This window comes from Crocodylus siamensis, chromosome 4, assembly GCF_052110815.1.
Source record: "Crocodylus siamensis isolate JL-2025a chromosome 4, ASM5211081v1, whole genome shotgun sequence".
Taxonomy (NCBI): domain Eukaryota; kingdom Metazoa; phylum Chordata; order Crocodylia; family Crocodylidae; genus Crocodylus; species Crocodylus siamensis.
The window spans coordinates 54,127,507-54,199,595 of NC_143398.1; the positions used below are offsets into that span (position 1 = coordinate 54,127,507).

The window sequence follows — 72,089 nt, forward strand, 5'->3', positions numbered from 1 at the left end:
TATGTTGGGGGAAAGGGTAATAAAGGTTGCCTCTACTGCTGACCCCCCAGTGCCCTGCCCTCACTAGAACACCTGCTATGACTCCACTGCAGACAGCAAGTACTGTAGCTGGTAGTGCTAAGGCAATGTGAACTGCAGTCCTACCCTTGTAGTTCAAACTTCCTACAGTGGCATCTGGCTGCTGAAGTTCAGCATTTCAACCTAAACTGGAAAGAAACTCCTTGTAGCCATGTTCATATTGTGCTTACGAGCTGCACTCAAGCATGATATGCTGCTCCAGGCAGGCTGCTAGCTAAACTAGAAGCTATGTAGCTACATCTATGTGACAACATAGGCAACCTAACTGGCATAGTCATTGCCACTTAAAACACTGCAGAAACAGCTACACTACTTCCACTCTGGCTTATAGTAGGTTTACTGAATAGATACAGCCTGCAAAATCATAAGAACCTGGAATAAAAATCCTATGACATCAGTGACAAAAGGATAAGAAAGAGCAGCACAATCCTTTGCTCGGTTTTCTCTTTGGGGCAAATGTACAGAGAGGAAAGATTCTTGCTAATCCTATCTTTTTTCATTACAAAGATAACTCAAAAACAGGCCTTAAAAGTAACAATGGATATAATTTGATGTAGAAATCTAGCAGACATTCCACTATTTGTTGCTGCAGTGTGTGCTGTTGCATGCAATCCTTTCACTGTAAGACATTTCATAACAGCTCCCTTATTAAAATGCATGCTTACAAGGTTTAGTGTACTGTCTCCATCCAGTGGAGAAATTGTAGAGTAACTTTTTTCTGACATTTCAATTTTTTTCACATTTACATAAAGTGTGAAAGATTTCTCTGTGGTTATCTTGTACCGACTAATTTGCAGATGCATAACTAAATTAATACATCATTTACTGATACTTAAACATACACATTCCATGTTATAAGCCACGCTATTTTACATTATAACAGGAACAGTAAGTACCTCGTTGCAGATGCATATCAATTCCAAACCTCCTTTCAACACTCCCATGTTCAGTCCTTACACCTTGCCATTATGCATGACATTTTTCTGACCCAGATGGCTCTCTCCTCCTTAACCTTTTACAGTTTGCAAAAAAAAAAGTATTCAGTTATTTTGGAGCACTGGGAGATTTTAAAATAAAAAGGTCAAAAATCTCTCTATTATAAGAGACATTTTTTAAAAGCAGCTTTGGCACTAAAAGCGTTAGTGATTGAAAGCTAAAATAACCCTCCTGAGAAGTGCTTTTGAGTACTATGGTCCTGTTGTTGATGTGTTACTACTTCTGTCTGGTAGCAGCCCCAATGTGTTATGTTTTGCACAGGCTCAAAAGGCTGGATAAGCCTCACCCTTGGCAACTGGGTGAGACATGTAAAGCATGCTAAACTGTCAGAAGCCTAAAAACGGGTAATTTTCAATATTTAGAGCAAAAGTAAGTTTCCTTCTGAATATAACTGAGACTAATTTAGATACCTGGACTTAAACTTCTGACTAAACCAGTCTGCTGCTGCTGCTGAATCACCACCAGCAAGGGAAACTGCTCTGTGCACCTTGTGAGGAGCCCAATCAGAAAGCAGCTGTGGCAGGAGCTGGCACTCCTTCCTAGTCCAACCCCTAATGCTCCTCCAGCAAATAGAGGCATACAGGACAATTTCACCTAGCAGCAGCAGGAGATAAATCAGCCAAGTGGAACTGTCCTGCAGGCCTCTATTTCCAGGAGAGGCATGTGAAATGGTGCTGGAAAGGACTGCTGCATGAGCCAGCACTGCATTAGAGGACATAAATCAGTTCATCTGATCCCCTATCTTTGGGCCACTCTAATGAATAACTAGGTTTATTGGAAAAACTTAATGATTAGGAAGGGAAGGGCTTCCATATAAGGAGGGACTAAAGAGGTCAGGCCTATTCAGTTTAGAAAAGAGATGCTTGACGGGGGTAGGGAATTACAAAATAGTAAATGGTGAAGAGCATTAAGTAGGGATCTATTATTTACTCTCTCAGTGTAAGAGTTTGAGGTCAAGGGGTATAAATGAAACCAGTAGGTAGTAAATTTAAAATTAACAAAAGGAAGTCCTCTCTCACACACATGTAATTAAAGTGTAGAGCTCATTGCCACAGGACACTGTGGAAGTTGCCAGTTTAGCCAGATTCGAAAAGGGACTGGAGAGATTCTTAGAGGAAAGATGTATCAGTAGCTATTGAGCATGGGAGTTAGAGATACAGGCTCTGAATCAGAACTTCTTAGACTTTAAATGCTGGAGGTTGCAAGTGAGAGAGGAACAATGGAAAAAAACTCTGGTCATACCTAGTTCACTTTCCCTTTCAGCATCTCCCTCTCTGCCACTGTCTGATGCAGGGTACTGAGCAACAACATAGCAGTTCTTATATTCCTATGTTCATGCAAGAATGCCAGTTCCTGCCACCGCTGCTCCCCGATGTGGCTCTGCATGAGGCTCATGAGACTGTTTCACCTGATGGCAGTACCCTAGAGGAGCACCACTGATGTAAGCAGAGGCAGTGGCTTGAATAGGTTGAGAACTGCTGGATTAGACTGTAATGCCAAGACTAAGGAGGAGTCTTTTTTTCTTCTAAAGGAAAATGTTCACACTTATGTTTTCCTCATTCAGGTTTAAGTAATGCCTTAAGATTGCAAATAGGATAGAAAGGCTGCACCCACACAGGAAGTGCACTAGGAAGGAAGTGGATGAAGAGTTCCTCCCTGGACTCCTCTGTTGCAAGTGGAAGAAGGAAGAATTCTTTGCAAACTGTTCCCATACTCTCAGTGCTGTAGCAAGGGGGGGAGGGGGCAAGCAAGGCGACTGCCCTGGGAACTGAAGCAAAGGGGCACCAACAGGTACTGCTCAGCTCAAGCGGGTCACGGGACACAGCTGCAAGCAGCTTGTTTGGGGGAGTGCAGGGGATAGGGGAAGAACAGCAGGCCGCTGCTGTGTATACTCCTGGGCAAGCATGGGGGGTATGTGTGGGGTGAGGGCAGGCTGCCACTGCAGGCTTTGCCCCGGCACCAAACTTAGTTGCTACAGTACTGCCCACTCTTGCCTGTGTATTTGAGGCTGGCATATGCCTCCACCTACTCCCTGTCCATTTGCTATGAAAGAGAAGAATACAGGCTGCAGTGCCTGTCTCCCAAGCTGCAAACTGGAACTTGTCTATGTACAGCAAGATTCTGCACAACAGTGATGCCTGCTGACACAAATAGTTTCCTTTGTCTACACCTTGCCCTCCTTTCCCTCAAGCTATAGTTGGCAGTAAAATAACTGCTCTAGGACCCACTCACCAGGAGTCTTTCCTGTGACAGGGGAAGCCCTGTGCTGCCCCCGTCTGGTCACACACGAAAGCTGGGCAGTATACCACCGCACCAAACAATGTATCTGGGGGCAGTACAGCACCACACCAAACAAGGCATCAGGGGAAGCCCTGCACTACTACTGCCCAGCCACAGGAGCCGTGCAACTCAGTGCCATGCCAATGTATCTGGGGGGGCAGAGGACAAATGGAGTAAACAGAATGGTGCTCTCTACTCTCCCCCGGTCTACTGTATTTGGCATACCCTCACTGCCACCCTCTTTTCTCCTCCCTCCTCTGCCCCAAGTGTTCAATGAGCTCCCTATGCCACTGATAGTTGGCTTGCTCAAGTTAAAGAGAACTCATTCCTCAGCTTGGGTTATCATACACACCCCTAGCAGACATAGCTATGCCAACAAACTCCCCACCATAAAAGCCACTATGGCAACAGAGGAATGTTTTTTTTTATCAACATATGTCTACCGAGGCAAGGTAGCTAGCAGCAGAAACTCTCCTTCCTCAGACAAAAACTGCACCTCCAGTAGTGACATTGCTACACCAGCTGAGGATCTGTAACACAGACAAACAAGTTATAGGAACTATCAATTGCAGTAGAATAAAAAATGCTGTGTGGGCTTAATCCTTCTTTATAAAAGAGCCCAGAGAGATGACAAATTTTATCTTCCAGCAAATCAACTTGAAGTCCCCTCTCTCTAAAATGGTTCTCACATCATTCAGTTCTTGATTTCCCCCATCTTTCTCTAGATGTTAGTCTTTCATTTCTAGAGTATTAATAGTAGCTTTAAAGACAACAGTCTAAAAATACAGAAAATAAAAATACTGTTTTAGCTTTTTTAGAGGAAATAAATCAGTTATTCTGATCCCCTATCTATGGGTCACTCTAATGCAAGCCAAAATCTGATTTGATCCTTTGATGGTACCAAAAAATAAAATCATTCCTATTCCCTCTCCTTGATTTTCCTTAAACATGGCTCTGGCACAGCTGAGAATTTAAGTGTTTTGTGTTTTGAAGTGGTCACTGAAACCTGCAGAAAGAATGCACTGTACATGGTCTACATTTGCTAGGTGTCAGGGACTTTGATCAAGCAAGCCTGGCTGAGCCAAGCACTTGAGTTACCACACCTTCCCCTGATCCCTGGCTAATGAGACTGCCCCAATTCTCTGCAACCACACTGGCCACTTACCTCATAACTTTGAAACTGGTAGAAGTTGGCAGCATATATAATCTTTGCAGCTCTTAAATATATGTGTCAGTGAGCTATCAATCAGTGTTCCCTTTGGCAGCTCAGTCATGCCTTCAGCCAGGCAGTTTGTAAAACTGTGGAACCAAAAAGAAGTCAAAGACATGCAGACTTCTGACTTCCTCCTCCAGGTCAGCTCCTGAGGTGAGAAAGATTAGAGGTTGAATGAGACCCTTGAATAAACCTTTTCCCTTCAAATAGCGTCTTTGAAATAAATTATTTGCATGAGTAAAGTTTTATATATATATCTATATATGGGGATAGACAGACAGACAGACAGGATCCTATAGGAGAACCAGCAGCTTCTTTGGGAAAAGGTTTCCCTTAGGACTAGCTTATTGGGAAACAAGAGCTCTTGTGGGATAATTACCAGTACAGCATCTACCACAAGGAGGTACCAGCAAATACGGAGGCTAACTGGTTCACACCTTTAACCAGCTAGTTAACTATTCCCTTTTTAACCTCTGTCAAAAATATCCCTCCTTCATCTATGAGTTGGGTATCAGTTATGACATATTGGTAGATAATTTCCAAATCCCCTCAGGTTTTCAAGCAATTCACACATTCAAGCATTCAAATCTCTTGGGCTCATCAACCCAATAATTAGTTCCACCTAATTTTCAGGGCTGCCCCCCCAATTTCATGGAGAGAATACAGGCCTGGATCGCTATTTCACAGGTGAAGTGCAGTGGCCCCCCACATGCCTCTGGTTAGCTGAGGGGCCCTGCCTCTTGCTGCTGATTGACTATAGGGGCTGCCTGCCATGTGCTCCCACCCATACCTGCTAATTGGCTGCAAGGACTGCCCATCACGCAGCCATGCCCCTCAGCACCAACTGGCAGAGAGTCATGACAATCAGCAGCAAGGCGTGGGACAGCCATCTTGCCTGTGGCCCTTTAAGCAGGCAGCCCCCGCCTTCCCACCTCACCGGGCTGCCTCAGCATGCTGTGGACTGTTGGATCCCTCTAAGGAGCCAGCATTTTCTTTTCCATATGTTTTTTTCCTTTTTTCCCCCCCCCTGCAAATTCCACATGCATTGCCCAGATTTCACAGGGAATGCTGGATTTCACGGAATATGTGAAATCTCAAATTTGGTAGGTCCTTACCAATAAGGCCTGGCTTCTCCCCTCCATACATGGCAGCACATAGCCACTCTTGGACACCCAAAATCTATCTGTGCCCTCATCATTAAGTCAGTTTCCTTCACTATCTCAACTAGCTTTGACCAGAGTGTAAAAGAAGAGGAGCTAATTGTCTCTTGGCTGCCTTGGTTGCTGTGGCAACTCAGATTTTCCTCACCACTTAGCTGTGTAGCTTCAGGCCCACCTTTATTACAGATACAAAATTTGACACTTCCGGCACATTCCTTTGCTCACTGTAGTATGCGTCTCCATCTATAAACTATGAAACTATACTAACAGAGAGCTTCCTTAATGCTATGGCTCAGCCACTTGCTTTGGAATAAATGTACAGTATAATGCCTGAGGATCCAGTCATTAAGGCCCAGCTCCTCAGATCCATAAATTTGGCTTTTCAAAACTAATATACTTACAATGCCAGGAGACAGTACTATCTGCATATTTTTGAGACAGAGTGGTTGAAGGCATATAAAAGCATCTTAATGACTAATACATTGATTAACTGAAGAAGCTTCAGGGTATCTTAACAATTAACCTCTGCAAATTAACTAAATCGATTCTATACATGTAAAAATTCATTGACCAAGTTCAGTTTCGTTAGTTAAGGGGGCAAAAGAAGATACTATAATTAAAACCAATATTGTTTCTTCATGGTGCGCTAATTTCCCAAGACAGAAAAGAATGAAAGTGTACATAGTTTCTGATTTTAAAGAATACTGTCCTCTACATATAGCAAACGTGTAGTAACAAATTAGAAGATGATGAATGGAAATAAGCTAGGCTAGAAAAGATATTTTGGACAAGTTCTTCGAATATGTCCAAGTATCTTTAATTCTTATCTGATTTTGTTACTTCCTGTTTGCCACAGATTTAATTACCTGTGAAGAGAATAGGTTTGTCAGTCTAGACTGAGAAGAATCACAAATATGGGCATCAAAGAAAAGAAAAGCAAAGAAAGGAACATTAATGCATCTAGTGGCAATCTGAATCTCACCTGTGCAAAAGAAAGATTTACTGTGAAGAGTAGCTGTACCAAATTAGAACTAGGGAAAATAGTGAACAGCATGTTAGAACTTAGTTGATGTGATATGATTGAACAATGATATAATCTGGGACTGGATTCATATGGCACCACATCTCAAAACAAAGGGATAATGCCATTCTGATAAGCATGCACTTGAACATGGCACTTATTTTTGGACAACAGATGGAACAGAAACTTATTAACAAGCTTGAGGAAGATCAGGGTAGAGCAAGAGAGCAAATTATTAGTAGGTAGAGAGAGATAAATATAGTTTGTCTGAAGAAATACAAGCATTTGCAAATATTTGAAAAAAGTAAATATGAAAGAAGCAATATTATTTAACATAATACACAACTAATATTAACTTGAAAGCACTGGTGCATTTGTAGTTTAGTGATATTCTGAAATTTGTTATGAAATGGACAGGCAAAAACCTACACAATAGAAACTCCTATTTACCATTAATTGACTAAGTCCATATGAACCTAAAAAAATTCCCTCATCGCAAAATTGCTAGTGCCTGGTTTATGCTCCAGCTTTCATCATGAAAAGTTATTCATGAAATCCTTATTCACAGCTGTAAAAAGGTGAGATTCTTTGCTCCATAAGATGCAACAATACTTACAAAAACCAAAATAAAAATTATAAAACAAACATCAAGAGCAGAATCCCAATAAATTTCTAAGGCAACAAACTTCCAATAACGCAAAAAAAAAAGCACTCTCTCTCACAGAAAATGGTGGAAGCCTCTTTGCTTGTTTACTGGAATCTGAAACAGAATAAAGCCTTCAAAAGCATTCTGTGGGGAACAAACAAGCCTGCTTTTTCAGGAAGGTTTACTAAATGACTAATGGGTTTTTTCATGCCTAATTTCTGTACTTATTTGCCTTGGGAATGCAGCATTATAGCTTTAAAATAAATACAGTCACTACAGGATGTTTCATTGTGTTCTATATCATGCAGTAAAATTACTGATGTGTAATGCAAGATTTCTCTGGACCTCTCCTTTCCCCTGGCTAGATCTCAGGTAATCAAATTTATTATCCTTTTTTTAAATAGACTGTTTGTTGTTCTTGGGAGGTGTGACAGCTGTTATTTTACAGTACTTAAGGAGTGTAAAGTGACAGTTGGCCACATACTGGAAATAAGAGACATGTCTTCTGGATACAGCAGACATAAATAATGCATATCTGCATGATTTCTGCAACTTGTAAACACATTAATGTGGTCATACTCCCTCTTTCAAATTTACAGTCCTTGCCATCTCAGTACTTTGTTATGTTAGCAATAAGAGGTTTCAGGACAGGTGTACAATGATTACCTGTTTTTCATATTGACCTATTCCAGGAGTGGGCAATTATTTTGGCCCAAGGGCCACTTAAGAAGTTTTAGTGAGCTGTTGCAAGCTGGATCAGCACCCCTCCTCCCTATCCCCAACCCTGGCCCAGGCAGCTGGAATGGGGCTGCAGGCATCCAGGCATGGGACAGGCAGGCAGGCCAGGGGTGGGATCAGGATCATGGGGCAGTGACAGCACAGGGCTGGGCCTAGGGCAGAGCCACAATCCACTACATACACATATCTGCAACAGACACTGGTTCTGCAGACAGGGGTGTGCAAGGAGCAGACTATGGCTCTGCCCTGGGCCACAGTCCTCCCCTGTCACTGCCCAGTGATCCTGGAGACCAGCTGGGACCCACATGGGGAGTGCATGTGGCCAGGTGGACACGATGGGGCCATAGGTGGGTGGGGAACCACATCCAGCAGCACGACAGATGGGCAGGGCCAGAGATCGGGAACACAGGGAAGTCACATTGGCTACAAAGGACCAACTCACAGGATCATAATAAATTCTAATTTATTGTACAGGACATGAAATAAAGTTATAAATGCAAACCTTGAGTTATGAAGGGTACTGATGACCCTAACACACTGATGCACACACAATTGCTGCAATAGTAGTGTAGAACCAATGTTGGTTGGTACCTATTTGGGGGGCTGGAGTTTGCTGTCAATGGTCAGCTTCCTCCAGGGTGATGTCTTCTCCAGAAGGTGGTCACTTGCTAGTCCTTCTTTCTCAGTAGGTTGGGTAAGGGATGAGGGGATGCCACTGAGGGTCACACTTTACTGCATTTTATCCCTTTTTGGCAGACTCGTGTGATCCCCCAGCATTATCTTGGCAGCCTAATCTGGAGGTCACTGTCCCACGTGGGTCTTGGAGTAGTGCATGACAGCTGTCAGTCACCGTCACTGGGGTTCCACCCACTAGTGCAGTTTCAGGCGTCCGCCCTTGACTGGATTGATTCAATGGCTGTGCCCTTGCAGGTTTCAGAAGGCTTGATTAGCTTAAGATGGCTTGTAGAGTTTTGTAACAAGTTCCTCTGGCTAGGCTATTGTCAACTAACAGCCAGAGACTCTTGCTTTCTCCTGCTGACTCATGCATACTCACATTCACTCAAGGGACCATCCCAATATAGCAGATTTTATCACTTTACAATTACAGTTTCAATGCAGTTTTTTAACAATGGTCCAGGGTGTAACTTCATTCTACAGGTAGTATATTCCTTAAAGCTTTAAAAATATAAGATCTAAAATACAAAATGCCATGGTAAAGATAAGACAGATGAAATATAAAAACGCACTGTGAGAAATATATAAAATTGCAATGTGAGGATCAAAGGTTACTGAGGACAGCAAGTAAGTTAGATTAACATCAGGATACATTTACAGTCTTTGAAGTGGATATTTTAGTTCTTTGGTTTTCTTTAGTGACACAGCTCAAATCAATATGTAGGTAGCTTGTAGGTTTCATAGATTTCATAGACATCAGGGCCGGAAGGGACCTCAGGAGATCGAGTCCAGCCCCCTGCCCTAAGGGCAGGAAGTCAGCTGGGGTCATAGGTTTCTTCTACAGAAAGCCATTTCAGCTTTCTGGCTTGCTCTGAGCCTTGCTACACCCATGCAGTGAGTGTGCTAGGTCTCTGTCAAAACTCAGAAGGAAAAAGAAATGCACAAAGTGAAGGGTGCGGGCAAGAAGGGACTTTTTGTTACATCAGCATGGGGCCAGCGGCAGAGCTGCGATCCACTCCCCACATACCCCTGTCCACAGAATCGGCACCCATCACAGGGGCATGCAGGGAGCAGATCATGGCACTACCCTCGGCCCTTGGCCTGCAGTGTCACTGGCCCACAGTCCCAGCTCTGCCCACCCATCCCACTCTTGGATGCGACTCCTACCTGCAGCTCCAAACCCATGTGCCCTGCTCTCAAGTCCCAACCCCACCAGGTGGGTGCAGGGTAGATGGACCAGAGTTCCCAGGCAGGGCTGGGCAGGGCCAAGGGACCCACTGTGGGTAGGACAAAACACTTTGGCAGGCTGAATGTGGCCTGTGGACCATATTTTGCAATTTTTGGGTTCCAGCAGGCCCTTCAAGTTAATAGAACAGAATCCGGTATGCAGTCCTGTTTATTGACAAAGTCATGTTTCCCTTCACTTGGAAGCAATCAGACAACAAGAAATTTTCTTTATTTCACAGTTCCAGGCCCTTTTAAACCATAAATCTAACCCAAAACATTCTCATTAGGCTTTTTCTCAAGGTCATGTTCTGTGCTTCTGTGGCTATAACTGAGTTGTATCTACTTGTCTCAAAACTACACACTATTTTCACCTACTTTACAGGAATGCTTGAGGCCTAACAGTAATCCAGCTAAATCAAAGATGTGTGTATTTTGCAATAGTGCATACAAAAAAAAAGTTGAGATAACCCCTGAGTGATATCATCCTTTTATGCACCACTCATCTCTCCAGGTGAGAATGCTGCTGGGGCTGAGACTCGCCCTACAAGAATGGGGAGAAAGAAAGGGAGCTGGGGTGAGACAGGAGAGAAGGAAGAAAGTGAAGGCACTGAAAGTGTCTTCATTTTGAAAGCTTTTGCAAGTTATTTCCTATTTGCACAATGGAGAAACTAAATTGCTACAAAAGATTTTAACTGCAGCCACTGCTGAATGGGAAAAATAGGAATAATGGAGATGGCATACTATGCAAAACAGAAGGCAAAAGAGAAAAATAGGAAGGGATCAGGGTAGATGGTCACTTTCTTATTTTTATTAGCAAACAGCCATGAAGGAATCTTAGTGTTTGCATTCCATTCTCTGCAGGAGCATTTCATTTAGATCCGCCTTCTGCACTGCTTATGTAGACTAGAGCAGGATAGACCCCTACGCTCTCCTAGGCTGGGTTACACATCCAAAATGTAAGTATTGATGCTAAGAACCAAAGTAGAGCAACTGACTTGAATTCATTTTCCGGATTAACTGAGGAGCTTGACCCTGTGAGAGTTTATATATGAAGCTCACAGTTAGACCTCAAGTAACATATTTATCTCTAAGGCATGGCAAAAAAGGGAACACTGACACAAAACAAACATTTCAGCTCCACATTGTATTTCTGCAAAACCCATTGAACAAGCAATTTACTTCTCTTGTATAGCAGATCATTTTGTGTTGCTTCTTCCCAGAGTGCATAATGCACCACCTATTATTAGATCAATTGATAACTATCAGCATAAATTCAAAGCAAACATCTTGCAAATGTGAGATACTGATGTATAAGCTTGTGGAACCTTACTTACCCACCTCCCTCCATCTCCATTCAACTACTACACACCTGTGCACAGGGTGATGACAGCTGATGGCAGTATGAGCAAAAAGATTTGCTAGATTCATTTTCTCTCCTCACCCAAAAGGTATGGTTCTGCTAGTTAGAGTGGTGCCTGAAGAGGAGGTTTTAGGAGTCTGGTATGAAAATGTAACCTACAGATGCAACTTGGAACATGTTGAATAAATAAAATTTGATGAATTTGTACAATTCTCACAAGAAAGATAAGGAAGTATGGGTTGGATGAATGGACTGTAAGGTGGATAGAAAAGTGGCTGGATCAGCAAGCTTAGAGGGTAGTAATCAATGGCTCAATGCCTAGTTGGCAGCTGGTGTCAAGTGGAGTGCCCCAGGAGGTTGGTCCTGGGACTGTTTTGTTCAATATCTTCATCAGTGACCTGGAAGATGGAATGGAGTGCACCCTCAGCAAGTTTGCAGATGACACCAAGCTGTGGGGATATGCAGATGACCCCAAGCTGTAGAGCTAGGATTCAGAGACCTAGACAAATTGGAGGATTGGACCAAACAACATCTCCTGAAGTTCAACAAGGACAAGTACAAAGTCCTGCACTTAGGACAGAAGAATCCCATCCACTGGTACAGGCTGGGGACTGACTGGCTAAGCAGCAGTTCTGCAGAATAAGACCTGGGGTTACAGTGGACAATAAGCCAAATACAAGCTAGCAGTGTGCCCTTGTTGCCAAGAAGAGCAACTGCATACTGGGCTGCATGAGTAGAAGTGTTGTAAAATACATAGGGGGAAGTGATTCTTCCCCTTTATTTGGCACTAGTAAGAGTCCTGTGTCCATTCCCCTCTCTCCCCACAAAAAGGATGTGGACAAATTGGAGAGAGAGTAAAGTAGAGGACAATAAAATGGTTAAGGGGCCAGGTCACAGGACTTCTGAGGAGAGGCTGAGGGAACTGGGCTTATTTAGTCTGGAGATGAGGGGGAATTAATAGCATCCTTCAACTACCTGAAGCGGGGTTCAAAAGAGGATGGAGCTAAACTGTTCACAGTTGTGGCGGATGACAAAACAAGAAGCAACCGTCTCAAGTTGCAGCAAGGGAAGTTGAAGCTATATATTAGGAACAACTTTCTCACTAGGAGAGTAGTAGAGCACTGGAACAGGTTACCCAGAGAAGTTGTAATAAGACCCAGCTAGACAAAGGCTTGAGTTGGATGATATGGTTGGGGATGGTCCCGTTTTGAGGAGGGGGTTAGACAAGATTACTTCTTGAGGTCCCCTCCAGCCCTAATTTTCTATTAAAATGGACCACTCAGTTTCAGTAATCAAGTCTGCTATTATCATATGTATAAAACACCCTACAGACAAATTAGCTTACAGGACCTCTATACAAAAATTCTTGCTGAAAAATCATCAGCCAGTCATTGTCTTTGAAATTCAGATTAGAATGTGAACAAAATATTCAAGAACAATGTAAATGAGAGGGGAGAGACCGACTAAATAAATTCCTGGGCTCAAACAAATGCCTATTAAAGTTATTCCATCAATATGGCTATAAGGAAGCCAGATCCAGGAAGCAATCATGATCGGGATGATCCTACAAATATAAACTTGAAGTTAGAATGACATGGAGCCCTGTTGACCAGATATGGTACACAAGTCTGTTCAAGTGGTTCTTTGGAAGATGGGGCTCAGCTCTGTAACCGCACAGATGGCTTTGGATAAACAATGTTCCAGAAAGTCTAAAATCAAAGTTATAATACTATAAAAATGTTCACTCAACAATACAGCCAGAAAACACTGAATGTTATATTAAGTGTATACACTGTGTATACCACAAAACATTTCTGGAAAGAGAAGTCACTAGTAACATTTGAAATTTTAGCAGATAGTTCCTGGTTACCAACTTCTTGCAGAACCAACTCTTAGTGAGACCATGTCTTTCACTTTTTCTAAAAGTATGACCATAACTTTATATTTCCCAGCCTCCAATCAGTTTAGGCATGTAAGTTATACTCTATAAATGTGTGAAATTGGAGGATAAAAGTAGTTTCAATTACAAATTGAACGTTTTGTGTAGTAGCACTGGAGTTCATTGTACTGGTGATGGTCCAGGCAGTGTGCGAGATGAGACATTTTTGTGATACTTTTTATTGGGCCAATGGTAGAGTTGGGAGAGCTGTTAAGCAAGCTTTCAGGCAGATTAGACCTTGTGCACTTGATGTCAAAAATTCATCCACCAGGGCCGTGTCCAGAGAAGCGCGGATGTTTGGTTCCCTAGGGACAAGTAGCAGTGGCACACTTTGTGCTGCTACTTGTCCCTGAAGAACACCCATGGTGGTCCAAAAAAACAACCCACAGAAAAAAAATGGAGCAGTGCACACACAGGCAGCATGCCCTTGCAGTGCAGAGAACACCTGACAGTGCGACAGGTGGTGCAGATGTGTTTGCAGCATCACGTACTGCACGGCCACACTACTCTGGACGCACCCAAGTTGTCCCAACTACAGCCAGTCCAGTGAAAAGCTATCACAAAAGAAATCTTGTCTCTCTTACAGTTTTGTGTAACCATTCATTTTCAACACTGGTCTTTAGATCATCCAGGTAAAGGGAACAATTAGGAGAAAAAAAGGGAAAATAACTTTAATAAATCTGAATAATTTTTAAAAACACATTCACAAAATAATGCACCAGTCAAAAGTGTGCAAGGGGCATTCCACTTTAATTTCTATACTATTCCCCACCCCCCCAAAATTGAGATTATATTGTCATTTAACACTTCACCCAAAGAAGATTAAAGCTTCATGTTCTCAACTGTGCCTAAGATTTGAAGCATGTCATTTTAAACCACTTTTCAGTGGCATCCAAACAACTGGGGATATCAAGGATGGAGTTACAAGCTTAACTTAGAACTCTGAATCAGTTTTAGATCAGTAGTGACTGATGGTCAATTAAATCTTACACCTGTTCAATGACCTATGTAAAATGAGTTCGTCTCAGTGCCTTCCCAGAAGACAGCTGTCCCTGTTACAGAAATCACAGCAGTTAGCATGAATTGGCACCCTTCTTGGCAGTCTGAACAGAGAAGTCAAGCTCTGACTTGTGATTGAAGATAAGTGACCCTCTCAGCTCTCTGGTTTCTCTAGGGCAGAAATGATGCACACACGGGAATATTAAGGACAGCTTGCAGTAAAACTCAGTCTATGCATGTTGTTTCCCTACACAAAAAAAGTCACAGCAAATTTTCGTCTTAGGAAATACTGCCGAAAATTATTTTTAGTCAAAATACAATGAAAGAACTAGACAGAGAATATTAAATTGCTTGCTTGTCCTATTTATTACTCAAAATTTGATTCCGAATGCTGAAACACTGTTTAGGTTTCAGGAAGTATCAGGCACTATTAGCCCTGCTGACATTACTTTCCTTTGCACATAGTGAGGGGCTGTTCCTCACCTCCAGCAATTAGAGTAGAGTGCTTAAAATCCCAAGCAGAACAAGGGACAGCTCCTCAGTCATGCAAGTCAGCAGTTTCACTGAAGTCAGTATCTGTATGAGTTTACACAAGAGGAGGATCTTCACATAAACATCTCCAATAAAAAAAAAACCTAAGAGACTAACTATCATTCATTCAGAAAACATCCCAAATATTTAGTATGGGGCACAGATCAACGTTTACAAATACATTTATCTAAAGCCCAAACCCAAGAACCTCAACAAAAGCAAAAAGTAACGGAGCTGTGAAAACTTCCCTACAAGCTATATACCCTTTCCACTGGAACCTGCTACTGGTGGAACTCTCCCCTCACAATTTCAGCACAGGGTGCAGGATGCAAACATATTGGAACATATCTCCCAAAGGTATGTTGTTTCCAGCGGGAAAGGAACTAATTGAGGAGACCAAGAGATAGCTGTCAAAGTTGTAAGAGGGTAACAGAATATAGGCTGTAGAAGGATGAAGCATGGATTGTCTGCAACTTAGACTCTATAGTGTGAATGTGTGACCCCTTAATTTCAAGAGGTTCTTCTAAACCCCACAGCTATAAAGAATCTACACCAGGGATACTTACATCACTGAGTTGCTTCATTTTCCCACCACCTCAGGTAATTCCACAGGAAGCATATGTTGCCTGCTGTGTTCAAACAAATATAAAATGCAGCACAACTATTTCCAGGTAGCTTTCTGTTAGATGTTGCATTTAAAATGACATGCATCCAAAAAAAATCTAAATTCCTGTAACTATTAACATAATGGTACTTCATTAAATCTACAGTATCTCCATCTCTGCTGATAGCACTTGTATTCAATAGTAAAAATGGAAATGACTTGTTAGACTAAAGAACTAGCTATGCATTTACAGCCATAAAGTTATTTATATTATTAATTCATAAAGAATAATATGAACCCAAAAAAAAGTTTTCACCCTCACAGCAAAACTGATAGATTTTGTTCCATCTTTTCATAGAAAACAGACACCAGGAATGAAAAAGCTTAACCACAGGATAAAGAGCTACAGAAATGTTCCGGGTTTTGTAAAGGTTATGTCACAACTTCTGTTACAGAGCCTGATACAAAAACACTACACAAAAGGGAAAGAATGTGCAAGAAAAGAACTCCAAGTGAGATGCAAAACAATTTGCAGTTCCAAAAGGCATATGACTAAAGAAGTCCTGCCGATAGAGAAGGTAAGACAGGTCTGCCCGCATGGGTTCAGTGAAAAGCATGCACAACATTCATAGTTTAATTAGCTTAAGATGAAGTCTACCTTGCCTTCTGCCTCTAGTCTTTTAAATGTCTTAGTCAACTAAAAAAGGTTTGTTTTAAAAGAAAGGTATCTTTTGAAGCTAGCAAGACCAAGTATGCTGTCATTTCACAAATTAATTTAAAAGTTAAGAAAAGGTTAAAAGTTAGGAACACATTACACTTCGTAGTCAATGCAGCTTGAAGCAGCCTCAAAAAGCAAACGCTCCTAGAGATGTGCAGGGAGCCTACTCTGACGCACAGTAATTCCAGTGCAGAAAAGACTCAATTAATCAAGTCCGCTGGAGTGTAGAAATTAACGCACTCCACCAACCTCCAGTGTCACATGCGTTAGCGCCCCCATGCTGAAAAATGGCAGTGGGGTGCTTTTTTCAGCTTTAGTTTAAAGCGCCCCGCCACCATTTTTCAGTGCATTATGCTCTGGGCACTTTTAACTAGCACAGCTCTTGGAGCTGTACTAATTAAAGCAGCCCCATTCACCTCCTGGAGCATGTGTATAAACATCCCAAGAGATTTAAGCACGAGGCCCTTGGCACACAGTCCTTTAATGGCACAACAGGATCTGATTGTCAATCCCAGCAATTGCACATCCTGCCATGCTATACATTTAATTTTGGGATCAGATCCCAATAGCACTATTACTACTTGCCAGTGCAGCCTGTTGAAAGCCAGGCACCTGCAGCTTGACTGAACCCAGGTCCTAGGGCTTGGACCAAAAAGACAAAAACAACTCCCCCCCCATCAAAAACAGAAAAAACAGCTGACTATGAGTCCCAGCCCCAGGACTGTCACCAGTCTTGAGCTGGCTCTGGTTACCCTGCCATACATTCTATTTAAGGCACGATGGAAATGAGACACGAAAAGTGTTATACAATTTTTTACGGAATATTTTAGTGACTTGTTTCCCCATTTTGACATGCCAACAATTCCTTGAATGTGGCAGAGTTATTATTTATGGTACAATTAATAGGTCAATTGCATCTTGATAATAACTTCCATCTAAGAGTAAGGAAATGATCTTTCATCAACTAGAAATAAACTAAAAAAAAAAAAATGCATGCGATCATTGGCAAAGTGTAGGGCGTACACCCCCTGCACAAAAGAGCTGCTGACACGGGCGTCTGTGTCTGCAGGCCACCTGTTATCGCTGCTGGCAGCCACTGACACTGCCAGCAGCGTCTGTGGGTGGTCACCAACTGCCAGTCAGCGCTCACCACCCCCCACCCTGCTGCCAAAAGCACCATGGCTGCCTGTGGGAGCTCCCCGCTTGCTGCCACCACGCTCCCACTGCTGACAGCACTGCCACTGCCTACAGTAGCTCATTGTGCCCCGCCCCCCGCTTCCAGAGGTACATGGCACTCATGCATGCAATTGGCTGAACAAAGACAACTCGAGTTATTGAATTTTAAATTAAGAGGACTGAGCGGCACATTTCAAGCTCATCACATAAGCTTAAAACAAGGTTAGTTGTTGCTTTTCTAATCTAAGTTAGAAAAAAAAAAAGGATAATGGATAACAATGCTTTCTGTTCAAGAGATTTGGGTTAACTGCTACAGCCAGCCATCTTCAGAACAGTGGTGATGCATAGGGGTACATGTGCACCTCCTGACAGGCCACACTCCCCAACCAGGCAACGGGCAAGCAGGAGCACTGCTGCCACCCTGCAAGCACTGGCCGGAGAGTGGGAGCACCGCAGCTGCTTCTTGGTTGGTGCAATCGGTGCTGGGGGGGAGGGGGTACCAGTTTCCCATGCTTCAGAATAGGTCAACCAACCCTGTGAAACTCTGTTGCAAGTCTGGTCAGAAACAATAGAAGCTGAACTCCTTAGGAGGGTATTTTGCAAGGATTTTATTTATTTTTAAGAAAACACAGAGTAATGTTATAAACTATTTGATCTTGCTAAGTAAGCTGTCCCAAGCTCTCACCTGAAGAGTTCTAGCAGTCTTCATTACTGAAAGCCCACTGGCATACAACCTAAATATAAAAGGAAGGGCATGCCATTCCTCATTAATATTTGTTAATACATATTCTCCTCCAAATGATAAACAGGCATCTCACAGAAGATGTTAAGACTTTTGAACATGATGCTGTGGGACAACTTAATTTAAAGTTCACTCAAGTGGTATATAATTGTTAACTTAAAATTATCATAATACCACAGAGGTACTTAAGTGAACAGCATCCATCCATGTGACTGATACGTGTGTGGAAAAATATTATGAAAATGTTTCATGTACATTTCAGAACATACATGTAAGTATACTGCACATTAAAGTACACATAAGAAAATTAAAATCTACCTGCACAAAAAAACAGCAGCACATTTTTCCTATCTTAATAATATTGCACATTGATAAGGTTGCACAAATCACTGACTTTTCATAAAGACAGAATGAGGTATTAGTCAATTTATAAATAAAGGAGGCAAAGATAGATAGGAAAAGCACTTAACATAACATAAAATCTATTTTCAGTATTTAGATAAGTAAAAATTGAATAAAGGATAGTATGCTGTGGTGAAACTGTGACTAAACAATATCAAAAGAATAGTGAAGGGTTAAGTCTCTTCCCTATAGCAAAGCATTCAGTTCAGGACTTTAAACAGACCTAATCTACTTAGAACACTACACAAGTGAGTGAAACAAGTGAACGTTAATGTTATCAATTTGAAAGGCAAGCTCTCAACGAAGTGGAAAATAGTACATTTTGGAAAGTCAGTGAAATCAGAATGGTGATTTTTAGGTGATGGCCATCTTACTCTGATATACTGGATGGGGATGATGTAGCCCATACAAACTTCAAAAGGCCTCTACCAGATTAACAGGTCTCAAGAAACTCAAAAGAAAAACCTTGTGGATTCACACTTAGATCTGTTGGGATGACATCAGAATACTGATGTTTTCCTTTGCAAGGTACAACAGTCTATGGTTTTTTTAATGTATTGACAAGTTGACAACTTTAGCATGATGTCACCTCCATAGCAAACTCAAATGCCATGTACAGCAAACGCCAGGAACGCAAGACTTATTTTCTGTCATCTATTCACTTTGAGAAAAGTTTACCTTTCAACTGAAAAGTCTTGTCATCTCGCTCAAAGTAATAAACCCGAAGTAATTCTGAATGCAATGTTTGCAGATTTACAATTTTGCACACAATACTTGGAATTTTCTAGTCATATCTGTTATACAGACCTAACTTTTCATTTCGTTTACATTTACTGGAGCAGTGGTACTCAACCTTCTGGTCCCATAGGCCAGATGAGTAGCGTGAGGTTGGTCTATAGGCTGGATCCTATAGGCAGGCTCAGTCTGTAGACCAGATCCAGTGTGGAGTTGGCACCTGTGCATGCAACACTGTACTGGATCCAGTCATGATACAACTCTGTGCAGTCTGGCAGAGGGCTGTGTCATCTGACCTGTGGGTTTCTACAGGTGTCCAGAAATTTGACAGAAGGGAGCAGGAACAGCAGTGTTAATTGCAGTGGCTTTAGAAACCACAACAATTAATGCTACAACTTTCCCCCTGCTGCCAAGTTTTTGGACTCATAGGGGCCCCATGAGTCAGATGCAGCCTGTGGGCCAGAGGTTGAGTACCACTGTACTACAGCATTAAAGAGGAGTATTAAGAGTTTAAAATGAGGACTAAATATACTTTCATTAACCTCTCTTATGCATGGAGATACAACAAACAGATGTGTACTGCAATACATTTTTTCAAATCTATTTAGAAATTGGCCTGAATCCTTAAAAAATGACCAAAAAAAAAACACCACCACATAAAAAAAAGTCTGCACCTTCACAACTTTATGTACATGAATAGTTCCAGAGAAAGCAGTGGGATTACTCACATACACATCTGTGAAACTGTGCTCAAATAAGTATTTATAGGATGAAAGGCCACATAGAGGACATTCAGAAATACAAATGAACTTGTACGTTCCAGACAGCGCTTCACTTAATTGAAGCACAAAAGTTGGAGAATCTCAAGATACTCCCTCTTCTTCATAATCCCATTTAAAAATAAAAATGAATGAAAAAAAAAAAAAAATCACATAGTTAAGAACTCTGCAATGCTCCTAGATTCTGAAAATTAAATGCAGATGAGTTAGTTTCCACTGCTCTATTGTGTGTGAATTACACATGTAGTATCACACAACTTAAATCCACAGCAGCTAAATAATGAAAGTTAAAGTTAAGGGCACAATTAAAAGTGGCATGTTAAGTTTAACACTTTAGAATAAAGTAGTTTAACCTCATCTGTAGTTGTTCATGCACCAATAAACTAAAAAAAAGTGGGCCTACAGGAGTGGATAGCCAAAAAACACTCATTTACAAACTCCTCATGTTAAAAATTATCAAGATTATTTAAGTGTAGTAAACACTTGTATTGTTTTTTCAGGTGGGATTTATCCTCTTGTCCCCATTCTAAATGAATGAAGCATTTATCTTTCACTTGTACATTTCAGTGACAAGAATTAGTTTACCTACAGCTTCTTTAAAGCTACGTTAAGTACTTTAAATAGTTTAATGGGTTTTAGACAGCTCATAAAAATGTTCCATATCAGCACAAAACCAGAAAAGTCATCAAGGTGATGAAATGGAAGGAGAGATAGTAATAGGAAGAAGGCGGGGGTGATAAAAAAAAAAAAGGGTTACTGTCCAGAACAGTCTGTATATGTAGTAACCATGTTTCCTCGACGCTGAGTGACAGTCCTACAATGCTTGCTAGATCCATGGAATCTGCTATCAGTTCGTACTGTGTGTTGGCGTGCATTGTCAAAGCCACTGAAGGAAAACATTTTTTCCATATCTTCAAACACATCATCAAACAGTCCACCTCCAAAGGAAAATTCTTGGAACGAACGTCTTTGCCTACTGTGAGCCTCCCGATGACCTCGGAAGTGATTTTCAAAGTGCTTCTTCGACCGGGAATTCTGACTTTGACCAAATATGTCAAAATCTTTGAACAAGTCATCAAAGTTGAAATTAAACGATTGTTGGAAGGGGCTGCCATTATTTCCTTGTCCTCCATGGCCAAACTGGTCATATTCTTTTCGCTTGTTCTCATCTGATAAAGTTTCGTAGGCTGCAGAAGTATGTCAATGAGAAAATAGTTATGTGTAAGATATTTAGCTTTCAAAAACAATTACATTTGCTCCCCTCTGTATGCAATGGCCTTAAGTGGTACTGTCATCAAACTTTCACATAATTTTAACATTAAGATAAAATGAAGTGGTCTACGCTGTTATGGCAGAGGGAAAGAGGGGGAGAGGGGAAGTGTTCTGTAATTTTAGACATATTCTATTCTGGGAGAACATTTCTAAATGGCAATGCAGACTAAGAAACAACTTTGAAAGCAAGCAGAAATCTCCCTCTTCCTCCAACCCCTCCCCCCAAAATGTAAACTGTTAGATGTGTTCCCTATCACAGGAACACCCAACCTATAACAGGATTTCAGATGAACTTTCATCTGTTAGAAGGAACAAGATGGGTTGCAGGCATATGGCAGGACCACTTCCATAAGCCAAACAGCATTCAATACAGAACAGCAGAGGAAGAAATACGGGAGAGGTGGGCGGCACCAAACACAAGTAGTACCCAGCATAAACAAGTTTATGACAAACTTGTTTTTGGAGAACGGGATGCATTTCAAATGGAATCAAACTGCTACCTGGTCTCTGATTCAGAATCACAGCTGATTAAAAAAAACCCAAACAAACTACACACAACTTACTTGTCTATCAGCATTTCTACCTCAGAACAAAACATGCCAGATGCCGACTTTAGGTATTTTAATAAATGTTTTCTATTAATTTAAAAGCCTTACAATTAGTCTGCATTTACTATCTGAATATCTACTATGGTTCACTTCCCTGAAGAAGAGTGGTCCCATATCATTATTAGAAATAGCCTCTGTAGTCCATTTTCACCATCAAGAGATGATATAATGGCAATCAGCAGTGAAGAATCTGCTTCTCTTTCCAATTATATCACTAAGTGAACACTCATGATCATAGCTACCTCTCAATCAATATGCTGAATAGAAAGGAAAAATACAACTAATTGTCTCAGTGAGGCCCTCAATATTATTTTAATTAGTTAGAAGGACTATGCTATCAATCCAATTAGAAGGAAACCTGTAGTTTAGGGGGAGAGGGCAGTGTTGCATCCCATTACTTGCAAATGGATCATTTTTCTACATAATACTTTCAGCTTGTTTTCTATACTAGATTACTTTCAACTTCACCAGGCCACTACAGGTATACATCTAGAAACAATAATTTGTTATAGCACCTGGAAAACAGACAGGAACTTCATTATCAACATCATCTTAGAACTCTAATGGCCTTGCAAAAAGTAGTACAGTGGAATTTGAATTAAATTTTATTGTAAAAATTACTATTTCTTTTATGGTATTGTTCTATTGCAATACTGAAAACACTTACGTAATATCAACGCTTAAGACTTTTCCCAGTTAAATCATATTCCCTTGCCCTCTTTTTAATTCAGACAGCATTAGCCACCGCTATATCAAAAGCTACAGAACCAAGAAATTAATGTATTATGTAACATAGGCGTACGTCTTTTACAATAGTAAAAACTATGTTTCTAGTCACAGATAGCAGCCACCAAAATAATGTCAGAGCTCAGCTGAGGAAACAAAGCAGTAACTGGGGTTATGATTTTCGAATTGGACTGTTCAAGTTACTGAAGGCAAAGAATGATTTCTGGTTCTAGTCAACTGATGATCATACTTTTGGTCCTGTTGTAAGATTGACAAGCTTCAAAGCAACGTGTCCCAAGGACCCTCACAAGATACGCCAGTGGGATTTAAGTCCCAGCTGCACTACGCTAGTCAGGCAGTTCTGTCCTCCCAATGTGGGGTTGAGGAACATGCCAACAACCTAGGATACTACACTTGATCGGAGTCTTCAAGAGGCTGAGAAGCAATTTTGGATATGTTCATTCTGATGAGCAGCATTACAGATGCACTAGAACATAGTTCATGCCCTAAAATATCTGTTTATGCAAGGATGCAGGAAAGATGCACGCTATAGGATTAGAGGACTACCACAACTTCTTTTTGCTAAGCAAGATGAGTTGTAACCTGAAGTTAACAGAGTATTTAAATCAACTTTGTATAGGCCCACAGAGATATATAATCCATAAAAATACTTGGTTTATACTACCTTCTGCAATTTCCCTGAATTTTGCTTCTGCACCAGGACTCTTATTTTTGTCTGGATGGTACTTCATGGCCAGTTTATGAAATGCCTTCTTGATCTGGCGATCAGATGCATTTTTTGGAACTCCCAAGATATCATAATAGTTTTTTGTAGCCAATATCAATTCAGTTATCATTAAAATGCAGAGTGCAAACGTGAAGACAGACTGTGTGGTAGCCATTTCTAAAGACCCTAGAAAGACAAAAAGAAATCTTAATTAATCAAACTGCAATTCTGCTATGTTTATGAACAGGAACCATGCAATCGGTTAGCATTTAAGATGGGTTTAGTAGGGCTTTACTTTTACTTCTGTTATCCTACCTTAATCTTGCAGACTGAGAATATTGAAAGTTTGAGTTATCTTTAATTACAGCCACACTTGCCTCTCACCTGTTACTTACTAACACTCAGTTTATTCTTTCCATGATATTTCACATTTCCTGTTTAATTGTCTGCAGTCCTTCCCACAGCTGCTGGGATATACTTCTATCCTGCAGTTTGCTATTGTGACTCTAGCTTATGTAGATAACTTTCAACTAGATAGCTCAATGCTTAAATATTGTCAGCTGGGGTAACACAGAACTTACCACCTGCAAAATCCACCTGGGAGAACTGAAGAAAGTCTGGGGAAAAAAGAATTCTATTCAGTATGGGCAAGTACAAAGCACTCCACTTAGGAAGGAGTAATCAACTACACCAGGTATCAGACCCATTTAGCCCCATGGGCCAGATGAAGGCTGATGGGCTGATCTACAGGCTGGATCAGCACACAGGGTCCAGCATACAAGGGTTCCAGGGGCTGCAGGATGCCAAATATAGCATGCAGGGCTGAGGACAGCACATATCCCATAGAGAACATGGGGTTCTCACAGAGACCCACAGACCAGATGATACAGCTCCATGGGCCAGCTCCAGCCCACAGACTGTATGTTTAATACCATTAGGCCACACAAAATGAGGAACAGTAGTCTAAACAGCAGTTCTACAGAAAGAATGTGAAGGTTTTAGTGTCTCATTCAGTTTAGATGCAACGTTCTAGTATTGACATAAAATCATCATACTGAGTTGTACAAAGAGAAGTACCATAAATTAAACATGAAATAACCTTTCTACTCTACTCAGCTCTGAAAAGCCAGAACACCACACCCAGCTTACACCAGACTTAGAGAGAGATGTGAACTGACTGAAGAGCCATGAAAAGAGCAAAGGTGACTAGACATCTAGAAAATCTGACTTGGGAAGAAAAAGTGAAAGAACCGTGTCTCTTTAGTCCACAGAAAAAGACTAAGGGGAAACATAGTAAGCAGTCTTCAAACAGTTAAAAGGTCACTTTTACCTGCAAAGAAGGTCATAAATCGTTTTCTATGTCCACTGGAGATAGGATGACAAATAATTAGGTTAATTTAGGTAGGGGAGGCCACAGACATTAGTAACAATGCCAATTGTAAGGACACTTAAAAATTAGAAAAGATTAGAAGGTTGTGGAATCTCCATTATTGGAGGTTTTTGAAAAACAGATTAGACAAAAACTCTGTTAGAAATAGTTTGTATGCAAATAATCCCACTTTATGGAGGGGAAAATGGACAAGATGACCTACTACAGTCCCTTTCTGTCCTATTTTCTCCACCTGACCTAACCAGCACTTGTTCATCTGCAGTAATCTCTACTGGGCACAATCCAGTTAAGTAATGCATATTTTCTTTTGTTGAAAACCAAGAAAAGAAAAGATGGGCTGGGCTTGATGTTTCATTTTAAAAACTTCAATTAAATGTTTAAGAAGTCTAATATGCCTCATAAAGAAGACTTACCCAGTAAATATAACTAAGTTATAAATCATATATATATAAATCACTATAACCGTACAGCTAAACTGAACACTCAGTGTCACTCTTTTTAAAGGTAAAGTTTAAATAAAATAGCCTATTTGATTAATTTTTATCAGAATCTCTCTTTAGTAAGTTTGGGAACAAGACAGTGTTAGCGTATGGGCAGCATAAGTCTGTGGACTACAACATATGCCAACAATTACATATGAAGCATATTGTAAGATACGTTCAATACATAATAGTGGTCCTTTCCAGTATAAAAACGGTACTTGGAAACTTCTCAGTGTCTAAGGGGTGTTCATTAAATGTACTGGAACGTAGAATCCCCAAAGAGATTTCAACATCTTCCAGCCAACAGAACATCCAGAAATTCCACTAACCATCTCCAGTTTTAGGGAGGCAAGGTTCTTTGAACAGATGTGATTAAACCAACTGAGTAGCTGGGGAAAGTTCTTAACAAGCTTTCAGGTAGTCACCCTTGTTCAGCCATAGGAAGTCTCTGATGTTCTGAGACTCCAAATAATGAGAGAAGTAAAAAGGGTGACAGGTTGTCAGTGAGAATGTAAATAGGTAGAAATTTGGAAAGAGGGGTAGGGGAGGTAGGGAGCCAAAGGTGAGTAAAGGAGATTCTACAGTGGTAGTAACTCAAGGTGGAAAAGAGGCTGTCTGTGAAAAAGGAAAGAATTGAAAATTAGGAAGACAAAGTAGGGCAAGGAAAGGGAGAAAGGAGTATGTAAAAGGTCAGGTCTGGCAGGTACCTGGTGAATCAGATGTCAGGCAGGTTGTAATGCTTCATACCTCCAATGTCTACATTGAGCCCCTGATTTTCTGTATCCCTGTTTTAGGGTATGTTTTTTCTGAATAAGTAGGACACTACATCAGCTGAGGATCAGTGCAATTCAGATAGGAAAGAATTCTTCCCCTGAATAAGAAGTTAATGTTCTAGAGGTGATACTTGGTACTTTTAGACCAACATGGCTACAACCTTTATCCCCTGAATAAGTGAGCCTTCCTATCCATGCAACTTTGAAGGTAGCAAATATTTTGGGACAAGACTGACCCCAAAGCATTTATTCATGAGACGTTTAAACTTGCTTTGTTATTAACCAATGTTATCTTACAAGTGGAGCCTCCATCTTTAAAAGGAAATTCAAATGCAAATCCCAAATCTAATGATCAGACAACACTTTACATACTGCTTAAATTATAATTAAATAGGGGTCTCAATTTAAGGTCTGATTTGTTTTTATCTAGAAAGATAGTTAATTATGTTCAGCTGCTACCAATATTGAATGCATGTATTCAATGTTATCTGCATGCTCTGTCCTGACTGCATGCATCACCCAATCTTTTGGAGATTAGATATATACACATGCCCTCCTAAGCATTTGTTTGGCCAGCAGCCTGCAAAATACCACTGCTCTAAGAGTCTCAAAACTGAAATGTATTTTGATCAGTGTATTTAGTTGCCAAATGTACAATTCCCCCTAGAATGCTTCTAGCTACTAAATATATATTCTAATACGTATACAAGAAACTTCTGAGATCCTTTTCCAGATGTACTTTCCCACTTGTAGCTTGCCAAGTTCTCAAATGTTACCATTTCAACTCTGAATATTATTCCCAAGTAAACTTCTCTGTGCCTTTACAGTTTTCTTCCTATTTACTGTCACAGATATGGACTTGTGGTTTAATGATGCCACCATGAAGCCAAGAACACTTTTCAGTAAGCACCTATCCCTTTAACCCTATTTGCCATCTATCACTGTGGTGGCCAACTTTTTTGATAGGTGAGCCACAAGTTAAGGCCCCATATGTGCTCTGCAGTTTGCCTGATAAAGTCTGTGCCCTTGGGTGCAGGAATGGAGGCAAAGCGACTCAAGTTTCAGTGCAGAGCATGATGGGGGCAGAAAACTGCTGTGAGAGGATGTATCACTGTCAAGAGCCATGTCAACCCTTCTCTGACCCCATAATCACTGTGGCTGCTTACAGACCTTAACAAAAAATCCCCCAGCACTTTACTTCAAACTTAGCACACTCCTGTCCTGAACCAAGCACATGTCCAGAAGAGGCATCGTGTTAGATGGACGTAGCTCACTCAACATCTGTAGATTCAATCAGCTACTAGACAAAAGAGCCAAAAAGCCCTGCTGGAGCACCCAATCTAAACAGATGCTGCAGAGCCAAGTCAAACGAATACGCTGCTTCTTTTAGTCAAGGACTGGGTTTTTCTGTTTGTTTTTTTAGCATCCATAAGCAGCCTGGGGTTTTATATGGCAAGGATAAAGCCCTGCATTTGACAGTAGCTGCAGGGCCACGGAAGAATTAACCTGGCTTAGGAAGCGACACCTGATACCTCATCTATCAGCGGTATCCACAGCCCTTGCTCTCCTCCTGTTGCTGAAGGCTCCAATCCTTCCAGTCCGGCACCTTCCTTTTCTGAGCACCTAGATCCCATACACAGCAGTTGCCTATGCTACTTGTGGCACCCATTAATAGCGTCAGCACCCTAAAACCTAATTTACTTCAATATTACATCTATCAATCTTCCTATGACTACTAGCACTGCAAGATTCATACAGTCCTTTAAACAGTCCTTTATCCGACCTCACAGCACACTCGGGGCCTTTCACCATTTGCTCATCTCACGTTTCCTTTCTTTCAGTTTGCAAACTGAGAGCAAAGAGAGAGTTTCACTTTCTGGCCTGGGGGCCCTAACTAGTTACTTGCTGTCACATTCGGCCAAAGGCCACACATGGTTATATTCCATTTATAAGAAAAAGACTACTTTATAGACCAACTCAAATAGCTGGAAAAATGTCTTCTTTATGGCCTTTCGGGCACAAAGGCCCTTACATCGCATTTACCCAAAGACCCGTGTCTGCCGGTGTTCTGAGACCAACACGGCCAAATACGACCACCCCCCGAGTACTTCATAGGTTGGTCCAGAGGGAACCCTTCAGTGCAAGGGTTTTTTTCAAAATTCTGAACACGAGGCTGAAGCCGAGCAAGTCCTTCAAAGAAAGAAACCACGGAGGCCGGCCGGGCTCTGCACTTCGCGGGGCACACCGCCAGCGGAGGCTCTGAACAAGGCGAGAGAGGAGCGAGCTCCGGGACCCGCCGGGCAGCGCCCGGAATCCCCCGCCCGCCCCAGCCCCGCGCTCTCACCTGCCGCCGCGCGCGCCGCACCCTCCAACTCACCGCGGGAGCTGGAGCCGCCAGGCCAAGGACGAGTGCGACACGCAGCACTCTGCCACTGGCCGCCCGCCGCACGTGACACCGCCGCCCCAGCGCACGTGGAAGGCTGTTGTTACCCACCGCCGCTCTGACGCCACTTCCGGCCGGTTGGCAGAGGGAAGCGGAAGTGGGGTGGCCGCGGCGGGGGAGGGGCTCGGGCCGGCCGGTCCCGCCAGGCGCGTCCCTGGTGCTCCCCCTCCCGCCATGCCCCGATACTGCGCAGCCTCCTGCTGCAAGAACCGGGGCGGCCAGAGCGCCAGGGACCAGCGGAAGCTCAGCTTCTACCCGTGAGTGCGGCCGGGCGCGGAGAACTGCCCCTTCCCCGCGGCCTCCGGTTCCGTCGTCGCTCTGAGCCCTGGAGGCTGACGTCGCTCCAAAGCGTGGATTACTGGCAGCAGGGCAGGGGCAGTTCTCAACCGGGGAAGGGCATTTCCCCAGGCTGGGTCAGGGGATGCTGGAAGGCCCCGGGGTCCCACCCTAGCCGTCCTGAGCAGGGAGCGAGTTGGGGCCTGGGGAAGTGGTCAGGTCCTTTCCCTTCAGAGATAGGCGAGGCTGCGCCTCCTCGCTCCACTGCAGCCTCCTCGGGACATCCTGTAGACCAGGGAGAGGGAGGGCAGCCACTTCAAGTAAGTGAGGCAACACAGGTCTCTTTCAGGTCTTCTCCTGACCTAAAGCTGCCCCAGGTGTGGACAGGAGAAGCCTTGCTGGAGCACAGGGGCCCTGTGGAGGCCATGCCCAACTCCTTTCCTTAGAGGCCAGGGAGAGCTGCTGGGACATCAGCCCAAGTAGGGGCTGGGAAGGCCTCCAGCCTGCCCTTGAGGTTTTGTCCCATTCTTTGTATGTGCAGCAAGGTGTACACAGCATTTGTTCCGTGCGTCATTGGTTGTCATAGGCATACAGGGCAATCTGGTGTTACATGCAAGGGTTGCAGTGAGGGGTGGAGAACATGCTGACCATGGTCTTCCATGAAGCTTTGTCTTGAAACTGTCCAAGCTGCTGTCAGATAGACCTGTGGGAATGTCTTTAAGTGAGGTGCGGCGCTGCCCTATCACAACCTGGAGAGAGCACACTGTCGGGGCATAGGTTGGAGGGTGAGATGTAAAGAATTGTGCAGAAGTCAGGCTGGAAAGGACCTTTGGAGATCACTGAGTTTAACCCCTTGCCTGAGGGAGGACCATCCCTATCTAAACAATCCCATGCAAACCATAATCTAAACTCTACATAAAACTACCGTCAACCCTGACAAAATATAGGTCTAACACCCTAGCTTGCCACAGGTAAAGCAGGGGAACCACAGCAGCCAATGTCTTGCTTCTATGAAATATTATCAACCTACATTTAAAAGATCTCAGGTAGAGGGCCACACTCCCCAACTACAAGGAGAAGTCAAAACCCCCTACATAACCAATCTGACAATGGGAAAAAATTCCTTCCTGACTCCATACAACAATGCTAACTTTAAATATGGCTAGGTAGCTGCTTAACTCAAAATGCACATCTCAAACCCAGGGGTACCTACACACGTGCAGCGAGGCTACTCCAACGTGCTGTAATTACAGTGGGTCAGAGCAGGCTCAGTGAATTGAGTCTGCTGGAGCGTGGTAATTACTGTGCTCCAGTGTCCCAACACTGAAAAATGGCAGCAGGGTTGCTTTAACTAAAGATTGTTCAATAAGCTTTGGTTAACGCACCCCTGCTGCCATTTTTCAGCACAGGGACGCTGATACACATGACACTGCAGGCACTTCAATTAGAGTGGCTCTCCAGGCACTTTAATTAGAGTGGCACTCTAAACCTCACCAATGCACACTTCATCTTCCTGTGCTGTTTTGCTACTATCTTCTCCACATCCTCAAACTCCTGTTCCTTGCATCTTAACATTGAACCTCCTGGTTTCTTGCATGCAAAAAAAATATTGTGCACTTTTACTATTAGGCATGTAGCTTTGACAGTTTGAAGTTAAGGTGGTGGCTCAAGTGTAATAGCAGTTGTATGCTGCAGTTGAAAATAAATTCATGTGGAGCTGGGAAGTCTGAGAAGTCTAAACTGATTTTGTGCTGATATTTTTAAACAAGGTTTCCACTTCATGATAAAGAAAGACTTGAGAAATGGTTGCGGAATATGAAGCGTGATGCATGGACTCCCAGTAAGCATCAGCTCCTGTGCAGTGACCACTTTACCCCTGACTCCCTCGATGTGCGATGGGGTATACGATATTTGAAACAAACTGCAGTACCAACTATTTTCTCTTCACCAGATAATCAGGTAAAGTGTCACTTCAGTATATCTTAATATTTGTATAATTTTCACATACATTCTTAATATCCACAGAAATAAAATTTTGAATATGTATATATCTGAAAAATAGACTTCTGATTCTTTACAGTAGTATTTTACAGTGATAGGAGAGGCATACAAAAATTGTGACAAGATGTATGCAAAATTCCCTCTTGTAAAACCAGTTAGTAAGGAGAACAGTCCATTTTTACTGGAAATCTTCAAAGTTTTTCTGTTAGGCCATTTCTGTCCAAATAATAATGCTTCTTTTTACAACTGCTATTGTGTTTCAGGTAACTGATTTTGTTATCTTGTTGTCAACAGATATAATTTTATGGTATTAACTACTGACTTGTACAGATTTTTAATTTCACACTGTACCTCTTCCCTTCCTTGATGTCTTTCTTCCCTTCCTTACACTTTCTAATGTAAAAATCCCCAAAGGACGAGAGCCTAAGCACAACTTTAAAAATATTTCTATTTTAATTATGTATTTTATTCATGATGCAGCTCTCTGATGTGATCATATTATATTATATGCTGCATACAGCAGCTTCTACATCATTTATACTGTTACACAAATATATCGTGTTCCTTCAAATATGTGATAAACCTGAATTTAAGATGCGATCAAATTTTATGATTCAATTTAAGAACAAAATAAAACATCAAATAAAGACTCATTTACAAAAATACAAATTTGGCAGCATAGATAAGAAATTTTGTGTTAGGAATTTTACGACCAACTCAAATTTAAGATGTAAGCCATTTTTAGAAGAAATATTGATTTTTTTTTTCTTTTAAGTGTCATACTCAGAGGAATAAAGTAATAGCCAATCCTCCCATTAAAAATTTGTAATACAAATTGTCTTCTAATACATTTCTTATATGCTCAAAGTATCATATGTTGTACAGTGCTAGGTGCTGTTTAATGACTGATGTGCAGTATGTTCAGTAATAGTCAAGGAGTAAAAACTGACTTGACATTTCACATGAATTGATATCTGCTTTTACCTTTCTTTTTTAATCCCAGCTAGTTTAAATTCATATATTCTCTATCTTTTGATCCCCAATTTGTCAAAAAAGACACTTTCTACCCTAATCGTGTGCACTGTGTTACAACTGGCCAAATAAAGATACCATGTTGCACAAATATGTGATAATGATTTTTAGTATATAAGTTTAGATGGAGACTGTAAAAGTTTATTACCTTTTCCAAATCATCCGGTAAAGAACAATATTGGAGGCAGAGAAAAGAGCTGGATAGGCTTTTAAACTCAGTTGATGTTTAGTTCTGTTAACTGAAATCTGGCAAATTAGCTTATTTATACAATCTTCATTGCTACTTATTTGCATTTTCACAGCCCTGCATTTTGCATATTGGCTTCTATTCCATCCAGGAGAACACAAAACAACAACAGACTCTCCCTACACTCAAAGAAGGGTGTTTGTGCCCAAGAGCTTGGAAAGAACAATTTTTCCAACTATTTAGTTGGTTTAATAAAATATATCACATTTACCTAAAAAACCTTGTCTGCCTGTGTCCTTAGACCAACATGGCTACAACCAACAGCCCCAAAACAGAGTTAGAGAAAGACATTCCTGAATTTCAGGTGAACTTGATGTAAGAAGATTTTGCCTCTTCCAGACTAAAAGTAATTACAGTGAGTCTCTAAAAAATATGGGAAGAAAATCTAGCAACTGATGAAAACCTAACAACAACAAATTGGGTGTGATGAAAAAGTCTTTATGTAATGATTATTTTTATTATTTTATTAACATAATTGCTGGGAGCCCTGCTCACCGTTGTGCTAAGCACTCTAAAAATGCAAATAAAAATAGTAGCAATAATTTGCTTATTTCTTAAATGTTTGTTTAACCAGCTTAGTTATCCTAGCTGCTGTATTCTTCTTTCACATTTATGGAGGGGAATGCAGACTCTCCAGAAGGAATTCTGACTCCAGTTAGATAGAGGCTGTGATGTTACACTTGCTTTCCTTCTTCTATTGAAGAGCAGAGTGGAGGATATTTGGTTTTTCCCACACTTCTGGGCCTGGTGATTGCTAGGGGAGTGCAAAATGAGCCCTATTCGATTTGGATTCAGCCCAAATCAGGGACAGTGATTCGATCCGTTGATTCGGATAATTCCCTGATTCGATTCAACTGAATCTGAATCCGACGATTCAGTGCTGATTCAGCTAATCAGCGATTCAGACACAAGCACAGCTTTAAAAGTTTTTCCTACATATCTTGAGGTAGCAGCATGGCTCATGATCGCTGCGGTGCTGGGGCACGTGGAGCATCCTACAACAACACGGGGGGCTCTCCAGTGTGTTTGGCAGCAAACCCAGAAGTGGGCCAGAAGTACTTCTGGTCCACTTCTGGGTCAGCCAGGGAGTGCACTGAGGGACCTCCCTGTACCCACCCGGCTTAGCAGTCAGCTACAGGGGACCCCAGGTGCCCCCCCAGACCCAAGACGCACCAATCACCAAGCCGGGGGGACCCCACAGCATGCTCCCCACTGGACCCGGAAATGCTTCTGGTCTACTTCCAGGTCTGCCGAGCGCACCTGGGATCCCCCCCGTGCATCTGTGGAATGCTGCATTTGCCCCAACACCGCAGCGTTCAGAGCCCCTGCTACTTAGAGGTATGTAAAAAAAACCAAAGCTGTATCTGTGTCTGAATCACTTAATCGATTTGGAGAGTTCTTAATCAGTTCAGAAAGATTAAAGCGTTCTCTGACTCAATTCGGAGATTCAGCCGCCAAATCAGGCTGAATCTCCGCTGAATCAAATCAGGGACCAAAGCTTCACACAGCCCTAGTGATTGCCACATGGGGCCAAGAAGAATTTTTCCCCCCACATTTGCTACAGGTGTTCTGGGGGGTGATATTATATCTATCTATCTATCTCTCTCCCTACATATATGTACACATATATACAGGCAGTCCTCAGACTTATGATGCAATTGGTTCCTGAAAACCACATTGTAAGTCGAAACGTCGTAACTTGGAACCAGTTTTCCCATAGGAACAATGTTATAAATGGGGAATTGGTTCCTCTACAACACTGGTTATAGTTGCGTCCAGCTGCTAAGTCTGGTGTTGGAGAAAGGAAGGTGTGGGGGAGGGCAGATCAAGGTCCCCTGTGGTGAGGGAGGGTCTGGGGCTACGGCAGGTTGCTTGTCTGGCAGCTCCCACACCTCATCTGTGAGGGCACCGGGGGGGGGGGTCATGTGCCCCCAGATCTGCACGGGCAGGATTGGCCCTGCATTGGGCTGTGCTGGGAGTGGGTGCTATGCCCTGCTGCTGCTCACCCAGCCAGGGTGGAGCAAGCATGGAATGGGGCCTCTGTGCTGCCTCCAGACAAGCAGTGTATAGTGGTGGGAGCCACCCCACTCCTGGATGAGCCACAGTTCCATCCTGCCTCTACCCTGCCCTGGCTATGTGAGCAGTGGCAGGGCATTGTGGAGGGGGAGGGGCAGGTGCCCCCGGATCAGGGTGGGTGGCGGGGTGGGGAGCCAAGTGGAGGCTGGCAGGGGCATAGCCTCTCCATAGGCCTTGCCACCCACCAGAGCACAGCCTGGTACAGTCCTAGCCCCGCTTGCCCTGACCTGATCTGGGAAGCACATGCCTTCCCCTCCCCCCATGCCCTGCTGTTGCTCCCCTGCTGGGGCAGGGTGGGCACAGGACGGAGCTGTGGGGTGCCGGGTGGTGGGGGCAGCTCCTGTCTCTGCGCGTTACTTCTCCAGAGGCAGCACAGTGGCTCTGTCCCACGCGCGCCCCAGCTGGGTAAGCAGCAGTGGGGCATAGCCCCTGCTCCCAGCACAGTCCAGTGCAGCCCTGGCCCCACCCACTCCATTCCACCACACATTGATCTGAGGGCACATGCCCCACCCATGTACACCCGGACAAGGGGTGGGAGCCTCTGGATGAGCAACTTGCCCCAGCTCCTCCCTCACCGCAGGGGGCTTTGATCTGCCCCCCCCCCACCGCACCTCTTCTCTTCCCCCTCCTTTCACCACACTACAGTGCTGTATCCAGCGTCATAAAATCGAAACCCACATCAGAAGGTCGAAACAAGGTGTCAGTTTATAAACATCTTAAGTGGCATTTGTTGTAACTCAAGGGCTGCCTATATAACATATATACACACACACATATGAATATAACACACACACACACGTGTGCGAGTGTATACACATACACATATATATTTTTATTTTTTGCCTTTATTTTTATATAGTTATATATATATCTCTATAAATAGAGAGCCCTATCTCTCTCATATATATCTATTTAAATATATATATGTATATATATAGAGAGAGCTATCTCTATATATAGATACATATATCCATATCCTACTATATGTATATCCGTATCCATATCTTTCTGTGTGTGTGTGTGTGTGTATATGTGTGTATACATATACATATATGTGTGTGTATATATATATAGGAGCGTTGGGTGTTCATTGCAATCAAAGCTGTGGAATTTCACTGGGTTGTGCCACTGCTTCTGCTGGGACTAAAACCTGGTAGTCTTGCCTGCCCACTCAAGGTGAAACCAGTCTTCACATTAAGGATCAAGAAAGAATGTCACCCCATGGCCAATTGGTATGGACTATGAAGCTTTTGTCATTTCTCTGTAGTAGGGAACAGAGTCCTTTTGGAGCTCTCAAATGCATTTTAACAACCTTTACAACAGAGGGACACTGACAGCCATCATTCCTCTGCTTTACCTGTGGCGTTAGGGTATTTTTGATGTCTCTGGTCAATATGCCTTGAAGTTGTGTAATACGCTTGATCTGTGTTAGGAATAAGTTAGACAAGAACTTGTATGGGATGGTTTGGCAGAGTGTTGGATCTAATTCTATATATGAGGAGGAATAGAGTAACTTCAGTAGGAGTATAAGCTTCCCTTTTTGTTTTGAGGTCCATAGTCCTGTTTCAAGACTTCTTGTAAAAAAGATATTGCATGGGTAACTGCAGTATAGTGATGCTGCCAGAAATGTAGCGAGGCACCCTTAATTTTTGTCAAGTATTACTTGTAGCAGTTCCTATATAAAACCTTCTGCTTTGAGATGACGAAAGAGAGTAGGGGAGAAAGTATCAGTTTTAATTCCTCCCTCTTAGCAAAGAAATAAAGGGCAATATTGATATCACTATTCCCCTCCCTATTGATATTTCATACTTCCCCATCTCCAGCATCTCATGGAGGCTTATTTCACTGAATCTATCATATGTCTGTTCCTTCAAGTAATGCCAAGCCAGATGTTTTCATATTCGTACTTGCTAGTCTTGAAGGGATTCAGTCACTGAGTATCCAGGCACCTGTGTCTACCTGTGGCTGCTAGCTCCAGGCTAATGTGTTGCCCAGGAAGCAGTCTCCTGTGATACAGTGCAGGAATGATCATTAAATGGGGAATAATTCACCTTTAATTCTGGAGGTGGAGGGGTCCCTATGAATATGTCCTCTACCCAGCATAACCCGAAGAAGCTCTTCAGGAGGGTGGTAAGCAATTAGGATTTCTTTCAGTTTTTTGAATATGAGGTGGACCAAGAAGCACTGGTGGAGTACCAGCATCTTTGACTGTTTGAGTAAGTCATGGGCATAAGAGGTAATCCTCAGTTTCTCCTAAAGACATGAAATGATTCCTTAGAACATATCCTAAACTTAATTCCATCTTTTTATGTGAAAACTATAATAGAGAAAGATAATTAAGATCACCTGCAAAGAAAAACCACGTACCTTCCTATTCATTTCAAACTCGGTGAGCTTCTAGCTTGTTTTTAAGCTTGTTATGGCAAAGAAGAGGGCTAAAACATTGTTAATTGAGGTACAAGTTTTTCTTTATAGTATTTTGTAGCTAGAACTAGCAGAAGAGCAAGCATCTTCAAACTAAGTATTCTGTTGGGAGGTCGTTTGTAACTTCAAGGTGAACATGACATCAGATCTTTTGAAGTGTGATAACATTACTGAAGATTCCTATGTGTTGTATGCCTGAAGGATAGCTCCAAATATCAGATTTAAATGATGTTAGTTCATCCTGCATGGGTATCTACTGTTTCATCAGCCTAGTACTAATGAGTAGTCTTCATCCCATGCTAAAGAGATCTTATGTTTGAATTTTACATCCTTCAAGCACTGTGACAGCTCTCCTGGCACTGTTGAGGTGCTACAGCTAGCCATGGATTGGGCCTACTCACCTGTCTCTGCAGAAGTGTTCCCCAAACTTTCAATAGCTGAGCACACGCTTTTATAAAATTGCCCACACGCTTCACTCTTACACCCAAAAAGATGTGTATGTTTTTCTGAAAGGATATGGAGGGGGGCTGTACCTCTGGGGGTAAGGGCACCCTCACTGCTGAGGTTGTTCCTGCAGGGTCTCATACACTGGTGATCATTCCTATGGCTCTTCCTACCAGCATAGTGTAGAGGAGTGAAGGGGATGAACAGGGCTGCAAAGTGCAGCGTGTCTGCCCACTTGCAGCAGAAGGCACTGCTGGGAGCAAGTGGGGTGGGGAAGAGGAGCAGGTGCCACTGGAGTAGCTGGAGCATGTGTGGGGTGCTGGATGGGTGAGGTGAACATTCACCTCCATGCAGAGGGGTCACAGCACACCCCAATTGAACTTTCGGCACTAGCATGCTGTGGCACACTTTGGGAATCACTGCTGCATAGAAACAAACTCAGGGGCTTTGTGAAGTTCCTGTTGTAGCCCCTCCATCCAGGCAAGAATTCTGGCCCTTTGCCCTCCTTCTCCTTCCAGCCTAGTGGGGGTTCTGAGAGGACTCAAGGACAGGGTTTCTGGAAAATGGAGCTTTCTCCTTTATTTAGTGACTCTTCATTTCTGTGGACAGAAAAGGAAGGACTGAGCAGTTCAGTCAGGCAATCTCTCTCACATGCTGGTAGAAGAGAGAAAAGGAAATGCCCTATTCTCTTGAAATCCCTAGGACTGATAGATAATTAGGTAGCCACTGTCAAGGTGATAAAACTACAGGTAAGGAGATTCATCTTATTGTTTTACATACGTATTTCAGTCTATTATACTTTTAGTCTAGTTATACTCTTGCACTGTTGGTTCACCCACCTCATGCATTGCTGAAGCCCTTGCTAATTCTTATAAGATACAGAGAATACACTGAGCAGCTTGATTAGTCAGGGGTCTGACTATGCATATCTGAACTATGCAAATCTTTATAAATGCTTATTTGGAATTATCTTTATTCACGTGCGTCATTTTTTCATCCTGCCATTATGCTATGTTAGCACTTTCCTGCCTTATTTTTGTATTTAGCTAGCAAAATTTAACTTGCTTGCTTCTCTTTTCTTGTTCTGTTATTGTTCTCAGCCTGCTGACCTAACACAACTACAACTTCTACAACTTCCCTCTTAAAAATCAAACAGTGGAAAAATAAACTCTTCATCATTAACATATTTTATATTGGCAACCTATAAAAGAGCTTATTTAGAGTCCAGTACTAAATCCTGTCTTGGGAAAATTTGATTTGTGCAGATGGGGAAAGGAAGCCTTTCCATTTGTTAAACTTGGATAAGTATTTCCTTGGTTAAATATTTTTCATGCTTATGAAATTCAACATTTCACACGTTTTCTTGCTTTTCTGTTCAAAAGTTACCTGTGTGGATGTGCACATGCACATACACATACATGCACCCACATAGTTCATTGCAAGTCTGCTTGTACATTGCAAGTTTTGTCTCTATTCTGTCAATATATTAAATTTAATTTAAAAAGGATCATCAGACCTCTGGTTGCATTCAGCTGAAAGGTATCAGTAGCTTTCTCTACCCCAAAGTCATTGCTTTGATTGGCAAAAGCAGTATACCTCCTTGTCATGAATTTAAATTCACTAACTTGTTTGGCAGACTTTAATTTGAATTTGCTGACTGTAATAGGCAACACTAACATGTTTTTGTCAATTAGAAAACCAGCCTTTTTTCTGGCAGGAGATTTGGTTGGATCTTTTTTTTTAATGAACAATTACGAACATTTAGTAAACTTTAAGGCATTTATTTGTATTAATACCAGAGAATGCCTCAAATGATGATGACGATGAACATGTAATAATTACCAAAAAATCTTAGTACTCCAAGAACACATTTTTAGGCGGAGAAAACATCTATGCATTCTGTTATACTAGAGTGACTTCCTAGTTAAAAGGTATCATTTCTTCTCCAGGAAAAAGATTCTTCTCAGCACAGCCCACAGATAGAAAGAGAGATTAAAAACAAAACCAACATGAGCAAAGAGATGGATAATGTGACTGCATCTCCTGAACCTTGTGCACCAAAGAAAAATATTGCAATTACAGAAAGTCTAGATGAAAAAGCAGAAGCAATTTGCTCAGCCTTGAGCAAACCTCTACAGAAAAAGAAAGCTCACCTTCAGAACAGGGAAAACATGCAAGAAGACAGCATCTCTCTCAACTCACCTGAACATATTCACCAAACCAAACCTGTTTTGATGGCAGCAACAGTCCAGAACATAGAAGCTAGCATTGCTCATACCTCTATAGATAATCCATTAAATTGTACAGCTACAGTTTTGCAAGTTGCAGATCCTGAATACTTGGATTCATCTTTGAAATTTCAAAACACAGTTGGAACAGTTGCTGATTATCCAACTGAGCACCCCAACTCACATATGGCAGGCTGTTCTGTGGAAGTACGGCCATCAAGTGAAAATGCAGTTTTATTCAGTACAATCACACAAACTATTGAACAACTTAATGGAAATGAAGAATCTGTTATTGCTATTATTGTACCAGCTGAGAGTTCAAAAGAGTCTGAGATGGTAAATACTTCCTTCATGCCTATTAAACAGGAGTTCATTGACATGGAAGAAATAGAAACTGAAAAATCTGTATATATAAGCAATTTTGGGGGAACTGAAGTATTACAAACTGAGCATTCTTATTGCAAACAAGACATAGACAGAGATCATCTCTGGCAAAAAATTGCAAAGCTGCATTCTAAGATAACACTCCTTGAAATGCAGGAGATAAAAACTTTAGGCAGACTCAGGTCCCTGGAAGCTCTTATTGGACAGCTAAAGCAGGAAAATCTTCTTTCAGAAGAAAAGCTCAAGATTGTAGAAAACTGCTTCACAACATTTGAAGTGACTATGATACATTAAAAGCTTTAAATGGCATGGCTTTATCATGGCATTTTTCAGCCTCTTTGACTATCCTTCTGTATAAAGTAACCCTAGTTTCTGTGATATTTTAATGATAAAATTCAAAAGTGCTTGTGTAACAGGTTCTTAAGAGTTGTCACCCGCTCAGCCAAAGCCTAGTGATAAGCTATTGTCCACAAACATGAATCATAGCCAAACAAATTTAAATGAAATTATTTGAAATACAAAGTGGAATAAAAACACTTTGTTTCCCAGATGCAAGCTTATCTGAAATATGTACGCCTTAGTTTAGACAACTGTGCAAGTTAAGTTGTAAGCACAGCTGTGTAGGACAAACAATAATACAGGAGTAACTCAACTTGCCCCATTCTTTCACACCAATAGAAACCGGTTAGAGTTACTGCTTCTTCAGCATTGTTCATTGAGGCCATAGTTGCCGTTTATCTCCTCTTTCATCATTAATTCTAGTGGCTTTTTGTACAGCTTGACCTGATTAAAATTTATGTTTCTATAATAAATGCAGTTTGTCCTCTTATTTAGTGAGCATATTGGTTCTAATAGTCTTCTCTTCTCCAGTATGAATGTTCTTAATTGAACTTCATCATCAATGGGGTACAGCTATTTTTCAGAAAGCTGGAATATATGTAGCCCAATTCAAATTATGGTGTCTTAGCTTGTAAAAGACAAAGTTTGAAATGTGTGAAATAAGTATTTAGTGGCAAGAAGACTTTTTCAACCTTCTGTTTTCCAACATAAAGCAGGATTCTGCCATCCTTAGGTTGAGTAACACCTTATTAGTAGATTGAAGAAGAGAAGACTTATTTGTAGAAAAAGCTATTTGTGAGTGAGGGTGGTACAGCCTGGTTCAGAGTTCTCTTTTTACCTTACTTGTCAGGAATAGAGTTCTGAAATTGGAGTATTTAACACTGCTTGATGGCTCTGATTCTGATTATAGCACGATGAGAGAACAGAAAAAATGCTAAGTTGCTGTTGATCACCCAGGGAAATCAGAATTCACATCTAAGCTTAGATTTTTAAAGGTATTTAGGGGTTGTTCCAGTGAACATTGTGATGCTTAACTAACTAAGGTTCTTAACTTTCATCTTCAAAAGTGACTTCATTACATTTTCTTGAGTACATTTATGGGAAAGAACCTGTTTCAAAATCTACGAAGTGAAAATGAAAGGGGGTTGGGCAACTTTGTTAGCCCAGGGTATGCAGTTATCTCCTTTTAGTCTTCCTGATTGACTGGGTGATACTGTTATGTCAAATTAAACATCTTAAATACCTGTAAATTATTGTTGTTCTCCCCCTTCACACCATCTTTCTGTATGTTTCCTACTCAGCTAGGTTTTGAATTGTATGTCTCACTATTCTGCTGAAATGTATGCTATTAAGGCTGCTGCTGTTGACAGAGATATGTAGCTTTCATGGAGGAGTGTCACAGCGCTCTCTTAAGCTTCCCTTGGCTATAGGTTTACTAGGCTGTGTCCTCAGATCTCTGTGTGCTCTTAACTTTTTCTCTCAGTAAGTTGCAGTGATGTCTCTTTCCTAGGCCTCTGGCATATTTCCTGGGAACAAGCTGTCCATGAAGTCCCAGAAATGGATCTTACAGTGCAGTTGGCTTGAGCTCCCAGGAGTACTGCTGACTTCCTAGAAGCCTAAGAAAACCTGTTCCCAGAGCTTTAGCTTTGAATACCTTTTGGTTTGTCATTAACCTTTTCAAGGGCATGTGAAAGTTGAAGCAAACTGACACTCAATTTGCAATCTCATTTACTCTTTCTTTTAGCTGGCCCCCCCAAAATACAAAACCAAGCAAAATAATAATGCCTTCTTGTGTTTTCTTCCTTCATTTCCTCACTGCATTTGAGTGAACTGTAAGCTTAAGTAGTAGTTCTAATATTTCATTGCACTTCCTTCCTCTCACTTTGCAATTGCAGGTGAGAAACTGTCTTTTGGGGGGATACTTTGACGAGCCCTATTTATTCATTAAAATTTCCCAATTGGTGCTGTGATCACTGAGAATAGTAATTGAGCAACAGATCTGAAATACTGGTTTGGCTTGGGTAGTTCTGTCTATGGGAGCTCTTATGTGAACAGAGTTCTATCAAGGTTTTGCCACTGTCTGTTGTTAGCTTTGTGTTACCACTCACTAGTTCAGCATGAACATTAAAGGACAGCTGAGCAGGCAAACAAGCCCTATAACTGAAAATGGAATTTGCAGACTGAAATACAGGTGCATAAAATGTACCTCTATCAAACAGAATTAAGGAGAGATTTGTAAACTGACTCCTCAGATCATAAGAAAGCAGTTTTTCTAACTTGAGTTTTAATTACTAGAGTCTTAGTAACATGGTAATACTATAATCCAGTATGAAGAGAGATTACTCTGAACACCTGAAACAAACCTTCATGAGTCAGACCCTGTGTAGCAGCATGGATCATCAATGGTTTGTAAATGTGGAAAGAAACAATTGTGAGAGTTTGTATAGATGAATGGGAGGCAGGTTGCAGCAATGCCAGGGCCCTGAGAGCACTGAAGCAGTTTTCTAACTAGGAAAGAACAGTTTTTCAGAAGTACCAGAACTAATCCCGTATACCAGTGATATACACATATCCCTGTGCTAATAGAATCAGCTTTTGCTAGTTGAGTAGCGGTTATTTCAAATGCCAGTAAACACAAAACCTTGGGGTTGTGAAGCCTGGGTTAGTCATATGTTGCATGTATGATTAACATTTTCCAGAGCTGGCCAAACTGGTTATTCTGTATTTGGGAAGAAAAGGAGACAAAGTAGAAAGAGAATATTTGGAGATAATCATAGACCTGTAATGGGCATACCAGAAGGAAACTGCTATGATTGGATGATTTATGCCAGATTTGTTAAGTAGCAAGAAAACAATGCACAGCTCTGCTAAGATTACCTCAGGTAGAATAGATTAACCAACAGGCCAAGTTGTTGTACTAAAGAGGCATAACAAACACTAATTGCATCCTAGAACTTGGTATTAGTTTAACTTTTGTTTTAAAATAGTGTGCATTGTAATTGCTAGGAAGTATATCACTATTGGATTGATATGTTTACCATTTTAACCTGGTATATCAGGCTTAATTGTGAGTTCTTACATGTGTTTGTTTAGGGAGGGTTTGTTCTTGGGACAAATCAGCTAAAAAATAGTTTACTAAACATTTTATACTTTGAAGCATGTACTCTAATGACATTTGTCTTAGTTTTTGGAAATTATGCTTTTTCACAAGATTACACATTCACAATTCAGCTTGAGCCCTGTTCACATTCCATGCAGATGAGATCAGGTATTTAGATTAGCAACATCTACTGGGCCAGAGTCCCTGGTATGCTTTCCTGTTCCTTCTCCTAGAGACTGTAGGGTGAGGCAGGTCAAATCATCCTCCAGTTCCTTACGTTTGCTGCTCTGTGTTCTGTAATAGTGGTAGAAGTAGTCGTGTTATAGTTAGTCTTCTGCTTCTTTGACGGAAATAATTGTCATATTTAGCAGTGAAATCCCCAGGGTCCAAAACTTGCCCATGGGAAGCCACAATGTCACTTAACAAGAGAACCCCAGATGCCCTTCTGGTTTGAGAGAGAGACATACTCCTTGGCAATTTTACCTGTGTTATTCCTTCTTTAAGGAAGCGACCACAGACTAGGGTTCCTTGTTCCCTTGACAGTGTTCTACCCACAGGGCTCCAGTCATGTTCTCCTAACCCTACTGACTGCGTGTTGCACAATGATAAAATCATGAAGTGAGAACCTACAGCCTGGTGGTTAGGATGCTCATCTGGGATGTGGGATCTGTAGGTCTGAATTCTTCCTGGCTGGGGAGGAGAATTTAAAACTGATATTCCATCTTTTGGTGCGAGTGCCCCAACCGTTAGGCTATTATGTAAAAGGGTGGCACTATCTGTTTTTTAAAAGAAAAGATTGAACACTATTCTGTTCTTTGAAAGAATGGTTTTCTTCCTAGCTGTGGATCTCAGATAGACAGAGGCATGCAAGTCCTAGAAAGTGTAGGATTTCAGTTGCACCCAGGTCCTTGGTGTTCGCTGTTGGTTAGCTCTTATTTACTCCTGACTCACTGTGCTGTTTTGTTTTGCCTCCCATTGAGGTGCATAACTCCCCATATACTGTATAGGGAACCTAGGGGCCTAATTCAAAATTCTGGATTCCAAAGATCAGGACTTTAAATATTACCTTTAACACCAATCTTCTAGGTCTCTCAGTCCTTCATTGGATTGGACTATTACTGACTTTTTTTATATTGCTACTATACTTTATGCTCTTTTCTATTGCTTTCATTGGATTGGATTTCTGGCCTCCAACAGTATAACTTCTGAACTGCCCAAATTAACTCATAGTATTAGAGTTTAAGGAAACTGCTTCCAGGTTGACAAATATCCCTATTTCTGAGACTTGTAAGCAGCTATGGGGACATTAGTCCTGAGCTTAATCTCCAAATGGATGCCCACTTTGGTAGACTAGTCCTGCCTTTGGTTTTTTAAGTAGGATTACTATTATTATCTGAAAGCCAGCGGATAACTTTGTATTAAATCACCAGGAATAGAATCCATGTGGACAATCACTACAAGAAGGAATGGTTACTTACCTTACAATAACTATTGTTCTTCAAGATGCATTGCCTGTATTGATTCTATAATTCACCCTCCTTCCCTTCATCTACATTGTCCTATTTTTCTGTAGTTCTGTACTAGAAAAGGACTTGAAGGACTTTTGATCCCATTCTACATACCATGCCTTCTGGCACAAAGTGCAAGGAGATCTAGGGTATAACTGCTGGCCAGATAATCTGATTTTGCCCAAATGTAGGTCACCAAAAATGAACTGTGCATAAACAGCACATTTCAGAAGGCTGCAGTTATACAACGTAGGTAATTGATTTTCCCTGGAAGCCTCTAACAGAATGCTATAGGCCATTAGGTTTATAAAAATGAAATTTACCCACAGGCATTCTTAGTGAAAATGTTGTAACTATGGCCCCTACCAGCTGTTCATTTAAAGGTGTGATTGGATCTGATCTGATTCCTGATGCCAAAAATCACGCCTCCTGCAATGCCATACCTGCGTAGCATGGACATATAATTGTTGGGATGAGGGTTCAGAGCCAAATTGTGCCTGTGAGAGGGGAGGCAGGAGCCCCCCCAGCGTGGCCTGGACCCCTGATCAGTGTGCCCCGGCACTTACTGTAGGAGCTGAGATGAGCGGCAGCTGGGAGGAGAAGCAGGCACAGACACAGATGCAGGCTCGGCAGTTTCGCAGCTGCCTGAGCCTGTGTATTGGCGAGGGCTGGGGGCATGGCTCCCGAGCAGCGCAGGCTGCTCAGAAGGCAGCAGGAGAGCCAATTGGCGGTGAGCCGGAGAGAGCAGGAGAACAGCAGCTGGGAGATGCTGGCTCTGGAGCTGGAAGGAGGCAGCTGTCCACTGGGGGACCCTGACTGCTGAGACAGAAGGCAGGGAGCCCTGTGGAAGGGCAGCAACCAGGAGGGATGCCACTGGGGAGTGGCAGGGCTTCAACCAGGAGCCCAGGCATGTGGCTGAGGGCAGACCCTCAAGCCCACAGCCATCCTCAGACAGCCCCAGAGGGGGCAGAACACGGAGGAACACGAGCTCCCAGAAGAGGGAGGGACGTGATGCCGTTGAGAAGGACCAGGACAATGGGACCTCAGCTCAGCCAGGCTCCAGGGCAGGGATACCAGAAGAACTGGTAGGAGCAGGTTACAGGGTCACCCCCAGTACCCATGCCTACTAGAGGAGACGGGATGCATAAGTTCCCTGAGGGGATAAAAGGGGCCCTGAGAGAGAGAAAGAGGGAGACGATCTCAGAAGCTCCACAAGCAGGAGCTGGCATTTGCAGTTGACTTACAGTTTACCCCAGCCGGTGCAAGTTTATTTCTTAGAAGTGGGGAAACCAGCCTGAAGACAAGGGGTGGACCCCTGAAGGTTAATGGCCAGGAAGATCCAGCCCTTTCAAGGTGGGCAGTGTGGGGAAGACCTGCAGGGAGCCACATCTACCCAGGCCGAGGATGTGGTAAGGGTCGGGTAAAGGGGAGGTTTGGAGCCCCAGGAAGACAACCCAGGGTCAAGATCCCTCCGGGCCCCCGGCAGGGAACTGCCTCTCCAACAATAACATCGAAGATGTGGCAGGCGAGAAAGTGACAGTGCCCAGACCATCTAGGTGGCACTGGAATAGGGTTTCACCCTGGCGTTGCTGGGGGACAAGGCACCGACAAAGAGGTCCCCAAAGCCTTACAACACTTACCAGCAACAGTGCCATACGTTATCAGATCCTGGACTCTTGCAAAAGCGAGGTGAAAGCCAGATGCCCAACAATCAGCTGATCATCAGCCCTGCAGGCACCACACCGGAGCAAATTCTGTATCCCACTGTGATTCCTTGATCCACCTGGCCAGAGATGTTTAGCACAGGGATTAAATTCCCTGGTGGATGGAAGTGTCTGCTCCCCTGTGCTGGGCTGCCATGCTAGAGATGATCTGCATGAGGTTTAAAGTCCCCAGTGGCGGAAGCCTGACTGACAGCTGATTGTCAACTATCAGCCACATGTTAAGTGCAAAGTGCCTATACAAATGTGTCATAAATGTGTTCTACTTAAGAAGTGGATTATGTTTATGGCTTGTTTCCCATTTTATGTCACCTTAGATTGGGTGCACATGTAACACCCTTTTTTTTAATGCCACAATTAATGCAATGCATTAAACATAATGTTTAAGTGGCAGAGGGATCCTATCACTCTTTATAATTTCCCTAATATTGTTTGGAGTACTGAACTATGAGTTCAAATTATGAAGTGGGTCTTCAAATTAACAGTGATCAGTAAAACATTCACAAACAACTCCTTGATACCAAATTTAATTCATCTGAATAATATTCCCTGCAGGATCATTGGCTGTTGTTGCTTTCAAAATTCATTATCATTGTCCCTTAGGAGAATAACCAGTTCTCTCTCAAACAGCGTTAAAGAGCTTGCTTTGCAAAACATCTTTATTGTCCATGTACAGTACATTAACTCTAAAAGAACTATCTGGTTTTTAGAAAAACTAGAAATAATGTGTTCACTTTTATTTCTACTGGAAATCCCTGAGTAGTAATCTGAGAAGCCTGTAACCAGATCTGCTAATCTCCATCCTGCCAAAACAAGAGTAGGAAGAGATACTGAATCCTCCACCAATCTATGCATGCAACTTACACACGTACTAATAGCTTTCAAAGAGATTTAGTTAAACTTGTGGGTGGACGCTTACATTATTTTGCAGCTGGCACTTATCAATTTAGCTTAATTCTAAATTTATATACAGGGACCAAGAGCTACCTCGGAGCAATGATCTTAAGAGCAGCAGACCAATAATGCATGATCCTGCCTTCTACAGCAGTCAGTATCAGCTACTTCAGAAAAAAGGGTAAGTAACTCTGTTGAAGGCAATTATGGAATGCCCTGCATCCAGGGTCTAGTTCCTTCATCACCATAAGCAAGAGATTGTCTGTGCCCAGAAAACAAGGTTTATAGCTTTCCTAAACCTTTTTTGTTTATTTGTTTTGAATATTTATTATTACAGTTACTACCCTTAAAACATTTGAGTATCCTCTATTCTCTGGTAGAGTAGCTGATTTCAGTGAGAGATTACCTATTGTTACAAGAAGCTCAGTCAATTGATTCTAAAATTGTTTGAACCCTTGGGGATGAATCATGCATATTTAGGACCTAGATCCAAGGAGTTAGGCACCTAAAACAGTTTAGGGTGAACTGAGGCATCAAAATCCTGCGCAGCCTTAGGACCACCTAGATAGAGTATAGTGATTGCTTATCTCAATCTTACCCCTTGCTTCTTGTGTATTTCCTGGACCATCACAGCTACAACAACACTCCACGCCTACCATTACATAGCCATAATCTTTTTGGCTTTTAAGCTTCCTTTATGTGCGTGTCTATAAAGCTTCCTTTATTATGTGTGCCTATTTTCATGTAACCCCCTAGCATAGAACATTTGACTAAGGGCATTTGTACATGACATGGGGGTTTAATTCTCCCTAAAATAGAAGCACTTCAGTTTAGGGTGAAGTAAACCCCCATGTCATGTACACCTGTGTCCGCCTGATCCTTACCTGCCTTTCCAGCAGCAGGAAGCGGAGAGTGAGCTGCTAGTGGGCAGAGAGGTCCCTCAGCTGCAGGGGGGGATGCTTCTCTTCATAGCAGCAGCAACCCCTCCCCCGGTGGTACCCTCCCACAGGCACCTGGCTTGGGGAGTCCTAGGAGGCACTGGGCCCTGCGCAGCGCAGGTAGGCAGGCTCCAGGCTTGTGGGGAGGAGATCAGGCTTGCCGCCTTTTTTTTTTTCCTTCTGTGGAGCCTGCCTTCCTGGGCTGCCTACACAGCCCCTGAGCCACGTGCAGCCCAGTGCTTCCCTCTGTGGCTTTAGGGTATGAAACTAAAGCTCCTCGGAGGTGTTTTACTTTGCAGCACCCCAAAAACATTTGATGCATCCCAAAGTCATTTAAGGTGCGTTATGCCACCAAATGTGCTACAGCAGCTGGAATTAACACACCATAATGCCACCAAATGTGCAAACAGCAGTGCCATTAAAGCAGTGTAAAAGGCATTTAACCCGCTTCGAAGTGTCATCTACAATGCCATCAAAATCACTGGTTTACTTTTCTATGCTCCAAATCACCTATATTCTGCCCTATTCTTTACTGAAGGCAGAGATATCATATCTCTAATGTCCCCCACAGGTGCCTTCCTCTAATGCGAGTGCTCCTTGGAACTTCCCAGTCTGCCTACCTCCTCATTTAGTACTACTCATTCTCAGTAGTTTTATGTCTTAGAAGCCTTGCTCCACTGAACTAAGGTAGCGTACACACTCAGTAAACACTCTCGCTTCCATACAAATATGCCACGGTATCCAACTAGTTTTAGCCTCATAACCCTCTTCTCAGCCATCCACTTTGACCCTGAAATTCTCCACTGTAACTGCTTCCGAGTTCAGAAATTGGGAAAACTGCAGCTGAGGCTGTGACCTTAAACTTTCTTCCCATCCTTGTACTCTTCCTTAGCAGTTTTAGAATTCTGAATAGATTTTTCACGAGGTCTGACACCCTTCCATGATTTTCATCTACGCAACTGGATATATATTTGATTTGGTCAAATCTTCTCCCTAGTCTTTCTGTATCCAAACTAAGTCATTGGGGGAGTTATTCTAGAGATGAGATTAAAAATTATGAGCCCCCTCCAACTCACTCTGAAGATAAGTCAGACTTTGAGGTGATCATCTTCATTCTCTTTAAATATTGTTCCAACATGAAAGTGGTTCTTTTGATAGGAAAACGGGGGGTCATCAGCTTAGAGGCAGGTTAACTAAACATAGCTACAAAAGTGATATTTGTAAATCTTTTTCTTTTCTCCCCCATTTCACCAAACCTGGTCTCAAGGGGTGCTTGTAGATGTACAGGATGCCTGCTCCAACTTGCTGTGATTACAGTGTGTGTGCTTATTAGCAGCTAATTATCACACTGCAGCAGCCTTGGCATTTCATGTATTCAGCATCCCTACAAGCTTTAGTTAAAGTGCCCTCACCACCATTTTGAAGCACAGGACACTGAATACATGAGATGCTGTGGTTGCTTTAATTAGAGCAGGTCCTGAGAGCCGCTCTAATTAAAGCTCCCTACCCAGCCCCTATCCCCAGAGCACATGTAAAGATGCACAAGATGGTTAAACAGCCCTGAGCTCCAAGAGGGATCTTACACACTTGAACTTAGATTCATTGGGAATACATTTCTTCCTACTCTGAAGACCAGGGAAATTTTTTTTGTGAGATCTTTCCTGGCTATACAGTCAGTCCAATAAAATATATCTCCCCTTAAAATCTGTGCCTCTAGCATAATATATGATATAGCATTAGGTGCTGAATAGATAATAGTATACTCGTATGTTTTTCCAACATGGTGTATTTAGAGTAAAATCTTCCAAATCACTTAGGAGTAACTTAGGAGTTCAAGTCTCTTTCTTTTCTGAGCAAGATTTTTTAGCCGCAGTCATTTTCTAAGATACACCCTTTGTTAAATTGAACCAATACCTTATATTAACAGTAGGTGGTGCTACTGAATCATACTGTAGAAGGAACAAAAAGACACTAGATCATACTTTTAGGTTGTTATCTTTTAAAAGGTATATATAAACTACATTTCTGTATTTTTTTTCTGATACTTCTAATGTATCCAGCTGAAGTAACATGACTGTGATTTTCCCCCTCAAACTTACAGAGCTGGAGCCTAAAGAGAATCCATTTATATTCTGAACACAGAAGTGCTATAAAATGAAATTCTGTATGTCTGGATTCACTTTTGTTTACCTGCTGAAGAAAGTGATGAGACACATTCATTGTCTTTACTCATAGCAGGACTGGGCATTTTGTTTGTTGAAGTAGGTCTAAGGTTTGAACCCCATAAACAGTTTTAGCACTGTTTATCAATATCTCTATACCCAAATATTGCATGAAGGTTTTGAGACTGGGAAGATTCAAGTGCTAGAGATCTTTCATGTAACTCTGTCTCAAAATTTTGTGTAATCACAGCTACAAATGACATGAGCAAGATTTGAATCTGACAAAGTTTGGCCCTAGGGCCAAACCTATGTAATTACCAGACCTATATAATTCCTTCTTGGCTTATTATAGCAGGCATTACATTACATATATTACACATGGTGAAACATTAGAGATAAAAATTAGAATTGCTGATGATTTTTTTGAAAGATTAATTAGGTGAATGCATTAATTAATAACGTAGTTTGCAAAATGGCATCTTTATGAAAACAAAGATAGAGAGCTAAATTACATTTCAGTTTATGCCCTTAAATGCCATAATTTCACTCACATAACTGCAGTTTTTAGCATTTAAGCACAGTGTCAGATTCTGTTTTGGGTTCTCTGGCTCCTTCCTGGCATTAGGCTTTTGTGGTTTTCAGTCTCTCTCTGCTCATGGACTGCTCCATCCCTTTACCTCCCTGAGTGCTCTCTGGGGTTTTTAACTATTTGCAGGTATTCCATGAATAGCTAAATGCCTGTATCTGGGCCTATACCACAGGCTGTCTGCTCCCTCTTAAAGGTACACCCTATTACATGGTGGAGGACAGTGGCAGCACTTTTATCTTTTATCTCAATAGCCTAAGAGTTAAGGCACTAGGATGTGGGGATCTGTGATTTAGGCCCCCGAAACCTAGAGAGTGTTTGAGCCTGTCTCTCTTATCTGTAAAGTTAACCACCAGGCAGTGGGTTAGGCATTGCCAATTACTTCTGCTGAAGCTGGCCTACTGCACCTTGCATTTAATAGTCATTAGCTGGGTAATTGTCATTTAGACACACAGAGCATGTCCCCACAAACAGGAACATGTGTTTCCTTGGGAACAAGCAGCAGCAACACACCTTGTGCCACTGCTGCTTGTCCCCAGGGAAAGCCCGTTCCACGCATGCTCTGGCATGTAGCACATTGCCCCAGGTGGGTAGAGAAGGCAGGGGTTAGCAACTGTGCTGGCCCCAGCTGCCTTACCGGGGATCCTGGGGGCTTCTGGAAGCTGCAGCCATGGTACGCCAGCAACTGAAGTGTGACTCTGGCCAGCCACGCTCCAGTTTTAGGTGGTGCACGCTGCTGCTACATCCAGCTTTTTTTAGGCTTAGAGTTTTTTGACCTTGGGATCTCCTGGGGTCAAAACCAGGAGCCCTCCTGCACTACAAAGTAGAAGCGCAGGGAACACCTGCATATACAATATGTGTGGCATGTGGCACTGCAGGCAGCATCACATACTGCACAACCGTGCTCGTCTGGAGGTGCCCACAGAGGGCTCTGACTCTTTATGTTCTAAATTCAGATGATTTTTACAAATTTTTTCAGCTGTATGCCTGATGCCAACCCTCCTGATTCATCTGGGCTTTAGAACTACTGGTGCTGATGCTACCAGAATGGTTCAGAATAGCTTTTATTCCCAGTGGGACTAGTTCTTCAGCTGCGTCTTATTCTAAAGCTATTCATAGGTCTAGCTAAGCATTTGAGAAAACAGGTTTCCTCTAATAGCTCCGAAGACATAAAAAAAAGTTTTATTTAGTTCCCAAATGCTTTAGCCTAATTGAAATGGGGACATCTACATGTGCTGTTAATGTGCTGTAAGCTTTCTGCTCAGTAAAATAATGTGCAGTAAGCTTTCCCCAGAAGCACATCTACAAGTGTACCCATCAAAAAAGCAATTCAGTGTAGGGCTACTCCTGCCCTGCTTTGCCCCTCTACAGCAACCAGGGGAGCTCCAGGCTTCCCCGGATGCCAACCCCAGACTGGCAGGTAGCCCTGGGTTCAGATATGGGCTCCAGGGGTTAGAGGGAGCCGTTCTACCTCCAAGGCAGCTGCCTCCCAGCCTCACACCCCAATTTGCAGATCAGAGCATGGGGTTGGGAAACTGTCCCTGGCCCCACCAGGTGTTTCTTAGCCCTACACCTTGATCAGTAGATTGGGGCACAGGGCTGGGAAACTGTCCCTTCCCCAAGCACAGTTGTGTCCTAGCCTTATGCTCCTGTCTGCTTATCGGGATGTGGGGCTGTGATACGGGTGCTCAGGGAAGGGACAGTTTCCCAGTCCCCTGCTGCCTGGGCTGACTGGGAGCAATTTGCTCCCAGACAGCTGTCTATACATGCACTACTGTGAAGTTAATCTACTACCTGTATCTACAGGTAGTAGCCAGCTGCACAGTAAACTAATCTACTGCACGGTAAATGCTGCACATGTGCAGACAGTGACACTTTACTGCACAGTAGATTAGTCAGCTTTTCAGCAAAGCACCTTGTGTAGACATGCCCAATATTTGTCCCTATAAAACAGACATATATAATATATACATAAACAGAACAAGGAAACAGCATTACTTGTCAGTCTCATCACAGTTTATCTCAGGGATGCCTTCCAGTAACTGAACAAAGTAGTAAAATGGATCATGATTCACTGTAGCCAAAATATGTGTGTTTGTAGAAGATACTGTTCTTTTTCATGACAATTGCAAATGAATCTCTGCCAGGAAACCAAGGCTTAAATGAAACCAAGCATATTAACTCAGATCTGGAAAATGCAAAGATACAAATCGCACCAGTATCTGCAGTGACAATTACAGAAAAGAATTAGGCATAAATCAATAAAATAAAAGAAAATAAGCTGATCAAAACTATGGTCCTTTTTCAAGAAAATATATGAGTGTATTTCCAGTTTCAGGCTGGACATAGATATTGCCTTTGTGTTACCATAAACATGTTTATGACAGCACAAAGGTCAAGCAAACACACGCCTGTGCCCCTTGTGCCGCAAGTGGCAAAAAATAGTGATAGTGACAATAGGTAGTATAGATTTGTGGTGGTTTTTTGCAGCAGATGTCTATGGGCTTTGTGGTAGGAGAGCCCACAAGATCAGGCCCCTGCAGCCCCAGGATCACCTATACCAGTTCCCCCATTTGCAGAGGCATGCCCCAGGAATCTCCTGGCAAGGGCTTCCCCAGGTGTGCACCACACTGCTGCACCCTGACTCGGGGTGTGCCTCTGCGAATGGGGAAGTCCTGGGTTCCCTGCTTGCAGACGTACACTCCCATGCCCTGACTCAGGGTGCGCCTCTGCAGATGGGGGAATCCTGAGTTCCCTACTTGCAGACACACAGCCTGGGAAACCCCAGCAGAGTATTCTGTGGACACATATATCATGCTGCCACTTAGTGCGTATCTCTGCTAACAGAGAAACCTGGGGTTCCCCTCATATGTAGAGGCAAGCTCCGAGTCAAGGTACAACAGTATGATATCTTCATCTGTGGAATTCCCCAGCAGGGAATCTTCAGATGCACCATTGCAAACAGGGAAACCCAGGGCTCCCCTCTTTGCAGAGACGTACCTCAAGTGGTGTCCATCAGGATTGAGCCTCCTGCTCTGGGAGTGGCAGGGGTCTAACCCTGTGAGACAATGGGCAACATCTGTTTTAACCAATGATATGGGCTAGCTGTTCCAGGACACATCCCAGCACAGCTGATCCACTTCATTTGGTGACATCTATTTATAACCTCGTAGACCATGATCCATTGTCTGTCTGCAAGCCCTATTTAGGACTCTTCACTCACTTTCCAAGTGAGGTTAATGTTAATTTTCTTAAGTAAAAAGTGACTAGACGTCAGTTCTTCTCTTATTTTTTTTCAATATCCACATGTCTGTTCTGTATTGTTTTTAACATGTTTTCTGTAACATCTTAGCAATTGCTTCTTGGTGTCTTTAAAAACATCCCTCTAGGACCGAGTGTTCCCCAAAAACTGGTTATAGGGCATAAGAATATGCGGCTCTACGCTGTGCTAATAGTCTTAATCATCCTCTGCAGGTTCCACTGTGAGCTGTTCCTCTAGCAATCAATCAGTCCACATTTCATCTGAGACTAATTAGGATTTTTTAATCATATTGATATGGACAACATCTAGATCTTTACTTTTGATAAATACTAAAGAAAATCCATTTAAAACTGCTAAATCTCTCTCAAGTTTGTGTTCACATATTTGGATCTGAAAAAATGGTCTCTGTACTCTTGGGGAACTGGAGAATTACCAGGCAGTGGTGATAAAGTTAGTTGCAGTCCCCATATATAACGCCATAAAACTTACACTCATATACTAAGTTTAGAATTTCTCTCTCTTGTTGAGCATATAAATGCTCCATTCTTGTTAGTGCCCATGGCACACAAGCCACTGGTCTCCAGTTTTGACTAGTCTGGTAAGAGGATTGTGTCAATACATTCTTTAAAGACATTCGTATACAACACAGTTTTGTATTTACTGTCAAGATTGAGGTATCTCACAAACTCATTCAGTTTCTCAAACTCTTTGCTAGTAGTTTCATCCCATGTCCATTAGGCACCTTTGCATAATGGTGTTCTCAGTTATCTGCTCTGAGTACCCAGATTAAACCCACATATAGTTCATGGTCCTTCTTACTAATACTCTGGTCTCATGCTGCTTACTTTCCTTTCAGCACTGTGGCCCAGCTTCAACAAGAGGGTGGAGAGTCTGCTCCTTCTGCCTGCTTTCTGTCATCCTATCCTAGTTGACTGCTTGGTAGTTAGGACACTTTCCTGAAAAATAAAACATCTAAGTCTGAGTCCTGTCAGGCTGAGCAAGGCCTAGAACCCCCAAGGGCTTAGACATCAAATCACGTACAGTACAATGCAAATCCCAAACAGCCTCAGGCAGAACAGAGATATCTAGATTTAGTTAAGCCAAGATGGCAGTACATGGTTTAGCTGCAATTTAAATGCCTTTGTCAGTTTTCAACAGAAAATTAAGCACTTTAATTAAGGTTTGGGATAGCTAAAATATTTATAAAGGCAGTCCTCGGACTTACGACAAGATGTGGTTTTCAGGAACCAATTGTAAGTCAAAATGTTGCATCTCGGTACCAATTTTCTCATAAGAAACAATGTTATAAATTAGGGATTGGCCCAATACCCTATTTTTACCAAAAAACCAAGGCCCAATACCCTATTTTTACCAAAAATACCCCAGAATTTTGTACTCATTCAACTATAGATGAGTAATATAGCTACACTAATGTATTTATATTGTAAATAGCAATCATATTGATTTGGAAGGACTTCTTTGAGGTGACTTTCCTGGACTTTTTTAAAGGCTCTTGGTTGGACTTTTTGAAGGGTTCTTGACTGGAGTCTTCTCAGGAGTCTTGGCTGCAAGTTCTTCTGGAGTCTTGTCTGCTTTCTTAAAGAAAATGTCTAAGGAACTTTGGACAGATGTTCTCCAGGGAGATGAGCAATGCAGCGGTGTTGCATCAGATCAAGTATTGTAAAGTCAAAACAAGGTGTCAATTTATAAATATTGTAACTTGAAACATTGTAAGTTGAGGACTGCCTGTACAGTGTTTCTATGAAATGCTCTCTTGGACTTGGGAATCTACATTTTGCTGAAGACCCACGTTAGGTATCAACACTGAAATCAATAGGAGTTAAATGCTTAAGCAGAAGTTAGGTGCCTACTTACTTTTGGGAATCTGAGTTTTAGTTCCTTTAAGAGAAGAGAGAAATTGATTTTTTCGATGGATCCTTCAAGAAGCCAGAATAACCATGGCAGTGCTAGACCTGTCTCCTAGATCATAGTTTCCCAACCTGTGGTATGCGTACCCCTGAGGGTACGTGATACACAGGCAGGGGATACACAGGTACCCCAACACTCTCTCTCACCTCTTTTCCTCTCAAAACTATGGCAAAAAAATTGGTGCAATTTAAAAAATTAAATTCCCCAGTAGTAATTTGGTGTGCTTCACTTTGCATGGCACTGGGTTCAGCCATCCCAGCTTTGGCCAACATCACCTCTAGCCCAGGTAAATACTTGAGTTGTGCACCCCTGGTGTAAAAGGTGGCAACCCTACCCACATCAGATCAGCCATCTGTCACATCACAGCCTCATATACACAGCCCTCCTTCCAACATATGGCACACATTAGTCTGTAAATATAAAAACCCCTGGAAAATTGAGTGTTGGGGTACTTACTAAAATTTTCAGAAGTTAGGGGGTACTTTGCTACTTAAAAGGTTGAGAAACACTGGCCTAGATGATTCTCCTGGAAGCCATTGATGAATGTGAACTCTTGCTGGTTGTAATAGAAGAAAATATTTGCCCCAGGCGTGCGACATAAGCATGCTGCTCTGGTGATGTGAAGGAGGCTGGATGACCCATATAGATTATCCCTATTATAGAGAGGAGGATCACTGTAGGGATGGTATACAAAACTCTAAGGTAGTCCTATATTTCTTGCATAGTGAGGTATTTTTGTGCTGGTTGGATAAGATGCTGGTTGTATTAGAATGAGGCATAATTTATAGCAGCCCTGACTTCCACTAGCGATAAGGCATGTGCTACAGTTAGGAAGATGCAAAATAATGGCTTAAAATACTTTCAGCTTCTTCTTCTCTTCCTTAGCTGCACCTAGAAAAAGAGAAGGAAAAAGAGAGAATTCCCAGTGAGCCACTGAGAATTGCTGTCTGAGAATACTGCAGGAAGTAAAAAAAATGCAGATATTAGTGAAGAATCAGGATAGAACTACATTTCATTTAGGAAGACTAATTAGAAGCAGTGCAAACTCCCAATTACATTTTAATTAAAATATATATTAAAGCTGACAGTTATCTAGGAGAAGCTATAGAAATTTAAGCTCAGTGATTTATATGAATTAACCATTTTTTACAGATTTAAAACATTATTCATCAGTGGGAGATCATGCCCATAAATTAAAGTGGATGCTATATCCAATTGTATTATTACAACCATCCATTAATTTTTCTATAAGCTCCACTATAAAAATATACAACATGTCTAAGAAAATACAGAAATAAATCAATGTTTGACTTTAATTCTATAATCAACATCTAAAATGACTTAATATGCTTGGAAAATTGTGAACAAAGCTATCTATTTTCCTAGCTTCCAATAACAAAAGAAAATGATATTAAGCTAACTCCTTGCTCAGAGAGACCTGAGTACCCTCTAATGCAGGAAGATTTTTCCTTACGTATTTTATTTACAATACTGTATATGCATAATTCCAATTATTGTTATGTATAAAGAAAGATGGCAGTACAAATCCTTGTCATTCTCGTTTATTTAACCTCATTTCATGGCTCCAAGAAAACACAACTTTCCATTCAAAATCTCCAGCCAAGCTGCTTCTATATCTAATGATTCTCCCAGGCACTGCTTCCACTGAGTCACTTTCTTATGAGCTGGACATGTTAAAAGCCTGCAATAGGAAAATGTGCTTGTCTTATAATTCAACCATCATTAACTTCTCTTGGCCTTGACCATTTTGTTCTGAATGATGGGGGTGATGTTACCACACCCAATCACTACATGATAGTGTGAATCAGTCGGGAATTATCATGCAGACAAAGAGAGAACTGCATATTATGACTGAAAGGGTCTAGTTGTAATAACGTACGATTTATTCAGCTGATCTGAAACAAGACAGCTGTATCTCCTGCACGATTTACATCAGAATCTAGGATACCATGCTGGACAAAACAAGGAAAAACATGAACAGAAAAACCGACTGCATCTTCCTTTGACTAACAGAAACTTTCTTCATAGATCTCAGTCCATTTAAACAACTCTTCCTCTGTAAACTGAGGTAGGGGTAGAAGGAAAATACCAGCCCCTGAGTGACTCTTTTAATAAAAAAACAAATCTAAAAGACCTTTCAAGTGCCTAGGAGAACTACCTGTTTCTGAACAGATGCAACCTTCTTTCTGCCGTTAGCCACTGTTAACATACTACAGGAAACCAGTTTGGCAAATAAAATATATTAGAGTTTTCTGGATGAATTGCAGCCAAGCATGGAAAAAAACTTCCTTAGGATTTACTGCAGCATTCTGCTTACCAGTATTAAGACCAAAAAATGTTGGGGTGTAATGGAAATTGCATTTCAGCCAGAAGTGCTGACATTCACATAAAACACTGGAAAGTTCTCCGATGCTTTATATGTATTTAGTAGTAGCTGCTATATTTCTTTAAAAAATAAATTTGCAAAGCAAACAGCACCTGATGCCATTTGATACTTGCCAGTGTACTGACTAATAAATGTTGGCTTCCCAGCCTTAATGTTAAACATTCATTTTAATATTAACACAACATCTGTCATTCCCATCAGAGAAATATGAAGAGTACCAAAATGGTGCATAAACAGAGAAATACATCCTGCTTGGTCTTTAATATTGCATTACCTGTGAAATGCTTATTTAAAGCTACCCTGAAAGTTGACAATATTGACTCTTTATGATAATAACTGGATAGGAAATAATCTTTTTACTGTAGTCTAATCAACACTGTTTTGTTATTGTAGGAAAGGTTACCTTTCAAGCACACAGCATCTTTTAGAGCTAATGCTTTTAGACTCACTACAGACGCCTGTTCAATAGTCCATGTTTCTGCAATTTTCTCTAGAGATAACTCAGAAAGCAAATAGCACTTGGAGCATTGCAGAGCTATTAAAAAAGTAAAGTACTTATTCACTTTGCACTTCTGCCCAGGAAACATTGATCTCTCAAGGGACTAGAGGAAGTGAGAATGGGGAGAAAAAGTAATGTCACAAGCCTCCATAAGTTTTTGCACTTTAATGCAACCTGGGTATTTTTAGCTTAACAAACACAGAATTTCCTGTGCTTTAAAGCAGAAAGGTACTTTATTAGTTTTGACAGTAAAAGTTTACTTAAACCGTGAAAGCACATAATTTAAAGTAATATACTGAATAAAGTTTTGGAAGATAACTGTCAGATCCTGCAAGTAATAGAAAAACGTGCATTAGGGCATGCATAGAAAATATAACATTTCTGATAATCGTTTCTAGCATATATTTAACATTTCTAACACAAATGTTCAGATTCTTCTTCAGCCCACCAAGTTTCCTGCTTATTCTTCTGCAAGTAATTGCTGCTTTTCCCTCACCCCACAAAGAGATTTAGATTCATACCCACTTAATTCAGTGGGTGTTAGACTCTTAAATACCTTTAAAATCTAAGCCTAGTATTCTTATCCAGAGATCATCTTGGGCAAACAGCCAGAGGCAGGGGCTACTGTGCCAATGCCACAGGTTTCACCCTGGATCCAGCAGATCCTGCATGAATCCTGGTGTAGGTGTCTCAGGAAATTCTCTCCACTTCCTTTCCTCCCCAAAGGGAACACAAGAGATTACAAAACAAAATGACAAATTAATCCAGCTTTGGGGGCTGGACAGATTCAGCTCTATAAGGAAGCCAAGCAGCTTTACCACTTCATCCTATTTAATATTAAAGCACTGGGGGAAAATATAGTAATAAAATACTGTGGTGGTTTGGAAGAATAGGAGACCAATAAAACAGCCTGAAACTATAGAATCTTTCGTCTTTTCTCCTATTCTTTTTCTCCAACTCTCTCTACATATACTCCATATATATTCCCATCCCCAGTGCTCCTTCCTGCCCATGGCAGGGGGTCAGACTAGATGATCTGTCTAGGTCCCTTCCGATTCATTGATTCTATTCTATACGCTAGATGGCAGATCTTGCAGTCCTTGGGCATATCTACATGTGCAACTAATGCGCACAAATAAACTCCAGAGTTTATTGCTTCAGAGATTACTTGTGCACAGCACATGGAGCCCTGTCAGAGCAGTGTGGACTAGTAGGGGACCTGGGGGTCAGCCTGCCAGCCCAGGGCTGCTGTGATGGGGTTCCACATCCTGTGGTAGGGCTGGCTGAGGCATGAGCATGCTTCAGTGCAGGGGCTGGTTGGTGGCTAGCCCCACGCTGAAGTATTCTGGGTAAGTATAGACAGTCAAAAAAGCCTAAGGCTGAATTGATTCATGTTTTGCAGGTCAGTCTAAACTGCAGAAATTAAACTGAGAAGCAAGTGAATAGACATTCACTTTTGATTCAGGATATGCAGCCACATGCCTACAGTAGCTCAGGCCAGAAGCCAGGGAGCACACCCAGCTTGCCAGCCACTGCCAAAGGGAAAGGACTGAAGCTCCAAGGCTTTTCCCCTCTCCCTGCTTGGGGGTGGGGGTGTCATGGCTAGGCCCCAGCCCAGGGCTAACACACTGGAGAGTGGAGGTTTAAATCCCCTCCCTGGCCCACACAGGACCCCAGCCTAGGTCTGCCTGGGCATAGGGGCAGTGCCTGCCAGGCTTCTGCCCCCTCCCCCCGCAGGGGAGAGCAGCTCCTGCCAGGCTGAGGAGGGGGTGGGTGGGGAAAAAAGTAGTGGCATTGAATTCAAAGCTTGAACAAGAATAGTCCTTTCTCTAAAGCAAGCATGTATTGAACACAGCAATTTGCAACCTCAGACACACAACAAAGAACACCCAAAATCTTTGCCTAAGCTCAGATACAACCCAGTAAAACACAGTGAAAGTGCACGCAACTTAGTCTAACTTAAAATGGAACATAATAAACCAGAAAGACATGGGAAAGCCTTGCACAAGTTTTATGTAATCCTGAGGGCAGAGTGTCTCCTTACAGCCAGGTATTCAGCAAGTCCTTGTTGGGGAATCAGCAGGTGATCTTAGGTGTTTGAGTGAAGATCCTACAGGCCTCATCTTTACTTGGGTATTTATAGGCACTTATACCCCCTTACAGGCAGCATATACACCTTTCTTCGCCTTGGTATGCTTGTCACCTATAGCACCTTTTTCAAGACATTCATCCATTCAGTGTCTTTTGTCTCTGCTTAGGTATTCCAGTCTCCTACCTCTTACAGGTTCTGCTTTATAATGCACATGCAGTTCTCTGCTTTCTTTGGTCACACCAGCCCAAACAGGACCATCTCCTGTTTCCTTAGCTCTGCCTCCAGCACATACATGTGATGACTGTGCCAGGTCTTTGCCAACACCTCTGCCCTCTCAGTCTGGTTCTGCAGGGCTTGGCCATGTGCTCACAGATGACAAGGGATCAATCTGTCAAGCCCTGATTCCCTAGCCTCTTCCCCCTCCCCTGTGGCCTGGAGGAGCTGAGGGAAATTATGCTCCTCCCTCTGCCCTTATCAACTGCTTGCCTCTGTCTGTTTCAGAGGTAGTAGGAGGTGGAGTCTGGTAGTTTCCTGCCAGCCCCCTGCCAAGCAGGCCCTGGCTGTGGTCCCATATGGGTGGGAGAGGGGCAGGGATGGATTAAACACATGGGCCCAAGGGGCCCAGGCCCAATGGCCCCTGCCAATCAGGGCCCCTCTGGGGCACCAGGTGCAGCATAGCCCAGGCTGGTATCCTGGCTGCAAGTGCCTGAATTGGGCAGCTTGCACCTCATCCCCTCTGGCTGGGCCAGGGCCAGAGGGTAGGGGAAGCTGCAGGGCTCCATTGCAGGTGTGGGGCAGAGGTGGCTTGACGGGACCATCTGCTGCCAGTATGCATGATGGGTAGCCCCATTCCTGCTCCTGTTTCCTGCTATCTGCAGGTAGCTGCCAGCACCACTGCTGCTGGGATAGGATGGGACAGCCCCGCTCTGCTCAGCCCAGCAAAGGGGCAGACAGAGGGATGGGCAGGCAGCCAGGGGAAGAGCTTGTGTCCCCCACCAAGCTGGCCCTGGCCCATCCCATGGTGTTGGGGGACCACAGCTATGACTGCACACTACCTGCCCAGCAGAGGGGCTGGGGCCACCTTCACCTCAGCAGCACTCATACCCCCCGGCTCACTCTGGACGTGCTGAAGAGGCTCGGTAGACTCAGCTGCAGCCCCCTGGCAAACACAGAGGTAACCGGCCCTTGCCTGGTGGAGGCTTCCAATTTTCTGTTTGCCCAGGGCCCCAATAAATCTTAATTTGCCCCTGGAGAGTGGGTTTAAATCCCCATCCCTCTGCTCCACCTGAGCCTTTCTGGCCATGCTTCCACCCCTTCTGCTCCAGTGAGGAAAAAATCTAGCAGAAGCTGAATCCTCCCTTCCTCCCAGGCAGAACCGGCTGCATCTGGAGCTGGGTTTCCCACACTGACCCCCTTGTCAGCCAGCCCTCACTGCTCTGGCTAGGGATCAGAGGAGTGAGGCCAACCCTGCTGTCTAAAACAGACAGGACAGCCCAGCCAAGGGCTGCAAAGCATCCTGGGATGCTGGGGAACTATGATTTAACTTGAACCAGGAGGGGGTTTGGGACAGAAGTTCCATAAACTGGCTTGACTTAATCAGTTCAGTCTGGTACTACATTCAACCAGGTTTACCTTAAACCAGTTTCAGCCATTTTTAAACTGGTTTATGTGCACTGAACTTCTGTTCTGTTACGGTTTAAACCAGTTTCTGATCACTTAAACTGGTTTACATGTAACTTCTGTCCCTAGTCCCTGTGCCCCAACCAGCTGGGACAGCATCTACACATGCACTGCTATACACAAAAAACTCTGCAGCAGGTTAGGACTTGTAAATATATTGTATTTAGAAATATATTGTATTGTATTGTAAGAAATATATTTTATATATTGTATTGTAAGCTGCGGAGTGCATTAGTTTCATGTGCCATAATAGGGGTGCACTTGTAGATTCTGAGATGTTTCTTTACTGCTCAGTTTAGTCAACTGCACAGTAAACATTTCATGTACTGTGTACTAGGGGTGTGTGAAGCTTCAGTCCCTGATTCGATTCAGCCTGATTCGGTGGCCAAATCTCCAAATCCAAATGGAATCAGGAGACCCTTTAATCTCTCTGAATCAAATTCAGAACCCTCCGAATTGATTCGGAAAGCTTTGGGTATTTGGACATAGACACAGCTTTACATATTTTTTCTTCATACCTCAAGGTACCAGGCAGCTCACGAATGCTGTGATGGTGGGGCACATGGAGTGTCCCACAGGAGTGCAGGGGGCTCCCCAGCGCACTCAGCAGCAGACCCGGAAGTGGACCAGAAGCACTTCCGATCCACTTCTAGGTCCACTGGGGAGGGCTCTGGCCCCTCCCCCCTGTGCCCTCCCGGCTCAGCAGCTGATGTCTCCTGGGTCTGGGGGGGCACCCGGGGTCCCCCTGTGGCCTATCACCGAGCCAGGGGCTGCAGGGAGGGGGAGGGCGGGCCCTGCATACTTCCCAGTTGAGCTGGAAGTGGACCGGAAGTATTTCCAGTCCACTTCTGGGTTCACTGCCAAGCACATCGGGAGCACCCTTGTGCTCCTGTGGGACGCTATATGCGCCCCAACATTGCAGCATTTACAAGCTGCACCTGGTACCTTGAGGTATGTAGAAAAAACAATTCAAGCTGCATCTATCGCTAAATAGCTGATTCTCTGAATCAACATTCAATCTTCAGATTCAGATTTGGCCTAATTGAATCAGGGACAGTGATCCAAATCAACAAATTGAAGCACTGTCCCCAATTTGGGCCGAATCTAAATCGAATATAGCCTGTTTCACAAACTCCAACTGTTTACCAAATGGCCTATGGCTCTCACTAAAGCCAGTTTGAGTTAGGCAGACATTTGTTCCAAAGACTGCCATGCTGGCATTGTGGAGTAATCCAAAACAAACAAAACAAATCCAAACACCCTGCTATATATGAGACATCATCACATCCATCTGTGAAAAGAGTTGGTTGTAAGCAGCCCTCCAAAAGGCACTTTAACCTTACCTCTGTTCAAAACAGTCTTCATTTTAAAAGGGAGTTCTATTTCTTTCATCATGTTTTTTTTAAATATGGCTGTATGAAAAGAAATATGCTGATGTAATTCAATTGTATATAATTTTACAAACTGGTAACCCCAATACTATACATCACTTCCGTTAAAAGCAGTCTCACAGCAGTGAATGGACAGTGTCACAGAAGTATACTGACAAGTCAGTTTTAGATTTTTCTCATTTCTCAGGTGGAAGTTACTATCTATTTATGCCCTTTCATAGCTAATCAATGCAAATTAATGTGATCTTATGTCATTTATAAAGTATCTCTGTTCTATAGAAGTGGTTGAGGAACAGGGCAGCAGCGCTCTAAAACCTAATGAAAAACATTACAATTCAAAACATTCTCTTTTTTTGACAACTAATGTATAGAATAGAAAATAGGTGTAGGAGGCCTGAAAAAAACCTGTATCCAAACAAGCTGATTGCAACACAATTAAGAGAAAACACAAAGGAAAAATGGAGCTGCTGCCAGGTCTTCACAGGTAAAATAGGACAGGGGGCACATAATGCATCTTAGGGAAAATCAGAAACCATGCAGGTTCTTAGGCGGGACAGGTCTGGCAAAAATTCACAAGAAGGTTTGAAACCTATTCCTTTTGTCAATTTGTCCTTAGGAGGAAGGGACATACATATGGGTAATTATTAGGGATCCTGGTTTTCTCTGATTAAAAATTGCAAATTCTCTGATTAAAACCCCAAAATCCGTGATAAAAATTAAAGGCCCGCCCCGCAGCCCTCCCCAGTGTTGCTGGTGCCCCGAACTCCCACACACAGTCTCAACAGCCCTCCTGATGCCCCTCACAACAGCCCCCCAGACCCACAGGCATGCAGACAGAGACACTGACACCCACCCCAGCAGGTGTGTGGGGGGAAGGGTTGGAGCAAAGGGAAGGTGCTGGGGGGGTAGATCAAGAAGTGGGAGGAGTGTGCCCCTGTGCCCACTCCCAGGAGCAGGGCCAGGGGGTGAGGGCAGGGGTGCCACTCTGTGGGCCACACACATGCCAGCCAGCCTGACAGGAGGTTCACACATGGAGGCCACCACCTCAACTCTGCCACTGCGCCCTGTACTACCATCCCATGGCCACCTGCATGGCTTTGTAGGCAAGGGGCACAGGGCATGGCAGCAGCAACTACCATGTACAAGCCTCATATATGCTGCCTGGCTTGGGGGGTAAAACGGGGGGGCTTACCCCACAACCGGCTGCATGGCTCTGCAGTGTTGCGGGGTGGTGGCAGCTGCATGCAGGCTGGGGGGCCTTTGCTGGCAAGCACTGCCACTGCAGAGCCATGCCCTTTGCCCCTGGATCCTAGAGGTAAGTGGGGCTTGGGGGCTGTGGGGCAGGGCTGGGGAAGATGGTTGTGGGCTGAGGGAGTGGGGGGTGCTGCTGGCCCCAGGTGGCACGTGGCAGCTGGTAGCAGGGCCAGTGGGTGTGGGCAGGGGTGTCCCTCTGCAGGGGGGCTTTGCGGACAAGCAATGCGGGGCGCAGTGTGGTGGTGCCCGCCCTGTGCAGGCCGCACACATGCCGCATGCCAGCTTCCCTCTCCCCCTCCCTTGAGCAGGCGGCCAGGCGCCATGTATGCAGCCCACACATGGCGGGCACCACCACACTGCGCCCCACATCGCTTGCCCACAAAGCCCCCCTCCGTGGAGGGGCACCTATGCCCTTACCCTCGGCTCTGTTCCCAGCTGGGATGTGTCGCCTGGGGCTGGCAGCACCCCCCCACTTCCTCAGCCCCCAACCATGTTCCCCAGCCCTGCCCCACTTATCTCTTTGCTCCATGGGCGAAGGACAAGTCTGAGCCTGAGCCCAGCCTTGGCTGCTTCAGAGGCTCAGGCCGCGCCCTCCCCCCTCTCCCTCCCCCTCTGGCCAGGGCTGGGGGTTTCCTGCCCTTTTTGCAGTTGGCTCTTGCAGGCTGGAGATGTGCCAGCCTGCAAGAGCTCTTTGCAAAAGCGGAGAATCTGCAGATTCTGCTAAAAAGAGAAATCCATGTTTTCTCCCATAAAAACAGGGAATCCATGGTTTTCTCTGTTTTTCTATGGGAAACAGAAAACCAGATCCCTGGTAATTATATATACCTCTGCAAACCATCTTATTTCCTTGTGCCCCAGAGTGAATCACTCAAAGGGAGGACATGCAACACTGCTGTTCTCGCCACACTTTTGTGTTTTCTGCTCCATTGGAGTCAGAGGTCCCAAGGGAACCCTCACAGTGTAGACTGGTGAGGGGATGAGTTGAATCATTTCTAGCGATCTTCCCCTGCCAGTTTTAGGGCTGTACTGGTCGCCCCAAAGAGTGGTTGATTAAACCAGTTTGCTATTGCATAATCTACCCCAACATAATTGTTGGGGGCAGTTTTTTAATCAGAGGCCTTTGTGCAGATCCTAGGCTGGACTCTTTTCTGTTGTCTCCTCCATTTAATGTAATTTGTGTTCACTAGCATGTTCAAACTGGGTGACCACCGCTTTCAACTGAATGCTTTTAAAATGTTTCATATTTTTTCCCAGTTACCCCCATTTTTATTACCAGCAATAAGAAGCTGTGTTTTACTATTTAATGTCATCAAAGCAAAGGACAACAATGTTAAATGTGGCAGGAAAGCAGGCGCTTACAGCTGACTCAGCTCTGTCTCTTGAAAAAGCTGTCTTCCTTGTGATTAGGCAACTTGCTCTTGCACTCTTCAAAGTAAGCATTGGGGTGATACAAAGCCCATTTAAGTTAATGAAAGGACTGCTATTGTTCTCAGGTAGAATTTGCATCTGCTCCATTTAGCAGAAAATTAAAATATAAGCTTAGCATATTTTTGGAGCTACTTGTAAGAGTTTGCAGAGATACTTTGACTTTTGTGCTTAAATTTTCATGGCATATTTACTTATTTTTTGATCATTTTTCAGTCTTCTTTTAAGAAGGCTTCTAGGGTCACATGTAGAAGGAAGCAAAACATAAAGGGTAGGAGGAAAAGGTGGCTGAGGAGTTACTCAGTTAAGAGGTCCTTTAAATATGCAGCCTTTGAAGTTATTATGGCATTAAAAACATCTCAGTAGAGCACAGTGCCACATCGGACACAGTATGGAATTCACCCATTATGGCTAGTAGGCTTTGAGTGTCAGCTCTCCAATGTCAGCCACAACTGAGTCTGTTTTATAAATATGCACACATGCATATTCAGGTAGAAGTTATTGGTAAATGTGAATGTATAGGGAAGTGTATGAAATAGAAATCAACCTGTATGTTTATGGAAAGCAGAAGGAGAAATGCTGTACTTTCAGCACTTTGTTATTTATTCTGCTATACTCTGATTTGAGGCAAAGTCAGCAAATTCAGCTTAAGAGTGTGAATATGTGTTCTCAAGGGAGGAAAAAAAATAAGGTTAAATCTTTTCCCTAGGGAAACTGAAACTAATTAACTGAGTATTTGCCCAGAAAAAAAAACTGTGACATACCAGAGAGAACTTAAAGGAGAGAGAAGGAAGGAAGATCCCATGACTGATAAATCCTTTTCTATTCCATATGCCATTCCAGTTACTTCACTGGGTCAGATACTTAAACATTTATAACCTTTTGCTGCCTCTGAGCATTTGGTTTTTCAGCAAATCTCTCATCTAAGCAGTGTGGAGGTTGTAATATACAATCTGTCTTGTTCAACAGAATGATAGGTTTATCAAGCTGAAAAAAAATCAACATTATATTCCAGACACAGAAATCAAAGACTGTCTGTCTGCTTGGGCAATTCTTCTTAGGCCTCAACACCTTTATGACAGGGTTGGTATTCCTAATCACTGTCCCCGATTTGGGCTGAATCCCAATCGAATAGGGCCTGTTTTGCAAACCCCTAGTGAGTAATATGTGGGTTTTAAGTAAATAAGAATTCCTTTCTCAATGGCCGTGTCTACACAAGACAATGACTGTGCAGTAGCTCTCTACTCCTGTGCAGTAGTGTCACATGGCATCACCTAAAGCCACTCAATGACGCTACTGCCTAGTGATTTAGTACTTGTGTATGCAAGTACTAAATGACCGGGCAGTCAGTGTCTTGTGTAGACACAGCCAATGTAATCTACCATTTAGTTCCTATGTGTTTTGTCTCTTCTCCATAATAATTCAGTATAAATTAATTTAGATACCATAATGAGAGGCATATGGTAATTCATAAGGGACACCATTCTCTCCTGACCCCTAAAAATGCTTTCTGGGTTCAGAAAGACATTGCCTACTTGCTAAATTTTACTACTATATTTTTGACTAATTTTCTTTGGTTCCCCAGCTGTCATATTCAATGGGATTTAATTTTTATAGTGACTTGCTTATCTTTGAAGTCATTGTTATCCCTTCATGCAATCCTTTGTGTGTCAGAGCTTAGGCAAGCCACTCTTCAACATGTTCAGCTTTCACAGCTCTCACAGCCAGCCTAGATATTTCTAGCTCACCAGTGTATCCAAGATCATGTTATTTCTGCTTTGGGGATCAAATGTGCCATTCAGCAGGGTAGCTTAGCTGGGGAGGGTAAAATTAAAACCGTTTTGGACACTTCAGATAACTAACAAAATGTTTTAGCATCTGAAGTAAATCAAGCTCATTTTTTACTAGGTGGAATGAATGCCACAGCATTATTACAGATCATTCTGATTTTGCGCATCCTGAGCTATTTTTATCCTGCGTGGAATTAGTGTTTCTAATAAAGGGGTTTAGTTTAATTCAGTGGGAATATTTCAGCAGCATAAGGTCCTGTTGTTGCTTATAGCCTCATAGATTCACTCTCTCTAGCTCTAAGAGATAAAATGGAATTTCCTGTTCAACATATTACTTTTTGTGTATTGTCTAGGAGTAGATCTAGATGTTGAAAGTGCTAGGATTTTATCATTCTAGCTTGGAAACAAATAATTTGATACTTGCTAATCAGACCATAACAACTGCCCGGCTGGTCACCTTCACAAAAACATCTGTATGCCAAAGAGGTTTCTGTTTTCTTTGTACCTTCCCAGGGGCTAAACTAAAATACAGCATAACAGCTCAGGGAAATGTAGCACTCTTGAATCTAAATACTATGATACAAGAATCACTATAACTTCTACAAAATCTTAAATGAACTCCTGTAAAAGTTACATTGCTATCCACATGGAACAATGAGGTAAGTATGTGAATGACCTCTGCCTCCAGTTTACCAAGAGCTCCAAGGGATTTTTCATTTACCTTTACTTTTAAAGACAGAATTTTTTCATATTTAAGTAAAGAGAAGAATTCTGCTTGAGGTGTCAAGGGAAAGAATAATCTGTGGTCAAGGTAGTAGACAGGCATGTAAAAACATGGGTTCAGTGTGTAGCCCTCCTCACATGTCCCTTGACTGTTGTCATTTAGCAGTCCTGAGTAAGAGGTATACTGCCTGTGCACAAACCCTGGGCAACTAAGTATCATGCATCCAGTCTAACAGTAACCCATTTGGCAGCCCAGGCACACATTCCCACATCTCAGCAGCTCTCTGGGACTGGCCAACCTGCAGGAATTGATACAAAGTTGCACTTTTTAGCCACTGGAGGCCACTGTGATACACAATAAGCAGGCAACCACTATTTCTCCCCCTCAGAGCAGTGGCTTAAGGTCCAGGCAGCTGGGAAAGTAGCTTAGGGTGCCATATACCACACCAGACTTCTTCCTACAAAGTGAACAGTCTGTAGACAGCCCAGCATCCATTGCCCCTAAGAGCTTTCTGACCAGCAGCATCTGCACATTCCACTCATTTGAAAATGTTTTCCCTTCCAAAAGTCTTAGTACCTACTCCTCATAAGAACTTCTTGCCCACCTCTGCCCCCTCCCAACAGCTCCCGCATCTATTTCACCCCAAACACTCACCGTCCAAAAGTTCTCCCACTACATTTTGTTAATCACCTCTCCCATCCGCATGTGTTATGTTTTATGCATTTTCATGATCTTGCCTCACCATAATTCAGCACTGTGTTGACCATAATCTAAGTGTATGATTATATATGCAAACTATTTGTAAATATGCAAACCAAACTGATTTAATAATTTGTATAGAAAGTCATTTGTGGAGCAAAGTAAGACTTGACAGCTATGCAGACTGTTAAAGATCAAAGTCTTTGATTTCGGATGCCGATGGCAAACAGGTCAAAGACTAACACAGTAAACTCTGTAATTATAGTCTATTCCTCTGTATTAACAGTGCTGCATATACACACCTCTGTCTATGCCTCATTTCAAATCACTTAAGTTCCCATACGAGAGAGAAGCTAACCTTGGATTATATACAACTCAGTGCTATAATGTCAAAAAAGATATCGTACCTATGGTAACGAGATACCAAATTGGCTAACTTTAATGAAATTGTAAAATTAAATAATGTACTATACTTGCCCTCCTATGACCAAACAGACTCAGTACCACCCAAACAAAAAAAAATAACCCCGCTTTTCTGAAACCTGAGCGAACAAAGAAAGCACGATTACCAGCCTGTTAATTATTCATGCCTGGTGTGTAGTAATTAGCCACCTTGCCGAGTATAACTTTGAAAGAACTTCCGCCCAAAGCGGAGAACTGCGTACACACTCAGAAAGTACAGTTTGTGAATAAGCTACTCACAAACAATATCTACCCACCCCCGGTTTTTTCCCAGGCGTACCCGTTTTCTTTTCTTTTTTGTCGGCTCGTATATCTTTCTTATCAAGAGCTCTCAGTAGTCCACAGACCGTAACAACTTGTATGAATTGCTCAGAACCTGTAACAAGCAAGCCTCTTACCCACCCTGTAAATACTGAGTAACATGATATCTACATGCTGTAACTAAACAAATCAACTCTTCTGCCTACGCTGCAACCATCAGTAACATAAGTAAAATAAACTTTCTATATAACCAATATGCTTTAAGTCACCTGACTCCTACTCGCCGTTAACACCCACCTGTCCGATCACCAATCCCTTTCGCGCCAAGCCGGTCGTGCCGACCAAAGCTCGCAGGTCAAGGGTACACCGGTCTTTGGGGCACAACATGGCATCACGAACAGGATCTCGGGGAGATAAAATAGAGTCAGAGTTAATACGCCACTGCCCATGACGTACAGGGGACCGTGACTGTGCGAACTCAAACGATTTGTGGGCGCACATCGCTTACCACCAAGCGGATAGTCTCGCTAACCCGTTGATTACCGGGTATGTGTCTCTCACCGGAGACAAAGAGAGCAAGGAGTACGCCATTCAACTGGCGCCAAGTTCCTTCAGATGCGTTATGAGCCGAAATGGAGTCACCTCTCGGCCCAGAGACGAGGTCGGGAGCTTGTCTCTGGCGCAAGTGAAACCTTGCGACACGGTGAACCTGACACCTGCCCAAGAGTTCACTTGCTACATCCGACATACATGGGAAGGGGGAGAAGACACCCCGCCCAACAAGCTTAACTGCCCAAACTTGTCACCCTATTCACGCGCACACAAACTGCTGACGCAACTTTGCAAAACTTTGGAATCAGAGGGTCGCACGGTAACAAAGTAGACTGGTCCCAGATAGAATAAAGGAAAAATAATTAATGTTTTGTTCCACACTATGTCAACTTTGCTGCGTGAGGTCGCGAATTTCAACTCACAGCTGAGTACAGCTAGCAAGACTGCTGAGGATCTGGCGGTAAAGTGCAGCGCTCCACCAGTGCCCCAAGATGACATCGAACAAAAACAGAAGTTACAACAAAAAGATGCCAGTACACAAACAGAGAAGCCAATGCCTGCAATTGGCACTGAACAGAGAAAGGAGCCATCGCCCGCAAATGGCACGGACGACAACAAGACACGCCCTGAAATTAGTGCCGAGCCAAAGGGGAGGCTATACCCAAGCCTGGAGGGACTGATGGCGAACAACGAGATGTCACCAAACAAGGCCACACCCACCTCGTGGCCGGGCTATCCTCCCGTCACTGCCCCCCTGATGAAGGGCAATCTGACGTCACCAGACATGATCACGCCTACCCCCTGGCTGGACCATCCTCCTGCTCTGCCTGTCCTCACAACCGCTCCACCTCCACCGTACCCA

At 42.8% G+C, this 72,089-nt stretch overlaps 2 protein-coding genes across 3 annotated transcripts; one reads left to right on the forward strand and one right to left on the reverse strand.

Moving 5' to 3' along the window:
- Positions 1-17,953: 17,953 nt before the first annotated feature.
- Positions 17,954-28,503, reverse strand: DNAJB9 (DnaJ heat shock protein family (Hsp40) member B9). 2 transcript variants are annotated; one of them, XM_090042301.1, is made up of 3 exons: positions 28,375-28,503; positions 23,311-23,538; positions 17,954-21,206 (listed from the first exon to the last, which is right to left on the reverse strand). In XM_090042301.1, exons 2-3 carry the CDS (start codon positions 23,525-23,527, stop codon positions 20,773-20,775), a joined length of 651 nt encoding a protein of 216 aa, XP_089898427.1. In that variant the 5' UTR covers positions 23,528-23,538; positions 28,375-28,503; the 3' UTR covers positions 17,954-20,772. The 2 variants fall into 2 exon arrangements, with proteins under 2 accessions (XP_089898427.1, XP_089898426.1); XM_090042300.1 differs by having other exon boundaries at positions 28,342-28,474.
- Positions 28,504-28,528: 25 nt separating this feature from the next.
- THAP5 (THAP domain containing 5) lies at positions 28,529-41,634 on the forward strand. The gene is made up of 3 exons (XM_090042299.1): positions 28,529-28,697; positions 30,486-30,675; positions 38,890-41,634. The coding sequence occupies exons 1-3, from the start codon at positions 28,615-28,617 to the stop codon at positions 39,844-39,846; spliced, it is 1,230 nt and encodes a 409-aa protein (XP_089898425.1). The 5' UTR covers positions 28,529-28,614; the 3' UTR covers positions 39,847-41,634.
- The last annotated feature ends 30,455 nt before the right edge of the window (positions 41,635-72,089 follow it).

What these genes read in the sequence shown, in the direction of transcription:
- DNAJB9 (XM_090042301.1), bottom strand. Translation starts at nt 23,527, where the DNA reads ATGGCTACCACACAGTCTGTCTTCACGTTTGCACTCTGCATTTTAATG. An exon ending in ATTCAGGGAAATTGCAGAAG is followed by an intron (nt 21,207 to 23,310) that starts GTAGTATAAACC and finishes ATACTTCTGCAG; the next exon opens with CCTACGAAACTTTATCAGAT.
- THAP5 (XM_090042299.1), top strand. Translation starts at nt 28,615, where the DNA reads ATGCCCCGATACTGCGCAGCCTCCTGCTGCAAGAACCGGGGCGGCCAG. An exon ending in CGGAAGCTCAGCTTCTACCC is followed by an intron (nt 28,698 to 30,485) that starts GTGAGTGCGGCC and finishes TTTTTAAACAAG; the next exon opens with GTTTCCACTTCATGATAAAG. An exon ending in TCTCTTCACCAGATAATCAG is followed by an intron (nt 30,676 to 38,889) that starts GTAAAGTGTCAC and finishes TTTCTTCTCCAG; the next exon opens with GAAAAAGATTCTTCTCAGCA.